The following is a 62,770-nucleotide window of genomic DNA, read 5'->3' as shown; positions in this document are numbered from 1 at the left end:
AAAAAATGTTCTGGCCAGGTGAGGTGGCTCATATCTGTATTTCCAGCACTTTGGGAGGCCAAAGCAGGAGAGTGGCTGGAGCACAGGAGTTGAATCCAGGAGATTAGCCTAGGCAACACAGTAAGACTCCCTCTACAAAAATATAAAAAACTAGCCAGGTATGGTGGTGCACACATGTGGTCCCAGCTACTTGGGAGACTGAGATGAGATGATCACTTGAGCCCAGGAATTTGAGGTTTGCAGTGAGCCATGTTTGTGCCACTGCACTCCACTATACTCCAGTCAGAGTGAAAAAAAAAGAAGATTTCTTTTTGCTTTTTGAGACAGAGTCTCTCTCTGTCGCCCAGGCTGGATTGCAGTGGTGCGATCTCGGCTCACTGCAGGCTCCGCATTCTGGTTCACGCCATTCTCCTGCCTCAGCCTCCCAAGTAGCTGGGAGTACAGGCACCCGCCACCATGCCTGGCTAATTTTTTGTATTTTTAGTAGAGACGGTGTTTCACCACTTTAGCCAGGATGGTTTCGATCTCCTGACCTCGTGATGCACCTGCCTTGGCCTCCCGAAGTGCTGGGATTACAGGCGTGAGCCACCACACCCAGCCAAAAAAGAGCAGATTTCTTTATCACACAATGTTGCTGAGCCTCCAAGAGCCAAAGTGCATTGTGAATCTGCACAGGACTATGAATGTATGCAGCAGATTCCAGATTAACAATGAAATAGCCCCTCCTCCATGCCCTTTTTCTCATAAGCAATACAAATTAGCATCTTTCTACAATTGTAGTCCCAGAGAGTCTAAATATTCTGCTTAGAAGGCAAAAAAACAAGGGTGCTCACACCTCACTTTCTCCAACATTTTCCCCAAAAGTCCAGCCCATAGTGGATCTCTTTTTCTTAGGTTTTCAAAAGAACTTTGGTATCACCAATTTAGCACTCAACTCCCGTCTGTCTTCTGTTAGTTTATATAGTTCCATGTCACTCATACTACGCCAACTTCAGGCAGATCATACAACAAGTGCTTACTAATGACAAATTACATGATTATTAAATATGCTTTTTAAAATATTTGTGTATTTATTTATTTTGAGACAGAGTCGAGCTCTGTCACCCAGGCTGGAGTGCAGTGGCACAATTTTGGCTCACTGCAACCTCCACCTCCCAGGTTCAAGTGATTCTCCTGCCTCAGCCTCTCGAGTAGCTGAGATTACAGGCATGCACCACCACGCTCAGCTAATTTTGTATTTTTAGTAGAGACAAGGTTTCACCATGTTGGTCAGGCTGGTCTTGAACTCCTGACCTCAGGTGATCTGCCCTCCTCAGCCTCCCAAAGTGCTGGGATTACAGGCATGAGCCACCACATGGGGCCTAAATGTGGTTCTTATCTGCTTCTTATCATGGGTAAGAGCAGAGCCTGCACTCTGGAGGCCAGAGTGCAGATACTGGCTCTGGCTTATTAACTGCAACTTTGGGAAGTTACTTAACCTCTCTGTTTGATCATTTGTACCTTAGAATGTTGCTGTGAGCACTAAACTACAGTGCCCAGCACACAGTAACAGTTTAATAGATGTTAGCTGTTTTTATTGCTACTCCTACCAATACATTTTTTTTTGCTACAACTGGTCACCAAGCAAAGAACAGAGCATGGCCAGTGTATGGAGAATCAGATTTCAAGGGCAGCCCATAACACGCTCACAAAACACAGGGATATTGTTTGTTTATCTCTTCTAAGATCTCAAGGCACTTAAAAGTCTCAACTTATCAATTTTCACAGGACTTTCCTGACATAGGTTGGAATCCATTATAATCACCCTAGGGAGGGGTTAATGACCTACTCAAGGTTACTTGCCAGGGTCAACCACTGGCTAGGAATAGAAATTGACTCTGCAGTCACCCCCTTTGTCTTAATAACTTCCTCCCTATGTGGTTTTGGCAAAGACAAAACACCCGAGAGTGATGCAGCAACTGGAGTGAAGGTCAAAGAACAGCATCTGGGTTTAGCACGGCCTTGATGAGGCCTTTTTTCCTTTCATCTTCCCACAAGCAGGCTTGTATATCCAGCAGCCTCCTGTCCCTCTCTAAGTACCTCAAAATAGTATTCCTTGACCTCCCTTCATCCAGGAGATGCCAAGGAGGGGAAAGCAGATGCATCTGAGATGCCAAAGAAAGGCTCTCACACACAAAGTGACTCCTTGCCCTTGGACGTGTTTGCATCCTCACATCCTTCTCATCCTTACGTTCCTACTGCTGCAGTCATAGCAGCTCCTAGGCTCTGCCTTGGACAGAACCCACAGTTCCCTTGAAGGAACAAGTTCTCTGCAGCCGACCCCCTGCCCCAACATCCAGGGACCATGTTGGTCACAGTCCTATTTACAGCTTCCAGAGCAGTCAAGTACAGAAAACCATGTAACAAAGCCACTGAGAAGACCCATCCTGGTGTGTGCACACATGTGTGTTTTCAATCACCCCTCTGCCTTCCCTCTCCAGTTACTCGGATCTCCTTGCTTTCATCATGAGAACAGTGAATTATTTATGGAGTAACATACTGCACTCAGGGTCTCCCATGATCATGCAGATTGTGACCGCCCTGGGGAATTTACTGCCTAAGTCATTCGGAGAGAATGGGCAAATGAGGCATAAGGTGACAAGTAAGGGACAGTGACAGAAATTGGGGTTCCCTGGCTCTGCGACTGGTTGGGAGAAGTGGTATGAGGAGGTGACAGACGACAATGGGAGAGTCTGGTCTTCCTAAATCCCTGGTGGTAGCGATATGGAAGCAGGTGGGAAGAATATAAGGAAAATATAAAAGAAACAATGAATTCCTGACCAAGCTGTCAGGTAACCTCTGTTGTCAAAACACAGGCCTGGACTGACTACTGGGGAACCAAAACGCTCAGATCTCTGCTCATGGTGAGAAGCACGCATAGGTAGGTCAAGGCTAGCAGTCTATCCAAGGCTGAGACCCCAAGCACAGGGGTTCTATCCTTCATTACTCACTTATTACCTCCAGCATCACTGGCCACTTCCTTCTTCTTCTTCCTTTTTTTTTTTTTGAGATGGAGTCTTGCTCTGTCACCCAGGCTGGAGTGCAGTGTGGCAATTTCGGCTCACTGCAACCTCTGCCTGTGGGGTTCAAGAGATTCTCCCACCTCAGCCTCCCAACTAGCTAGGATTACAGGCACCCGCCATCATGCCTGGCGAATTTTTGTATTTTTACTAGAGACGGGGTTTTGCCATGTTGGTCAGACTGGTCTCTAATTCCTGACCTCAGGTGATCCGCCCAACTTGGCCTCCCAAAGTGCTGGAATTACAGGCGTGAGCCACTGCACCTGGCCCAGTTCCTTTTTTCACACAAACTTTTTGCTCAGTATTTCACTTGCAGGGCTTTCTGACTGCTCTTCATTGCTCTTTTTGTAGAGAATATCAAGAGGTATCTTTCCCTGGGTCTCTGCCTTCTAACATCTTACAAAACACGGCAGAATACAGAAGAGATATACACAGTGCTGATTTTCTAAGGGAATGTGCTAGAATATTGTCCTGGAACTATGTTCTTATGCCACCCTAGAACAATGTTTCAAAATCTAATGTTCAACACTGATATTTAATATTCACATCAAATAATAAAAGCTGTTTATTTGCATTTATATACATTTTAAATACCTTCCTATATACCTTATTTTATCAAATTTAAGATAGCGCCAATATAAGTGGTGCTTTTTACTTTTGTATTGCATCAAGAAAAACAAACTTCCATTGGTTGTAAGATACACCCCGATTTCAGAAATATTAAAAGTGGGAAAAATGCACACCTAGAATTTATCAAAATTATGCTGAAAGGAATCTCATTTTCCTCAAGTTCTTGCCATAAATCAGAGAATAACACCCTGTGTCTCTCCAAGTCGTATGTAAGGCAGCCTCCTTTATAGTTGATATCACAGAAGAAAAATTAGGAGAAAGAAAAGCAAGGGGCCAGATGCGGTGGCTCATGCCTGTACTCCCAGCACTTTGGGAGGCCAAGGCAGGAGGATCATTGAGCCCAGGAGTTTGAAACCAGCCTGGGCAACAAAGGGAGACCCAGTCTCTACAAAAAATAAAAAAATTAGCCAGGTGTGGTGGCATGTGCCTGTAGTCCCAGCTACACAGGAGGCTGAGGCAGGAGGATCACTTGAGCCCAGGAAGTTAAGGCTGTAGTGAGCCATGTTTGTGCCACTGCACTCCAGCCTGGGTGACAAAGCAAGACTGTCTCAAAAAAAAGGAAAGGAGACAGGAGAGGAGAAGAGAGAGGAGGAGAGGGGAGGGGAGGGGAGGGCACTGGAGAGGAGATGAGGAAAAAGAAAAGAAAAGAGAAAAGCAAAGCAAGGGGGTGAGATGGGTTTAGTCTGTAGATGTATGAGATACTTTATGGATAACCGTGTCTATTCATCCCACCTCTGCTTCCTGGATCTGCTGAATCATTCAGCTCATTATTAATGGAGAGGAATTAGGGAGGGGTTACAGGGAGAGGTGCCGTAGTCCACACCTGCAGCAGCACATGGACGGTGCCATGGAAATGGTTCCAGCAGTGGTCTGGGCAAAGGTTTCACGCAGAAGAGATTTGACCTGAGTGTGAAGGGTGAGAAGGCAAAAGCATCTCGGGATGGAACAAATGAAGGAAGACAGGAAAACAAGCAGCCTGAGGGGGCGGTGGTGACTGCCTCTTTAGTGACAGACAGCGGGCAGTGGGCAACAAAGCTGGGCCAGACTTTGAGGTTGTACATAAATGGTTAAGGATTTTGGACCATCTTATACTGGCAGTGGGCCACCATAAGTTTTTCAAGTGTGGGAATAATTGATGCAAAACAGTATTTCAGGGGAAAAAAAACACAACAGCATTTCAGAAAAAAAAATGAAAACCATAATTTCCAGAAGATAAATTGGCAGTTCTGTACATAGTGAACTCAGTGAGAAGAGGTAAAAGTTGAAAGGACTAATAAAAATAAAAATCACCATTTATTGAGTGTGCTATTGACAGAAATATAATTTTTTTTTTTTCTTGAGACAGAGTCTGGGTCCACCACCCAGGCTGGAGTGCAGTGGCGTGATCTCAGCTCACTGCAGCCTCCACCTCCTGGGCTCAAGTGAGCCTCAGCTTCTCCAGTCTCGCCTCCCAAGTAGCTGGGGCTACAGGCATGTGCCACCACACCTGGCTAATTTATGTATTTTTAGTAGATATGGGGTTTCATCATGTTGGCCAGGCTGGTCTCAAACTCCTGGCCTCAAGTTGCCTGCCCTCCTTGGCCTCCCAAAGTGCTGGGAATACAGACATGTTGCCATGGGTCCTGGCCAAGAAACAGAAAATTAAAAGAAAGAGCTGTTTTGAGATAACAGTGCTAGAGATAATCAACTTATATGATAAATTTGACAAAATAGAAGAAATAGCCATTAAGTGGGTAGAGATACAGAAATGATGCTGGGAAAAAAAAGGATAGAAAATCAGATTTAGGAATCATTTTCATAGAGGTGAACTTGAGTCGAGGGGTTCTAAAGTCATGAAAAAGGATGAGATTTAGCCTGGCATGGTGGTGCACACCTGCTGTTCCCAGCTACTGGGGTGGCTGAAGTGAGAAGATCGTGTGAGCCCAGAAGTTTGAGGTTGTACTGCATAATGATCATGCTCATGAATAGTCACTGCACTCCAGTCCCAGCGACATAGCAAAACCCCACCTCTAAAACAAAAAAAGAACAAGCCAGGTGCAGTGGCTCATGCCTGTAATCCTTGCACTTTGGGAGGCTGAGGCAGGCAGATACCTGAGGTCAGGAGTTCAAAACCAGCCTGACTAATGTGGTAAAACCCCATGTCTACTAAAAATTCAAAAATTAGCCTTGTGTGGTGGCGTAAGCCTATAATCCCAGCTACTCAGGAGGCTGAGGCAGAAGAATTACTTGAACCTAGAAGGCAGAGGTTGCAGTGAGCCAAGATTTCTCCAGCCTGGGCCACAGAGCAAGACTCTTGTCGCAAAAAGAAAAAAAAAAAAGATGAGATTTAGCAAGAAGAAACTTTAGGACCTCACAATTTTTAAGTACAAAATATTTCACATACGCAGAATATACAGAGAACAATAATATGTAACACTCCATACCTACCATCCAGATATTCAAATGTCATTCTTTTGATATATTTGCTTCTGATTCTTTTTTACATTTTTTTTTCCTAAAGGAACAACAAACATTACAGATACAATTGAGGCTATCTCCATTCCCTTCTCTCCTTCACTACAGATATGTACTATCCTCCTATTGTTCTGTGACCCTTCTAATTAGTTTTGTACTCTTATGACATAGACAGAGCCAAAACTATTATGCTAGGTGTAAATTAGGTATGGGCTTGGTGCAGTGGCTCACACTTAGCACTTTGGGAGACCAAGGCAGGAAGACTGTTTGAGCCCAGGAGTTCGAGACAAGACTGGGCAACATGGCGGGACCCTGTCTCTATTAAAAATTTAAAAATTAGCCGGATGTGGTGGTATCCACCTGTGGTCCCAACTTCTCTGGAGCCTGCGGTGGGAGGATGGCTTGAGCCCAGGAGGTCAAGGCTGCAGTGAGCTGTGTTCACACCACTACACTCCAGCCTGGGCAACAGAGTGAGACACTGTCTCAAAAAAAAAAAAAAAAAAAGTATGTACATGATATACGTACATATTCTTTTAAAATTTGCTTTTCTTTTATTCAATATTCATATATTTTAGAAATTCATCCACAATTATATATGTGTATATATACAGGAATATGTGAAGTACATTCATTTTAACTTCTATATCGTATGCCATTACATGAATATGTCATGAAATATTTCTCCATTTTTTTCTACTTTTAGCTTTTATAAACAATGTTGTAATGGATAGCCAAGTGTATATTCCAAGCATATGTGCACACTTGCCCAAGAGTTTCTGAGGGGTATAGAGTCCACATTTCTTCTCTTTTTTTTGAGCTGGGGTCTCACCCTGTCACCCAGGCTGGAGTGCAGTGGTGCCATCATGGCTCACTACAGCCTCAGCCCCCCAGCTCAAGCTCAAGCCTCAGACTCCCTAGCAACTGGGACTACAGGCATGTGCCACCGCATTTCGCCTTGTTGCCCAGGCTGGTCTCGAACTCCTGAGCTCAAGTGATCTGCCTGCCTTGGCCTCCCAAAGTGCTAGGATTACAGGTGTGAGCTATCCCACCTGGCCTGGATATATACATTTCTAACAGATAATACCAAATTGCTTTCTAAGTGCATGAATTCTACCCTACATTTCCACGAATACTTATCTTGCCAGATTTCTAATTTTTCCTTATCCAACAGGCATAAATTATTGTCTTGTCCTCTAATTTGCATTTATCTGATCACCACTGAGTTTGGACATTTTTATTCAGGTCCCTCCTTCTGGGAATGAAATTGCTTACTGTAATCTTTGTCCTTAGTTTCTATGAGGTTGAGGGTCTTTTTTGTTTTCTTTCTTTTTTTTTCTTTTACTGAGTTACAGGGGTTCTTTATGTATTTTGGATCGGAATTCTTTGTCAGTTGCATGTATTCTAAACGTCTTTTCCCAGTCTATGCTTTGTCTTCTAACACTATTTACTGTGCCTTTAAGTTTTTTTTGTTTGTTTTTGCTTTTTTGATACAGTCTCGCTCTGTTGCCCAGGCTGGAGTGCAGTGGCACGATCTCAGCTCACTGCAGTGCCTCATGGGTTCAAGCGATTCTCCTGCCTCAGCCTCCTGAGTAGCTGGGACTACAGGCACCTGTCACCACGCCCAGCTAATTTTTGTATTTTTATTAGAGACGGTGTTTCACCCTGTTGGCCAGGCTGGTCTCGAACTCCTGACCTTGTGATCTGCCCGTCTCAGCCTCCCAAAGTGCTAGGATTACAGGCGTGAGCCACCACACCGGGCCACCACACCATTAATTATGAAAATGTTCAATTGCTCACAAAAGTTGAGAAAACAATATATTGAAACTACATTGTCTGTTACCCAGACCCAACAAGTAACAAGATTTTGCTATATTTGCCTTATCTCTCTCTTTTTCTTTCTTACATTTCTGCCAACATATTTTAAAGTAATCCCAGATTGCATGTCATTTCACTCCTACATACTTCATTAAGCATCTATACAACTAAGGACATTTTCTTATGTAGTCACCATGTGCCAATCATGATGATTTCTATCAAAATTAACAACTATTCTTTCATATCACCTAATAGATGGTGATTTGGGATACTTGGAAGTTTTTAATGAGGCTGCAATTTTTCTGCTGCAAAACACAGATATCGCATTGCCTGGCCTGGGATTACAATTGCTGTCCTTCCTATGTGATGATGACCCATGCGTGATTCCACTACTGACTGATCAGCAGGTCCTTCTTCAGGAAGCAGGAAGGCTTTTCCGCACCTGGGAGAGACAGGTGACGACTGCTTCAGTCTGTACCCGTGGCAGCTGCTTACAAAGCATATGACCACTTAAGTCATTATCTCTGACACCTCTGTTGGAAAATAGCCATCTACCTCAGAGGAGGTGGTCTGTCTGCTGCCGATAGATCCCAGCAACCACACCGATGCTTCCCTCTGAGGTCTGGAAATTCACACATAAAAGTCTTCATAACCTTTAGGGAAGAGGCAGCCAGAGAAACTCGATTCCAGTCAGGATGGTTTGGGGGATGGGCTAAGGTTAATCCCTCTACTGTGTTCTCAGAATGAAGAAAACAGACATTTACTGGGAAAAAGAACAGCTCTGAATACAAATACTAGAATAGGGCTTTTCAAATGTGTGCCTTCTGTGGCTCCCTTTATCCAGAGAAAAAGAGTCCATGGATTTCTCCCTATACTGCTTAACGTGGCAAAAGACCCCGAATTGCTGGAATTAATGGGAAGACTAGAGCAGCTCTGGATAAGACACCAGTGAGGTAATGTCTGGTTTTTGTTAAATATCCCAAATAGATTACTCACTCTTGCTAGATAAAAGGTAAAGACACTGTGGTGCTATTAACACAAATCCTGCTGCAAACAGGGCCCCCATGGGTCCCCGGACTGGGGAGCTGCCATGCTGTTCAGAAGACCAGTGGTGGGGGCAGGAGAGGGGGGCAGTCACGATAGACATTGTCCAGAGAAGAAAACCAGTCAGCTCTGTGATCTTTGCAGATTCCTTTTTGTTAAGGAACCCAGAACACCAATGAGACCCTGGGAGGCTCGTATTAGACAGAGCCAGAAAGAAGGTCTGTGGGAAAGATCCCTTCTCTCTGTCTTCAGTAGAAGAGCTAGCTTGGCAGAACTGGATAGCCAGGCCCGAAGGCTCCACTGGCTCCTCTTACCCTCGGGGCTTCTGATTCTATACCTGGAGCAATTCCTTCCATTTAAAGCACTTTTTTTTTTCTTTTTTTTTAGAGACAAAGTCTCACAAAGCCCAGGCTGGAGTGCACTGGCGTAATCTCAGCTCACTGCAATCTCCGACTACCAAGTTCAAGTGATTCCCCTGCCTCAGCCTCCTGAGTAGCTGGGATTACAGGCCTGCCCCACTACGCCCCGCTAATTTTTATATTTTTAGTAGAGATGGGGTTTCACCATGTTGCCCAGGCTGGTCTCGAACTCCTGACCTCAGGTGATCCGCCCACCTCGGCCTCCCAAAGTGCTGGGATTACAGGCATGAGGCCACCATGCCTGGCTTTTTTTTTTTTTTTTTTTTAATTATTTTTTGAGACATGGTCTCCCTCTGTGGCCCAGGCTGGAGTGCGGTGGCACAATCTTGGCTCACTGCAATCTCCACCTCCCAGGTTCAAGCGATTCTCCCGCCTCAGCCCCCTGAGTAGCTGGGATTACAGGCACGTGCCACCACAGGCCAGCTAATTTTTGTAATTTTAGTAGAGATGGGGTTTCACCACGTTGGCCAGGCTGGTTTCAAACTGCTGACCTCAGGTGATCTGCCTGCCTTGGCCTCCCAAAGTGCTGGGATTACAGGTGTGAACCACGACCCCCGGCCCCATTTAAATCACTTTACAGTTTACAAAGAATTTCCACATGCATTGTTTCAACTGCTCCTCATAAGAGCCTTGTAAGATGAGCTGAGAATATTGAGGCTCAGATTGGTTAAGTCATCAGGCAGAGTCATAGCTGTTTTCCTCCATTTATTGAGAGAGTTGGATAAAAGTCTCCGAGGTAGTTCCCTTCTCGACCTTAGAGTCTAGGGTTGTCAGAGGCCTGGGAGAGGCTGAGAAGAGAGCCAGGGAATTGGCAGAGCTTCTGTCCTGCAAAGAGGCAAATGGAACACCAGGAAACTGGACCTTTTTCCCCAAGGATTCTTGCTTTCAATCAAGTCATCCCACACACTCTCTGACTCTGTGGTAGGGTCCTTGAAATTTCATTTCACAATTTCCTGGCAGATATCAGGGCAGCGGATGGTAATCCCGTTAGTGTTGGCCAGTCTCCCAAACAGGCCCAAATGCTGCCTGCTCGCCCTGTTGCAAACTTCCTCCTCCCCTCTACTGTTGCCTGGCCAGCCGGCCCTTAATCTTAGTGGTGAGCTGTGCAACCTTGCCAAGAAGTCTCCCAAACAAGTGTAAACTCCTTGTGATTGTGAGCAAACAGCAAGGCTGGCATTCCCCATCGCACCTGCCATCCCCTCACTCACTTCCATTTATAAGCTTACACTATATGCAGGACCTGCCTTACAGAAGCCCTGAGACACAGTCAGGCTCACAGGAGCTGGGAACTCAGCTCCTTCAGACCTGGAAGGACCTGAGTCTGCGCTGGGAAATGTTTGTGCTCATCATGTCGAATGCATCATCCATGAACTTTTCCTCTGAAAAGCTTAGCACATCTCACTGTGATTCTTGCTGCTCCCAGTTCCTCTTTCTAAAGGAAATCACCAGCCTCCTCTGGGGCCTCAAAGCTTTAGTAATCAGGAACTAAATAACATGGAAAACATGGAGAATTGCATGGAGGCAAAACAGTACCACAGCTGTACCTACTATTTATAATGAAAGTCAACCCAGAGTGCCTGCCTTTTTCATCATCTCTCAGTTATCCACATGCTCGACCTGGGGGACAGGAGAGAGCAGGGAGAAAACCATGATTATCCTGTGGTTCACCTTACAGTTTACAATGCATTTTGAAAATTTACATACACTTGGCCAGGCACAGTGGCTTACGCCTGTAATCCCAACATTTTGGGAGGCGGGCGGATCACTAGGTCAGGAGATAGAGACCATCCTGGCTAACATGGTGAAACCCCATCTCTACTAAAAATACAAAGAAATTAGCTGGGCGTGGTGGCGGGTACCTGTAGTCCCAGCTACTCGGAAGGCTGAAGCAGGAGAAGGGCATGAACCCAGGAGGTAGAGCTCGCAGTGAGCCAAGATCACACCACTGCACTCCAGCCTGGGCAACAGAAAGAGACTCCATCTCAAAAAAAAAAAAAAAAAATTACATACACTTAAAATATGTTATTTCTCTCAATTCTCAGAATAAAGCCATATAGTACATAATAGATACAAATTTTGGTTTCTCTTCTTTTTTCCCAATGAGGTTGGAAAGGAAGATACTACTCTTTCTACCTTACTAAGAAGCAAATCAAGGTTGTAATTATTCAAAATCAAATAAATATATTGTAGTGGACTCTAAACTCAAATTCAGCTTTCCTGGCAATAAATGCCAGAATCCCAGATTCCTGGGTTTTCTATATGACCCCTTCCTCTTAAGTCCTTTGCTCCCTGTGGAGCTGTAGCTTTGTTTTATTTTATTTTATTTTATTTTAGAGACAGAGTCTCACTCTGTGAGACCAGTGCACAGCACGATCCTGGCTCACTGCAGCCTCTACCTGCCAGGCTCAAGTAATTCTCCCACCTCAGCCTCCTGAACAGCTGAGACTACAGGTGTGTGCCACCATGTCTGGCTAATTGTTTTATTTTATTTTATTTTTATTTTTATTTTTGAGATGAAGTCTCGCTCTGTTGCCCAGGCTGGAGTGCAGTGGCATGATTTCGGCTCACTGCAAGCTCCACCTCCCGGGTTCACGCCATTCTCCCATCTCAGCTTCCCTAGTAGCTGGGACTACAGATGCCCGCCACCACGCCCAGCTAATTTTTTGTATTTTTAGTAGAGATGGGGTTTTACCATGTTAGCCAGGATGGTCTTGATTTCCTGACCTTGTGATCCGCCCACCTCGGCCTCCCTAAATGCTGGGATTACAGGCGTGAGCCACCGTGCCTGGCCTATTATTTTATTTTTTGTAGAGACAGGGTCTCATGTTACCCAGGCTGGTCTCGAACTCCTGGGCTCAAGCAATCCTCCCCCATTAGCCTCTCAAAGTGTTAAGATTACAGGTGTGATCCACCACGCCAGGGCAATTTTACTTTATTAAGACAGTTCTCGCTATTGACCATGCTGGAGTCCAGTGGCACAATCACAAGTCATTGCAGCCTCTATCTCCTGGGCTCAAATGATCCTCCCACCTCGACCTCCCAAATAGGTAGGACTACAGGCAAATGCCACCATGTCTGGTTAATTTTTATTTTTTGTAAAGATGAGGTCTTGCTATGTTGCCCAGGCTGGTCTCAAACTCCTGGGCTCAAGCAATCCTCCTGCTTCAGCCTCCTAAAGTGCTGGGATTACAGACACGAGCCACTGTGCCTGGCCTATAGCTTTAAAAATTTCCCTAATGTATACCATCCTCACTATTCCCAGGAACAGTTCTAAGTAATTGAAGTCTATGAACTAGTTTAATCCTCATAAAACACTGAGGTAGGTATCAATATTATTCCCATTCTATAGACGAGGAAACTGATGCATGTAGTGGTTAGCAAATATGCCCAAAGGTATACCACTCATAAGTGGCAGAGCAGGAATACGAATCCAGCCAGTCTGGTTCCGGGGTCTGGATTCTTGATCGCTGTACTATACTGACTTTCACTTTGTTGTGAGCACCTGCCTATCTCAGAGATCAGTCAGTAAGTCCTTTGAAGACAAAAACTGTCCTTTGATCCTTATTCCTGAGCCGTAGGCATTACATTTGGCACAGAGTATATGCTCAATAACCATCTATTCATGCATCTGAACAAATGCATGAATAACTGGTCAGGAGGGACGCCAGCAGAAAGGCCACCCTGTTTAAACCTAAAATCGCAGAACTCAAACTGTTCCTCCATTCTTTCTTCTGCTTTTCTCCAAGATATTACATAGCCACACAAGCAGATTCTTGATTCCAATCTAGTCCATCCTTTGATAGACTTTGAGTGATCAGCTCTCCCAAAGGCAGTGCCAGCTCTCAAGTACCCAATGCAGAGCTGCTGGGGACCCCGCCTGAGGTCCATCTTTAGGCTCCCAGGGCTACACTTTCGTGTCGGGGTTTAGGTCAACAGGATTCCCACAGAAACTGGAAATCAGACCCACGGACAGCATCTATGGTGAGGTGGAATCAAATAGTAAGGGCTTCCCAGAACGTCCGAGTGAATCAGCTGCTCAGGCTGGGACAAATCCAGAACACATACCCACAAGGGGTGGCAAGTTGTAAATTGAGATCTAATATGAGCCATCTGGTCTGGCAAAATGGCCAACTGGAGGGATGGGAGCCTGGAAACTGCCCAGAAGCAAACTTATCTTGGGGAAATGATGAGTCAGCTCTGTCCAAAAACAAAAGCCTTTAATGAAGTCCTTCGCAGTAAGCCCGATAGTATCTTTCTGGAGCAGCCAGAGTTGAGTAACTCCATCTAAAGGTTACCTCTGGATTCAAAGTTTTTAGATGCCTGGTCCCAGGCTTGGGTATAACAGAGCATGAACCTGCATTGCTTTGTGGGGGTGGGATGGGATTCAAGAATCATTTCACAGCCAGATAGATGTGTCAGGTAAGATGTGATGGGACATGCAGGACTAGCTGGGGTCCAGCATTTCCCCCTAGCATGGGGACAGTTTAGCCTTGGTCCTGGAGGACAGCTTTCCAGTGTCTTCTCCCAGCCACAGTCGCTAAAAAGCAACCAATTACCAGGTCTAATTATCTTCCCTCAGCCTCTTTTCTGGCAGCAGCTGCCAAGGCTCTTGCCAAAACTCTGCTTCACCAACACCCTGATCCAAAAAGCCCCAAGTCAACGAGGAGAAGGCTCTGTGGGCCCAGAACAGCTGTGAGGCTTCCCAACACCAAGACGGGGCACAAGAGGTCAGCGCCGGGAGCTTCAAAGCAACTCGCCCCCTTGGCCTCAGCATCTGGATGGAGGAGAAGTGGTGGCGCCAGCCACCTGGAACCACACCAGAAAATGACACAACGGCAATCAACACACTGGCCCCAACCACCCCCACCCCAGGAAGTTAGGAAGCTTTTTAAAGGCCTGTTTGTGCTTGTGGTGGAAGCTCCAAGGTCAGGACTGGCCTACAGTTCAGCGTGTGCTTCACAGCTGAGCGTAGCTGGGAGGTAGGTCAGGGATACTCTAGGTCGGGGCTGGGGGCTCTCAGGGCACCACGCTGCTGCTGATCCCTACTTCCTTGCACTCCAAAGTAGCTTTCCTACTTCTGCCCACAGGTGAGCCTGAGACCTGATTCACCTCTTCCTGCATGGAGCAAGAGGTAGCTTCCTCCTGAAAGATGTCCTGAGCCACAGAGGCTCTCTCTGACTTGCACAAGAATGAGTCTTCAAAACCCCAGTCACCTAGGGGGCCTGGACTTTTGTGAGCAGAAGTGGGGAAAACCAGGTGGCCATCCACTCGGCCTCCAACCTTGCAGCCCCAGGGGAAGAAGGACCAGGTGCAGTTTGCTGGGCAGTTATGAAACTTGAGAAGCTGGAGTGACTTTGGTCTGGTGCTTTGAGAACAGGGAGGTATTGTGTGATGAGGCGCAGAGGGGGTATAGAATACCCAACAGTTCATGCACAAACATGATCCCAGCCTTGTGCGGAGAAAGGGGCTTCCAGGGGCCTGGGTGGTTTCAAACTGGAATGTGAGGAGAAAGGTAGTGCCTATGAGGCTGTTGTTGACCCATACCCAGAAGGCGGCGCAGAAGCCAAGCCAGCCCTCACCCCTACGCACAGACAGTTCCACAGATCTCAACACATATGCCCTGAGACAACATCTCTGGGGATACAGAAATTCTATCCGTCAGCAATTAAAGAATATTTTCTTAAATCTTTGGAGGGCATCTTCTCCATGTATTGTTATCTTGGTCATCAGCAAATATCCACTGAGCAGGACCATCTGCATGGTCCTGTCAGAGGTATTAGGTCACGAAGGCCAGTGCCTGCCCTCCCCGGCCCTGCACCCTGATGACAGGCACCAACCATAAGGGGCAGCAAAATAGCTGGAGATTGAGCAACCAGACACACCAGGCTTGCAACTGGTCAAACAAGAAACGCAGTGCACCTCATCTGTGCACTAAAAACAAAACCTTTACAAGTTTTACAATTTTTCTCTCTCACAGTGACTGGAAAGCTGGATAAGGTGAGAAGAGAATAAGAGCAAAGCAGAGAAATTGGGTAGAGAAAGTGATAATGGAGTGATAAGCCAGGGGAGCTGGGAACAATGGCTCTCAGGTCTGAGTCGGGAAGGATCCAGGACAGGCACCTAATTGGTTGTGGTTTCACTCTCCTCTCTGGGCTTATATTCTCCATCTGTCCTCCCTCAGTTTCCAGCTGAGGGCGCTAAGATCTGGTAGGTCTCAAACCCTTTTCTCCCTTTACTTACTGCAAGAAAGCTGTAGTTATCAGCATGCTGGCTCTTGCAGCCCCAGGTGCCACACTAAGCTCCTAGGCCAGTCCCTAACCCTGTGGCCTCTAAAAAAAAAAATTAAGTCGAGACAGGGAGGTGGGAGGACCTTCCACACCATGTTCCAGTCCTCACTGCCGACTCCAGTGCCTTCTTTCTCAAACAGTCATCTTAGACATCTCTGCCATATTCCCACCCCCAACTTCCCCCTGGAGAAGGGCTGCATCTGCTTCCTAAAAGCTTGTCTTCTTGGCCTTTTCTCATGCCCACATTGTATCTGAAAGCCTGACCATTCCATTAGTCATCATCTGACCTTTGTTTCCCAAATCCAGCTCCTCTCTGCAGCTTTCCCTAATTGCCACCCCCCAATTAACCAGTCCCAATGAATCTGAGCAGAGGCTCAGCAGAATTTTGGGACTTGATCGTAAACACCACTTATTATAGTGAATGGTATATGCAGACATTACCTTATTCATGCTGTGTCCTCCCCACAACCTCTACAAAACCTAAGTTAGTCCTTGCGCCATGTTGGACTGCAAGACTGATGACGTGACAGCTGTGATCAATCAAGATTCCACAATCACCATTCTGCAGGCCACCAGGAGCTTTTCTACACCAAAGCCCTCTGCTGAGTGGAGATGTCATCTGATTTATTAATTAATGCAAACACTGTTCATCCAAATGCTCCAGGGCATGGTTTAAAAAAAAAAAAAACCAGAACATTTAAAAAATGATAAAAATAACCTTTGCCAGCATAGAAATAGCTGAAGCTTTTTGTTTGTTTTTGTGTTTTTTTGTTTTGAGACAGAGTTTTGCTCTTGTTGCCCAGGTTGGAGTGCAATGGCACAATCTCGGCTCACTGCAACCTCCGCCTCCCAGGTTCAAGCAATTCTCCTGCCTCAGCCTCTCGAGTAGCTGGGATTACAGGCATGTGCCACCACGCCCGGCTAATTTTTTGTATTTTTAGTAGAGATGGGGTTGCTTCATGTTGGTCAGGCCGGTCTCAAACCCCTGACCTCAGGGGATCCACCTGCTTCGGCCTCCCAAAGTGCTGGGATTACAGGCGTGAGCCACCACGCCAGCCTAGCTGAAGTTTTATTCCTGGCCCTTTCATCCTAGCAGCAATTCTTCCTCCCCAGCCCCATTGCACCCCTCTTCCCCCTGCAGCACCCCCACCCAGGTCGCTGTCCCCCTTTCTCACCTTCCCTACCGTGCTTCTTTGTCGATTAACAGAATTCCTGCCAGTATTTGCTAATTGGGTTAATGGAGTGACTGCATAATTGTTCTCTCTCTCTTCACAGCCCAACTCCCCATACTGGCTGCTTTCTGACTACCTGCCTCTCAGCTGTTCCAGGATCACTAATTTGCAACAACAGCTTCCATTGTCATCCACATCTGGGACTTTGGGATTTTAAGTGAATCTCCCTAAGGCGGAGAACAGAAGATGCTGCTATTTTGGCTTGTCTGGTCTACAATGGGGCCATTCTGCGGAGTTTCTGTTCAGTGCAGGGCTGCCCCGGTGAAGGGGAAATTGGAGCTGTGATGGGATTCAGCCAGAGAGCTGCATGCTGAGGACTAGGGAGGGAGGGGAGGAGGGGGAGGGCAAAGAAGGAGGTGGGGGGTGGGAGCAAAATCTTGACCTTTTCTTCCCAGCCATATGGGTTTGCATTTCGTTTTAATCAGTTTCAGATGAAACTGACAAGCCAGGAACCTCAGGAATCTCAGTGCCCCCACCTTTGGCCTCTGGTCTCTAGAACAGCCAGCTGCTGAGGTTGGACAGTGTGTGACCTGGCCTGACCCAGCTTCCCCCAGAGGAGGCAGCATTGAGGGTGGCCTTTGCGATACCCAAGGTTCAATCTAGGCCTGTTCTCTCTCAACATCCTTGGGGAAAAAAAACAAGATTTTTTCCCTCTGTTGTTTTTTTGAAGTGTTTTTTCTGCTTGAAATCTGTTTCACCTAAAAGGGATCATTACCTACCCAAAGTATAGAAATGTTCGCATTCTTGGAGTGGGTTGCAACTGGGGCAGTGACAGAAGCCTCCAGGAACTCTGAGATGTCCCTGGGGGATGCCTTAGTAGGTAGGGGTGGCATGAAGGTGCTAGTACAGTCTTTGGTCTAGAGGTCTCTTGAGCCTCTAGTAGAAATACAGGGACTATATTTCTTAGGTTGACTTTTTTTGGTTTTTGGTTTTTTTTGAGATGGAGTCTTGCTGTATCACCCAGGCTGGAATACAGTGGTATGATCTCAGCTCACTGCAACCTCTGCCCCCCAGGTTCAAGCGATTGTCATGCCTGAGCCTCCCAAGAGTAGCTGGGATTACAGGTGCACGCCACAACACCTGGCTAAGTTTTGTATTTTTGGTAGAGACAGGGTTTCACCATGTTTGTCAGGCTGGTCTTGAACTCCTGGCCTCAAGTGATCCACCCACCTAGGCCTCCCAAAGTGCTGGGATTATAGGCGTAAGCCACAATGCCCAACCTTCTATCTCTGCCCTCTTTGCCCTTCCCTCCCCACCTTTCTCAGCCCCAGCCACCACCCGGGCTGCAATCCTTGCTCCAGGGCTTCTGATCAGAATCCCCTAGGGAGTGCTGAATGTGGGTCCCTAGGGGTCAGCTCTGGGCTGCTCCCACAGATACACAAGGAAGAACATTTTTCGGCATTTCATACAGTGACATTTTATATTGTTCTATCTTGTAATTGGTTTACTTCCTGATTTCCCCAAACAGCTATGAGGGTAGGAAATGGTTAGGCCTCTCTGAAACCCCAGTGTACTGTGCCCTGTTATGGTACGTGCTTCATCTGTGCTTATTTCTGCCTTCAGTTTTGATTATTTGTAAACTTGCCTAATCCCTACACCCTCCTCTGCTTACTTGTAAGCTTCTTGTGTACATCTTTGTAGTCACTGTAGCAACCCTGGTAGGGTGACAGGCCCGGATTAGGTGCTCAATAAGGAATTAATAAATTAAACTGGATTGGAGATTCCTGGCAATCAAATGAGAGCCCTTGTAAAAGGAAGTGTTGAGATTTAGCAAAAAGTAAACAAATCCACCAACATGTTTTCAGCTAAGCTGGGTGTGTGTACTGATGTACTGAATGGGGGACCATTTCCTTCCAAAAGGCTGGAGTCGGCCCTCCAGGTTGGCTGTCTCTGTGTGACTGTCTGCACACCACTGCCCTCCACTGGACACTGAGTCAAAGCTGCCCCAGACCCACGTTGGTGTCAGGACTCCCTCAGGTTTTCTTCTCTCCCTATCTGGGACACAACCTCCTGGGCAAACCGGTTTCTTGGTTGGCTTCTCTTACCAGGTTCGTTTTACCCTGACTGCCTTGCATTGAATCCATGAAACCTGGGAAGTACAAGAGGAACAATGTCTTCTTTTACTCTTGGCATATAGTGGGGTCAATACATATTTAATAAGTGAAAATAAACATGACACACTTTCCTGGCAAGCCAGCAGCACTTTGGACTAGTATTATGATTATTAATATAAGAATCCATTTAAGAACCTATATTTGTTCTTAGTCTAAAGCAGCTACAGTGTTAATTGTTTTTAGAAGACAACTGAGGAAAACAAAGAGGCACCAAAACTTAAGCAAAAGAAAGAGTTCAAAAACAGTCATTCCCCTTTAACAAGCACCAAACCTTCCTCCTCTTCCATGCCTACGTAGACCTTTGGGAAGATACAGAACAGGATGTAAAGGGAGGGGAAGTGAACACAGGGATTAGACTGCTCCCTCCCTGGCTGTGACACGCTCTCCACCTTCAGCTATTGGTATTTGTGAACTTGCCTTATTATCTCTGCCCTGACCTCACTAGCTTGTAAATTGTGTTGCCTAGCACAATGACTGGCCTATAAAACGTCTGCCATACACAGTTAACTGAATTCTGGTAGTCGAATATGCATGAGTTACTAATAATTTGCCAACGGTAATAGTAAAATAAGTTTTTTGTTTGTTTTTGTTTTGTTTTTTTAAGAGACATCGCACTTACAGCTTAGAAATTTTGATTTGGTGAGAAATTGTTTTCACTTTCCACAATTCAACTCTGGGGTTAGCTCTGGACCAGGCAGGCAGTGGGATATATGAATCTGAAGCTCAGGGAGGAAGCCTGGACGAAGAGGAATCCAGGAGCCTCATAGCATGCAGGTTGGGGTTAAAACTCAAAGGGTATTTATTGTCCAGGAAGAACTAGAGAGGGTGAAAACCAGAGGCTGGTGTCTTGGGATCCCAATCCTGAAGAACCAGGGATGGGGCTGAGGCGGCAGAGGAGGCCAGGACAGAGCCAAAGCAGAAGTCAGAGAGGAGCAAGAAAGAATGGGGCCCAAAAAGTCACGGGTCTGGGAAGTTTTCGGGATTAGAGTGTGGCCAGTGGCCTCAAATACAGCTGAATAATCTAGTCACAAAGGATTGAGAGATGTCTGCTGGAGTGGGTAATATAATAGTCAGTTGGTGAACTCATGAAAGCAACTTTGGGGTGAAAGGGTAGATACAGTGGAAATGGGATCAGGAATGGGAGGCAAAGACATGAACACAATCGTGGGAGGCAGTGAACATAAGGAAAAGTGCAAGGGTTTTGGTTTTGACCCTGAACCCAGGCTCTGCTCTACCCATCTAGCTTCTGCATTGCTACTAGTTACATTTTCTTTTTTTTTTCTTTTTTTTTTTTTTGTTTGAGACGGAGTCTCGCTTTGTCACCCAGGCTGGAGTGCAGTGGCATGATCTCGGCTCACTGCAAGCTCTGCCTCCCAGGTTCACGCCATTCTCCTGCCTCAGCCTCCCGAGTAGCTGGGACTACAGGCGCCTGCCAACACGCCCGGCTAATTTTTTTTGTATTTTTAGTAGAGACGGGGTTTCACCATGTTAGCCAGGATGGTCTCGATCTCCTGACCTCATGATCCGCCCACCTCGGCCTCCCAAAGTGCTGGGATTACAGGCGTGAGCCACTGCACCCGGCCTACTAGTTACATTTTCTAAAAATCAAAATTAATCCTGTCACTTCCGGTTATGATTAACATCCACTGGCTTCTGCCATTTGCTGGACAATCCGGAGCAAAGTCTGGGGCCAATTTGTTTAGTGTCACTTATTTTTCAGGTTTGGTTTCTTCATCACCTGTAAAAGAGAGTGGTACAGGACTATAATCCCTTGTCTGAAATCCTTGAGGCCACCCGTATTTCAGAATTCGCAGCCTTTTGGGTTCTAGAAAGGTGAAACAGTGCACATAAGGTATATTACATAATACCACCAGCAGAGTCTGGGCCCCACCCTGGAACCAAACACACCAAGTGAAACAAATAAAGACTAAGCAACCTTACTTGAGGTCAGGTCGTTTTCTACTAATGGAGTTACCATGATACTTTTGTTTTCCAGAGCTTTTCAGATTTTTGCAATTGTAATGAGGCTCACGGACCACCCTGGCAGAGTTGTTTGAAAGCTCAAAGAAGATATGTGTGTGAAAATGAAGCAGAAAGAATAACCACAAAGGGTACAGAGGGCCTGATCTTCTTGACTGGGAATGAAAGGAATTTTTCCTTTTCTGACATTGTGCATGTGTGAGCAATTTATAAAGGACACTCTCTGATAGCCTTTCAGAAGCCACAGCAGGAAAGGAATAACCTAGTTTAAAGGATGCATCCGGCAGCCATTTAAAAAAAAAAAAGAATGAAATCATGTCCTTTGTAGCAACATAGATAGAGCTGGAGGCCATTATCCTAAGTGAACTACTGTAGAAACAGAAAACCAGATACAGCATGTTCTCACTGATAAGTGGGAGCTAAACAATGGGCACTCATATGGTTTGGCTTTGTGTCCTCACCCAAATCTCATGTTGAACTCTAATTCCCAGTGTTGGGGGAGGGACCTGGTGGGAGGTGATTGGATCATGGGGGTGGATTTCCCCCTTGCTGTTCTTGTGATAGTGAGTTCTCACAAGATCTAGTTGTTTAAAATTGTGTAGCACTTCCCCCTTCTCTCTCTCTCTCTCTCTCCTGCTGCCATGTGAAGAAGTGCTTGCTTCTAAGCACTTGATTTGGCCCTTCTGCCATGATTGTTAAGTTTCCTGAGGCCTCTGCAGTCATGCCTTCTGTACAGCCTGCAGAACTGTGAGTTCAGTTAAACCTCTTTTCTTCATAAATTACCCAGTCTCAGGTAGTTCTTTATAACAGTATGAGAATGGATGAATACGGATACACATCAACATAAAGAGAGAAATAATGGACACTGGGGACTCCAAAAGGGGAGGGTGGGAAGATGGAAAGGGTTAAAAAAGTACTGATTGGGTACAATGTTTACTATTTGGGTGATGGGTACACTAGAAGCCTAATCCCCACCAGTATGCAATATACCCATGTAACAAACATGTACATGTACCCCCTGAACCTAAAATTAAATTTTTCAAAAAAGAATGCATTGTAGTGTGACTGGGGACATTCACATAATCAAGGGCAATTCCCATAACTTCTTCCTCATCTTGATTTCTCTGCCTCTGTAGGGGCTAAGGCTGGGCTACGCTTGGAGATGCTGGAACTCACAGTGATGGGGACCCTCACAATGGAAATCTGTTCTTTACTGTCATTCTCTCCATACTATGAGGCAGGGACTGGGCCTGTCTTGTTCACTGCTGGGTCTCTAATGCCTAGCCCAGCTCCTGGTGTTTGTCCAGGGTGGACATTTGTTTTATTTTTTGCTGAATTGAATTGAAACTGATCTCTTATGTTCCTTGTGACAATTGAATTGAAACTGATCTCTTATGTTCCTTGTGACAGAAGGCAAAGTTGGCATTGTCTTAACTTCCATTGTTTTCATCTTTAGGGAAAAACCCCTACACCTGGGGTCATTCTGCTCAACTGTGCTCTCTCTGCCTCTGCTCATTGCTCTTTATAGCTTCCCTCAAAACACACACACACACACACACACACACACACACACACACACACACACACACACACTTCTCATTAACTGAGGATTTGGGTCCCTGGCTCATAGCTTTCTCCTTCATCTTATTCCCTTTCTTACTCATACAAGACTTTAATTTTGTGTGGACAACCCAGCCTCACCAGTGACTATTGCTACTGTAAAATGTTAAACCCCAATATCCAATCTGACTAAAATTTCTTATTTCCTGTTATATTGAATTCAGATTTCCTTTAATTCTGTTTTCTTAGTTTCTCTCTTTTGACCCAATTAATTACCATCTATCTAGCATGGATCCCATAATTTATCAGTTCAATCACTCTCTTACCAGTACCTTTAACATTCTTAGTCCTTTGTTCTTCTTCCTCATGTACCCTATAAATCCCTAATATCCGTCTTTTCCAGTCCAAAACCCAAGCTTCTGGGTGTTGCTGGAGACAGACCCCAGTTGGGGCTATTCCCAGATATGATCTCCAGTTTCAGCTTTCTACTCTACTTCACATACTGCTTTTGAGTTTCTTTCTTTTTTTTTTTAGATGGAGTCTCGCTCTGTTGCCCAGGCTGGAGTGCAGTGGCCCAATCTCGGCTCACTGCAAGCTCCGCCTCCCGGGTTCACGCCATTCTCCTTCCTCAGCCTCCTGAGTAGCTGGGACCACAGGAGCCCGCCACCACGCCCGGCTAACTTTTTGTATTTTTAGTAGAGACAGGGTTTCACCGTGTTAGCCAGGATGGTCTCGATATCCTGACCTTGTGATCCACCCGCCTCGGTCTCCCAAAGTGCTGGGATTACAGGCATGAGCCACCGCGCCCAGCCTGATTTTTCTATCTGTGTCCTTCTCTAAAAGTTATAAACATGCACAAAATCTTTCCATCTCAAAATATAATACTCTTTACCTGGTGTCCCCTTCAGGCCATCTTCTTTATTTTTTTTTCACTTTTGCGACAGTGTCTTGCTCTGATGCCCAAGCTGGGTGCGTAGCGCGATCATGGCTCACTGCAGCCTCGAACTCCTGGGCTCAAGAGATCCTCCTGCTTGGAGGATCAGATTTCTTATCCTTCCATAAGTGATTATATGGCTTCTTCCTCATCTCCTAAACACCAGTCATCTGACATACACTGCAGATCTAAAATGGGTCTACGCGTTCTGCTCTTCCTTGCCCACCTGTTGAGCTTGCGCCGCTTCTGTGAGCCTCCGCCCACCCACAAGTGATCGTTCTTCCTTTGCGCTTCACTAACCCGACATAAATGTTTATCATATAAAGTTTTCCGTTGCACTCTTGTGTTTATGTCTCCTGGCTTCTTCACCAAGCTGTGTGACAGCTAGGCCCTGTCGCCTCCTTCCTCGTATCTGCAGCGCCTATCGCAGAGTCGCTTAATCTTTGTTGAAGGAAGCTGCGGTTCACCCGAGGGCCGCGGGACGGACGCCGCTCATTCGGCCCTACAGGGGGTGCTGTGGCAGCCGGCATTGGTTGCCCTGCCCTCCACTTCTCTCGCTCAGCTCCTGAGCCACACGCCCTGGGCTCCGCCCACTCCCTGACAACATCCCTCCTGCCCATTGGGCGAGCGTGGACGGGGCTGTCCAATGGAGCGAGGCGTTGGTGCGAGGAGCCGCCGCCATCTTGGGGCTGCTGGGACTTGCGTCGGTTGGCGACTCCCGGACGTAGGTAGTTTGTTGGGCCGGGTTCTGAGGCGTTGGTTCTCTTTACTTTTCCACTCCAGGCCACGATGCCGCAGTACCAGACCTGGGAGGAGTTCAGCCGCGCTGCCGAAAAACTTTACCTCGCTGATCCTATGAAGGTAAATCGCTGGCGGGGCCGCTGCTTTGGGCCCCAGCCCAGGATATCTTCCCGCCATCCACTCGGCCGCTGGAGCTTCCCCAGCGCTCCCAGGAGGTGCTGGGAATGAACACAAATGGACTCTGCCAAGTTAATGTTCCGCTGTCTCGTCCCCTTCGTCCCTGATCAAAGCGGCCCAGTGAGGCCCTGAAACGGGCAACAGCCAGGTTCATCTCAGCCCTAAACATCTCTACAGTCGATCTTCCCCCGCCCCAGTCCCTCAACTTCCCTTAAGGCTTCGGTTGTTTTATGAGTCCCTGAAGCCAGGGCTCCTCCCCCTGCAGTTTCCTGTCCTTTGTCTTGGTTCACTTTTCCTGTACCGCCTAGGCGGTAAGGGTACCTTATGTATATGAAACTGATGATGTTTTTCTACTGCCGCTCAGACAGTCTTGAAAGCATCATTCTTGATTCCAATTTGAAAGCATCTGTACCCCTTCAGAATATTGGTTCTTAGTATTTTGGGAGTCACAGGCTTTGAGAACATAAGAATAATATTAGCACCTTTCCTCAGAAAAATGTACGTATGCGTAAATGTTTGCAAAAAATTTTAGGGGATTCATGGACCTCTGAAATATATTCTTAGCCCCCGCAAAAATTATAATGGAGGTGGATGTCGGAAGTTAGCTCGTTATTAAAAAGCAAAGGAGTCCAAGTGATGGGAGTTTAGCATTCGCATCTTTCCTTTCGTCTCTTGAGGTTTTGCTTATTTTATTGTCATGTCTGAAGAATTATATGAAGTATATTCGTGTTAATTAAAAGTTCTCCCTTTTAGAACTCAGCATATTGAAGGGATTTTATACTGGAAATCTCAGACCTGTTTATGTATGATGCTTTTGTTTTCTGTCTGTTGTAACTCAGTCATCTCTTTTGTGCTTCATTCATTCCCCACTCTCGTGTTACTGAACCCCAAGTTAAATTAGGTTCTGTGGGAGACACAAAGGTGAATGAGATGCCGTTGAACCCTTAAGGAGCTGGTGTTATTGGAGGGTATTAAAGATACAGTGTATTGTGACTATATCCTTCAGAGAAGAAAGAAAATGAAAAGGGGATGGATAATCTCAGAAAACTGGGGCTCAGGAATTTTTTTTTTTTTTTTTTTTTTTTCTTTTGAGACGGCATCTCGCACTGTCGCCCGGGCTGGAGTGTAATGGCTCAATCTCAGCTCACTGCAACCTCGGCTTCCTGAGTTCAAACAATTCTCCTGCCTCAGCTTCCCGAGTAGCTGGGTTTACAGGCGCCCGCCACCACACCTGGCTAATTTTTTGTATTTTTAATAGAGGCAAGGTTTCACCATGTTGGCCAGGCTGGTCTGGAACTCCTGACCTGTGATCCGCCCGCCTTGGCCTCCCAAAGTGTTGGAATTACAGGTGTGAGCCACTGTGCCCAGCCCGGGGCTCAGGATTTACTGTGTGAAACTATTGATGATCATTAAGTAATATGAATTATGTTTTAAGTTTATGCAGTGAGCTGGTGACCTGTAAGTCCAATGCCACATGTTGTTTATAGTGCATATAAGTTTAAAGTGTGCATCAAGAAATGTTGATAATTATGATTAAAAATAGTATTAGACCCACAGAAGGGCCTAGGTAAGTAACAAGCTGTAAAACATTCTTAGTTCTATTTTTTTACAATAAAATGATACAATAAATAATGGAAATACTGTATTTTTTAAATTGAGTAATTTGTTTATAACACTGGTGACTTCTGGTTGCTTCATTTGGTTGGCTTCCCTTGTTTGCAGGATCATTTGTTTCTTCATTCAGACAATGGTACTCTGAGATCATACAGGACTTTTATCCAGAAGTACCCACAGTATAAACTAAAAATACTTGAGAAACAGTAAAGAATATGTAAATTCACATCAAGAGTGACTGTACTGTAATAATGTGATGGCAGTGGTAGAGAAAATGAAAATACTTAGAGCATCACTGTGAGCAAAGCATGTCTAGAATAGACAAGAGAGAGAATATTTCATCTCTTACCCAGTCAGAAAATTGCAGTTGGCACAGGCTGGAGTGCAGTGGCACAAATCACAGTTCACTCCAGCATTGAACTGGGCTCGAGTGATCCTCCCACCTCAGCCTCCTGAGTAGCTGAGACTACAGACATGCCACCATGCCTGCCTAATTTTTTTTTTTTTTTTTGAAGACAGGGGTCTTGCTTTGTTGCCCAGGTTGGTCTTAAATCCTTGCCTCGGATGATTCTCCTGCCTCAGCTTCCCAAGTACCTGGGATTACAGACGCAAGCCATGGCGCCTGGCTTGACTGATATGTTGAGAGGGGAGAGGATGAATGTAGATGAAGAGCTTAACAGTTTTTTTATTTGTTTGTTTTCTGAGATGGAGTTTTGTTCTTATTGCCCAGGCTGGAGTGCAGTGGCACAATCTTGGCTCACTGCAACCTCCACCTCCTGGGTTCAAGCGATTCTCCTGCCTCAGCCTCCCAAGTATATGGGATTACAGGCTCCTGGCACCATGCCCAGCTAATTTTTTGTATTTTTAGTAGAGACGGAGTTTCATCATGTTGGCCAGGCTGGTCTCAAACTCCTTACCACCTCAGGTGATCCACCCACCTCGACCTCCCAAAGTGCTGGGATTACAGGAGTAAGCCACCGCGCCCAGCCGACTTAACAGGTTTTTTTTTTGAGTGCCTTATAGGTGACAGACATTTTACATGTTTATATGTTACAGGCATTTCATATATATTTATGTGTATTTACATATATTTATACATAATATATGAACAATTACAGCAACGCATCAAAGTACATAAATGAATGATTTTAGATATGTTAAATGATTTGCCTAGTTTCTTAAGAGATTAAGATGAAATTTGGACCCAGATCTTTGAACCCCAAGTCCATTCTGTTTCTGCTAGGGCTAAAGAACAAATTTTGTCAGGTCTCTGGAATCTGTTTTCCAAAATTCTCTGTCTTCTCTCCCCAACACATTTAACCTGTTGATTATACCCAGTATCTTTTTACCACTCTTTCTTGCATTGCTATAATTGAAGATGGCATTACCACTGGATTATGTAATAACCTCTCTGTTGGTCTGTCAGCCTTTTTAGTTCCTTAACACTTCTGCCACAATTGTCTAAAAAACAAAAGTTGAATTCATCATCTCCTGCTTAAAAACTGGTTATTCTTTGATAACTGGATATAGTCCCAACTCTTAGTCTGACCCATCTCCAGTCTTTCTGGCTTTGTCTCACCATTTTCATGATCTTCAGCTGTAGTCTCATGAAGCTACAGAATTCATTGTATCCTTGTTCAGAATGGTTTTTCAGCCTTCTGCCTTCTTCTATAAGGTTAAAAAAAAAAAAAGCATTTTCAAAGCCACCTCATTTTTTAGACTTTCCTTTTTCCCAGTCTAAATTACTTGTTTTTTCTCTTTAGCATTTTATGTGTATATCCTTTTATAGGGCTTAATTCATTTGTCCTTGTGTTTTGGTTATTTTTGGTAAAGAACCTTGATTTCTTTTTCTTTCTTTATGGCATCTGACGTGGTGACTCAGCACCCTCTAAATTACCAAATGGACCCCTTTATAAGTAAGTTTGGCCTTTTTTCTTTTCTTTTTTTTCTTTTTTTTTTTTTTTTTTTGAGACAGAGTTTTGCTTTTGTTGTCCAAGCTGGAGTGCAGTGGTGTGATCTTAGCTCACTGCAACCTCCACCTCCCAGGTTCAAGTGATTCTCCTGCCTCAGCCTCCCGAGTGGCTAGGATTACAGGCACCTGCCACCATGCTCAGCTAATTTTTGTATTTTTAGTAGAGAAGGGGTTTTACCGTGTTGGCCAGACTGGTCTCAAACTCCTGACCTCGTGAGTGAACTCTTGCCCTCTCAACGTGCTGGGATTACAGGCGTGAGCCACTGCGCCCAGCCATGATTGGCCTTTTAACTCATTTCTCCTAAATGAAACCAGTGAGTTCCTTTAACTGAGAGTTAAAACTTCACATAGTTGTCAGGCTTAGTATATTTTTAAGTGTTTTGTTTCTAGAGAACTGAATTTTTAAAATATGTAAAACTGAACTTACTAGATCAATAAATAGAATCAGGTATTCTAAAGATAATTAACCTAGTTACTACTTTTTTTTTTTTTTTTTTGAGACGAAGTCTTTGCTCTGTCACCCAAGCTGGAGTGCAGTGGCACCATCTCGGCTCACTGTAAGCTCTGCCTCCTGGGCTCACGCCATTCTCCTGCCTCAGCCTCCCGAGTAGCTGGGACTACAGGCGCCCGCTACCACGCCTGGCTGATTTTTTGTATTTTTAGTAGAGACGGGGTTTCACCATGTTAGCCAGGATGGTCTGGATCTCCTGACCTTGTGATCCGCCCGTCTCGGCCTCCCAAAGTGCTGGGATTACAGGCCTGAGCCACTGCGCCCCGCCGTTACTACTATTTATATCTGCTTAAATGCTTGATGAGTTCCCTTTCCTCCTTCACTCAGACAAATCACATATAGTGATACAACTTTTTTTTTTCAATCTCAGGAATGCAAAGACCATAATGGGGAAAGGTGTAGGTTGCAGTTCCATTAGCCCTTTTTATTTAGTTTCCATAATTGTCTTGAGGCCTCTGGTGCTAGATCGTAACCATTTTAAAATTATGTTTCTGAGGCTGGGCGCGGTGGCTTATGCCTGTAATCCCAGCACTTTGGGAGGCTGAGACGGGCGGATCACGAGGTCAGGAGATCGAGACCATCCTGGCTAACACGGTGAAACCCCGTCTCTACTAAAAATGCAAAAAATTTGCTGGGTGTGGCGGCGGGTGCCTGTAGTCCCAGCTACTTGGGAGGCTGAGGCAGGAGAATGGCGTGAACCCGGGAGGCGGAGCTTGCAGTGACCCGAGATCGCGCCACTGCACTCCAGCCTGGGCGACTGAGCGAGACTCGTCTTAAAAAAAAAAAAAAAAATTGGCCGGGTGCAGTGGCTCAAGCCTGTAATCCCAGCACTTTGGGAGGCCGAGACGGGCGGATCACGCGGTCAGGAGATAGAGACCATCCTGGCTAACACGGTGAAACCCCGTCTCTACTAAAATACAAAAAAAACTAGCCAGGCGAGGTGGCGGGCGCCTGTACTCCCAGCTACTCGGGAGGCTAAGGCAGGAGAATGGCGTGAACCTGGGAGGCGGGGCTTGCAGTGAGCTGTGATCCGGCCACTGCAGTCCAGCCTGGGCAACAGAGCCAGAGTCCGTCTCAAAAAAAAAAAAAAAAAATTACGTTTTTGTTTTGGCTTGTAGATACTTAGCAGTTTTTATTTTGTTTTGTTTTGTTTATTTTGAGACGGAGTCTCGCTCTGTCCCCAGGCTGGAATGGAGTCCAGCGGCACGATCTCGGCTCACTGCAAGTTCCGCCTCCCGGGTTCACGCCATTCTCCTGCCTCAGCCTCCCAATTAGTTGGAACTGCAGGCGCTCGCCACCACGCCCAGCTAATTTTTTGTATTTTTTAGTAGAGACGGAGTTTCACCATGTTAGCCAGGATGGTCTCGACTCCTGACTTCATGATCCACCCGCCTCAGCCTCTCAAAGTGCTGAGATTACAGCGTGAGCCACCGCGCCTGGCCGATACTTGGCAGTTTTTTATTTTTTTATTTTTTTTTTTTTTATTTTTGAGACAGAGTCTCGCTTAGTCGCCCAGGCTGGAGTGCAGTGGCGCGATCTCGGCTCACTGCAAGCTCCGCCTCCCGGGTTCATGCCATTCTCCTGCCTCAGCCTCCCGAGTAGCTGGGACTACAGGCGCCCGCCGCCTCGCCCGGCTAATTTTTTGCATTTTTAGTAGAGATGGGGTTTCACCGTGTTAGCCAGGATGGTCTCGATCTCCTGACCTCGTGATCCGCCCGCCTCGGCCTCCCAAAGTGCTGGGATTACAGGCGTGAGCCACCGCGCCCGGCCCCACTTGGCAGTTTTTAAAACAGCTAGCTAAACAAGAGTTACTGATACTGGTTAGGGAAAAACTGCGATACCCTGTGCTTGAATCCATCACTGAAAGAAAAAAAAATGTTCGTGGAAGTGTTCTTGAGAGATGTCTTATAGGAATATGCTAATAACTAAATGCCTTGGCAATCTGTAGAATATTGAACATAAAGTATTGTGTAACATGGCACTTCAGTATAGGAGTTATTCTGGTTTTTGGAAAAGTTGTTGGTGGAGACTTCTTTTCAAGGCAGAATTCTGCTTTTATGTAATAATGCATTATGTTCTGCCTTCATGATAAAGACCTGATTTTGCTGAATATTTTAGTCTGAATCCACTTGCTAAGATCCATGGAATAATGGAAAGTGTGAATTGCACTGACCTGCAGCACTGTTTGCTAAGGAATGGATTTGGTCTTTTTAACCAGCCATTTCTGCTAAATGTTTTTCCTCCTTTTCCTGTCATTCCTCTGTGGCTAGGTGTGTTGGTGTATATTCTTATTGGCAAGAAATGCCACCTTGTAAGTCTCACAGACATTCCCTGAATGTGGATGTGTTTTGAGAATGTTCAGTACATCTCTTTTCAAACTGTCTGCAAATAAAATATCCAACATTTTTAAAGTCTTAAATAAATAAATTGTAGCAAAGGAATGAACTAAAATAGCTGATTTTTTTTTTAACCTCATTTCAGTTTATAGTAAAAATGCCTTTAGATGTTTGGGGGTATTTATTCTAAAAGGATCCTTTTCAGCCTACCTGAAGACTAAATAATTATTTATGAGAAATGTCATCTGTCTTCACTGTTTCTAAATATGTATTTTTGTTTCAGGCACGTGTGGTTCTCAAATATAGGCATTCTGATGGGAACTTGTGTGTTAAAGTAACAGATGATTTAGTTGTAAGTATACATGTTTATTTGTTACATACTTTCAGATTTGTTTGTCATTTGTTTGAAATTATTTACTTAGAGTTTATGGAGATTACCCATTAGGATGCTTATTTTGCATTTCATTCAAAAATGAAGAACCTCATTCTAGCAGCTACTTTTATAGACCCTCAGGAAATAATTTAACTTACTTTCTTAATGCATTATGTCAAGTGTCATTTACTAAGTGCTGTCTTCAGACCTTAAGCAACAGGAATGTAGAGACCAAACTGGATGTAAGGGAGTAAAAGTTTCCTTTAAATGACAGTGTTTGAACACAAGTTACAGGCTTTATTCTTGTATTTCCTGCCCTTGATATGCTCACTCTTGTTACTTCCTCATATCCCATTCATTCCTTAACCCTCTGCCATCTGTTTTCTGCATATGGTATTCCACTGAAACTGCTCTTTATGAGAGCACATCAGCAGCTCCTTTATTTTCAAAGCCAGTGGTCTTATTATTCATATCTTACTTGGCCTCCTTGCCGCTTTTGATAGAGAACCCCACTCTTTCATAGAAATAATTATTTTGGCACTTGTGGCTCTGTTTTATCTTGGTCTTACTATTTATTGTGTGTTTCTATTGTTTCTTCTTTGCTTTTTTTTTTTTTTTAAATGTGCTTCATATATATATGTGCTTCTCTAGGATTCTGTCCTTGATTGTCTTTTCATACAGCTTCTGGAGCAGTTCATTTAGTTAAGTCTAATACTGCACCTATCTATGTCTACTTGCAAATGTGTGTTTAGCTCATATTCTTCTGACTAGCATCTGTACCTCACATACCCTCAAAATTCATTTGTCTACAGTGGAGTTTATCATCTGTTCTTAAACTAGCTCCTCATGCCTGTAATCCCAGCACTTTGGAAGGCCAAGGCGGGTGGATCACAAAGTCAGGAGATCAAGACCATCCTGGCTAACACGGTGAAACCCCATCTCTACTAAAAATACAAAAAAATTAGCCGGGCGTGGTAGCAGGCGCCTGTAGTCCCAGCTACTCGGGAGGCTGAGGCAGGAGAATGGCGTGAACCTGGGAGGTGGAGCTTGCAGTGAGCAGAGGTGGTGCCATTGCACTCCAGCCTGGGTGACAAAGTGAGACTCCGTCTCAAAAAAGCAAACAAACAAAAAAAACTACCTCCTTCTTCTACCTTCCTACTTTTAGTTGCATTATTTTCCACCTGGTCAGAAATCTGGGGATTTTTTTAATTTAAAAAGTTTTTAGAGACAGGATATCACTATGTTGCCCAGGCTGGTCTTGAACTTGTGGCTTCAAGCAGTCCTCCCCCTCAGCCTCCCAAGTTGCTGGGATTACACACATGGGCCACAGTGCCCAGCCCAGAGTGATTTCTATTTTTCTTTTTTTTTGAGATGGAGTCTCGCTCTGTTGCCAGGCTGGAGTGCAGTGGCTCGATCTCTGCTCACTGCAGCCGCCGCCTCCCAGGTTCGAGTGATTCTCCTGCCTCAGCCTCCCAAGTAGCTGAAACTACAGCCGTGCACCACCACGCCCAACTAATTTTTTTTATTTTTTATTTTTAGTAGAGACAGGGTTTCACCATGTTGACCAGGATGGTCTCCATCTCTTGACCTCGTGATCCACCCATCTTGGCCTCCCAAAGTGCTGGGATTACAGGCATGAGCCACCGCACCTGGCCTTTTCTTTTAATTTGTTTGTTTGTTTGATGGAGTCTCACTCTGTTGCCCAGGCTGGAGTGCAGTGGCACAGTCTTAGCTCACTGCAAGCTCTGCCTCCTGGGTTCACGCCATTCTCCTGCCTCAGCCTCCTGAGTAGCTGGGACTACAGGCGCCCACCACCATGCCCGGCTAATTTTTTGTATTTTTAGTAGAGACGAGGTTTCACTGTGTTAGCCAGGATGGTCTTGGTCTCCTGACCTCATGATCCACCCACCTCGGCCTCCCAAAGTGTTGGGATTACAGGCGTGAGCCACTGCGCCCAGCCTTTTTTTTTTTTTTTTTTTAATAAAGAGGGAGTCTGGCTCTATTACCCAGGCTGGAGTTCAATGGTTCATTCTTTGCTCACTGCAACCTCTGCCTTCCGGGTTCAAGCGATTCTCCTGCCTCAGCCTCCCAAGTAGGTAGGATTACAGGTGGGCACCACCACACCCAGCTAATTTTTGTATTTTTAGTAGAGATGAGATTTCACCATGTTGCCCAGGCTGATGTTGAACTCCTGACCTCAAGCGATCCACCTACCTCGGCCTCCCAAAGTGCTGGGATTACAGATGTGATCCACCATGCCCAGCCCCAAAGTGATTTCTAAAAGGCAAATTTGATTGTTCTCCCTTGCTTAGAAGCCTTTAAACTCCACCCTTGCATCCCCTCTAATCTCTGTAATTTCTGTATTACATAAGAACTCCTTTAATGTGCTGCGATGTGTTAGGCCTCGGTGCTTTTGAACATTCTGTTTCCCCCTTTGCAATATTGAATCCCACCTCTGCCCCTAATGTGGCCAGACTGCTGCTTATCTTTCAAAACCCAACTCGAGGATTGCTTCATCTCTTGCTTTTCATTTTGGCCTTTTGTGCTGTATCACGATTCTTTTATCACATTTGTCTTTTTAATAGACTGCGCTTCAAGACAATAGAGATAGATTAGTAATATTCTTACGTGTTTTATTTCCATTGCCTACTACGATATCTTGACCCAGAGAGCACTCAGTAAACATTTTTAAAATACATTAGTTCTTTTAAAAATTGTATAGAGTGATTTTTAAAATCACTTTTGTCTTTGGTCATATATTGTATTTGTGTTCAGGGTTCCATTATGAGATTGCATGAAGTTAGACCTTTTAGTGATTACCGTGTCTTCTAAGAGCCAGTTGAATTTAGTGAGTAGCTGAACATGTGAAAAAGGAAGAGTGAATTGAGATGTAATATGCTAGACATAGATTTAAGAGATGTGAATCCTAGCTTAGTCATTTACTAGCATTTTGGCCATGGAAAAGTTTAAGCCAAAAGTTTAGCCTTCTGGTCTCAATTTCCTCATCTGTAAAGTATCATAGTGATAGTAAAAAAATATATGAAAGTATCTAACATTAGTGGTTACCCTTGGTAGATTGAGTAAATGTTTTCTTTTGTTTGTTGGTTGTTTTGTTTATTGCTTTTTTTTTTTTTTTTTTTTTTTAGAGACAGTGTCTTGCTCTGTTGCTCAGGCTGGAGTGCAGTGGCTCACTGCATCCTCAACCTCCTGGGCTCAAGCGGTCCTCTCGCTTCAGCCTCCCGAATAGCAGGGACTACAGGTGTGCACCACTACACTCAGCTAATTTTTAAATTTTTTTGTCTAGACAGGGTCTCATTATATTTAGCCCAGGCTGATCTGGAACTCCTGGATTCAAGCCATCTTTCTGCCTTAGCCTCCCAAACCACTGGGATTATGGGCGTGAACCACTAAGTACTTCTTAAATCTTGACATTCCACACTGAGAAAAATTTTAATTGTGATTGTCACAGAGTGGTTAGGTATACCTGCTGAAGAAAAACCCCTATGTCCTGTCTTAAAAATAGGGGAATAGGCTGGGAGCAGTGGCTCACGCTTGTAATCCCAGCACTTTGGGAGGTGGGTGGATCATGAGGTCAGGTGTTCAAGACCAAGCCTGGCCAAGACAGTGAAACCCCGTCTCTACTGAAAATACAAAAATTAGCTGGGCGTGGTGGTGGGCGCCTGTAATCTCAGCTACTCGGGAGGCTGAGGCAGGAGAATCGCTTGAACCTGGGCAGCAGAGGTTGCAGTGAGCCAAAGTTGTGCCACTGCACTCCAGCCTGGGCAACAGAGCTAGATTCCATCTCAAAAAAAAAAAAAAAAAATAGGGGAATAACTGCAGAACAAATTTTAATACAAAAGGCCTTATCTTCAATTGATGGCTCTTTTTGCCTTGTTAATAATTAAATATAATTAAGGATCCATGTTAACTTTGACTTTTTTATAATCCCATGTATGCATAATTTTTCTAATCCCATAATTTATTTATAATACTGTCTTCTACGGACCTAAAATCTTTTTCTGTCAGAAACTTCAGTGAGAAGGTATGTATATTCTCTTGTAGCACATATACTGAAAATTTAATGATGAAGATTAATACGGCCTTTTTACAAGATTGCTGCACAAATTTGTACAATGCGTGGATAAAATTTTTTTTTAAGTGAGTTGTTTAAAAGGCTGGATGAATTCAGATCAGTTGGGCATGATGAGGTTGAACTTCAAGTTAATAATTGACTTTTATTACAGGATCATTAGTTCCTGTTGTTTAAAACTCATATGAACCTTTAAGATGGGCTGAAGAAAAGTGGACCTATATTACAAAATGAGGGAAGGGCTACCAGCTTAAAATTGCTATTTCTGAAGATTCTACAACAGATGGCTTTATGACCAACCATAAGCAGATCTTAAATATCTAGTGAAGAATTTAACGCTAACAAGGAAGAATTTGGTTTGCTTTAAAAGTAGTATCTTCAAGCCTGGGCAACATGGAGAAACCCCATCTCTACTAAAATAGAAAAATTAGCTGGGTATGGTTGTGTGTGCCGGTAGTCCCAGCTACTCAGGAAGCTGAGGATCACTTGAGCCCAGGACACAGGTTGCAGTGAGCTGAGATTGTGCCACTATACCCCCAGCCTGGGTCACAGAGTGAGACACTGTCTCAAAAATACGTATCTTCAGAAAATCAAGATTTTTTTTTTTTTTTTTTTTGAGACAGAGTCTCACCCTGTCGCCCAGGCCGGAGTGCAGTGGCATGATCTCAGCTCACTGCAGCCCCGACTCCTGGGTTCAAGCAATTCTTCTGCCTCAGCCTCCTCAGTAGCTGGGAGTACAAGTGTACGCCACCACGCCCAGCTAATTTTTGTATTTTTAGTAGAGACGAGGTTTCACCATATTGGCCAGGCTGGTCTTGAAGTCCTGACCTGGTGATCTGCCCGCCTCGGCCTCCCAAAGTGCTGGGATTACAGGTGTAAGCTACCACTCCTGGCCAAGAAAATCAGGATTTATCTGGTTTATGTGTTGACCAGCTATACAGAGAATTCTAGATTTTTTTCTAAAAATTATCAAACCCCCAATTTCACCAGTAGAAAAAGGTATCTTAAGATTTCTGGGTTTTTTTCCAGCATAACTCAGTTACTTATGGCTGGGAGAAAATACCTAGGGAGATAATCTAATACCTAATTCTAAGCCTTGAGTTCTTCTCATCAGACTATAGTAGGATTTAACATTTAACATTTTTCAGAAGCTTCTAATAGACTTCATTTAGTTTTTTGTCCACAGCAGTGGCATTTAAATTACTATACTTTAAGACATGGAATTGCTGGAGGCTTGGAAACTTGAGTGCAATTTTCCTAGTACGACCCTCCAAGGAGAATAGAGCAAAACAGTGGTAGGAAAAACTCAAAATTTTATCCAATTGTATGTTTTCTACATTGTCAATATCTAGTTTTATATAGTTAATGTGTACTTCTAAAATTTCTGACAGTGTTTGGTGTATAAAACAGAGCAAGCTCAAGATGTAAAGAAGATTGAGAAATTCCACAGTCAACTAATGCGACTTATGGTAGCCAAGGAATCCCGCAATGTTACCATGGAAACTGAGTGACTGGTTTGAAATGAAGACTTTGTCGTGTACTTAGGAAGTAAATATCTTGAAATAGAGAAAGTGTTGGGACAGAAAGTACTTTATGTAACTAAGTGGTCTATTCAGAAGCTTAGAGGTCATTTTTTGTAATTTTCTTTTTAATGTTTACATTAGAGAGCTAGGGATGCAAATGTTTTCAGTTAGAAAGCCTTTATTTACTTTTGGAAATTGAACAAGAAATGCATCTGTCTTGGAAACTTTGCAGATTATTTGATGTTAGATAAAACATGTAATTGTTTCTCTGCCAAATTTATATCAGTAATTTGAAAATGAGATATTAGAAAAAACCAATTCTTCTTAAATTTAGTTCATCTTTAAAAGAACATTAAATATAACCATTTTGTTGGATCGATGTGTTTCTTTTGGAGCATAAAATGTATGCTGTTGTGACCAATAAATATAAAATATGGAAATTGGAATTAACTCCACACCATAGTATGCATTGTTATGCATACGGTGCACCTAATTATGTATACCAGTGTAGTCTCAATTATATCTAAAAGTAGTTGTGACTAACAAGTATGCTTTGCCTTATTTCCACATTTAAACTACCTTTTAATGTAAGGGATTTGTAGTATCAGCTTGTTGAGCAATGACTTTGAATCGAGTTTTCAGTGATCAGAAGCAGCAGTTACTTGAGTGCATGAATGGAATGATAACTATAATGTAGTGAAACCACCATATTACAGAAATATTTACTACATATTTTCCATCTGTAGTTTCTCAGAAAGGCTATGGATTAGTTGAACTGTCAAATCTTGCATACTTCTGTGACACCCTTGCCCATTTTCTCTAACCAAGGTGTTAGGTGTGACTGTCACAACTGTTAATGTTTTCCGGTAAACTAGAAGTATAATATTATTTGGTAATTATATTTGTACCCTAAATTTCACCACCTAAATGTAATGTTGATTCCCAAGAATGAAATGAAGGCACTACATTGAAATATGTTTTGTATAAATTTGTCATGTTGAACAACATTTTAGCATGGTAAGTTCCCGTAGCTATATGAATTTTGGCATGTTTCAGAGAGATCAGTAAATAAAATATTACATAAAATACATTGTTTGTGTTGAAGTTTTTAACTTTTCAGAAATTGTTGATTTCTGAGCTGGGATATACTATATTCATTTAGTCCAAAATGAGCCTAGTAATGCTGAAAGCAAATTTTTTGTTTCTCAGTACTTTATATTACATGACTTTCTCTGCACTGTATGTTAATGGCAAGTTTGTTTTCTTGAATTAGAAAAGTAACATCAAATAATATAGGATTATTTTGGCTTTTTGTTTTTTTCCCCCAGAATTAATGGGATCACCGTGAGGGAAGGGGAGAGGTTTGACCTTTTTCCCTACAGAGATGACCTGAAAAGGAGAGACCGGCATTTGGGTTATTTGAGTCCTGGTAGCTTGTAACAGAATGGTTAAGAACAGACATTCCAAGTCAAGACTGCCTGGCTTTCAATCCTGGTTCCACTATTTCCTAACTCTGTGGTCTTAGACTAGATACTTTTCTAAGCCTTCATTTTCATCTCTGGAAATGGGGCCAACGATAGTACTTCCCTTGTAAGACTGTTAAGATTAAACATCATGATCCAAGGCTGGGCACAGTGGCTCACGCCTGTAATCCCAGCACTTTGGAAGGCTGAGGTGGGCGGATCATTTGAGGCCAGGAGTTTGAAACCAGCCTGGCCAACAAGGTGAAACCCCATCTCTACTACAAATACAAAAATGAGCTGGACACAGTGGCGCACTGTTGGGGTGATCAGGCCCAACACCAGGCCATGGGCACTACAAAGTCCAGTAGGGTCAAAGAAACAAGAAAAGACAAGAGTACATAGAGTGAGCCGGGGCATGGTGGCTCACTCCTGTAATGCCAGCACTTTGGGAGGCCAAGGCAGGCAGATAATGAGGTCAGGAGATCGAGACCATCCTGGCTAACATAGTGAAACCCCATCTTTACTAAAAATACAAAAAAAATTAGCCAGGCGTGGTGGCAGGCACCTGTAGCCCCAGCTACTCGGGAGGCTGAGGCAGGAAAATGGCGTGAACCTGGGAGGTAGAGCTTACAGTGAGCGGAGATCGCACCACTGCACTCTAGCCTGGGTGACAGACTGAGACTCGGTCTCAAAAACAAAAAAAGTGCATAAAGTGGATCGAGGGATCCAGTGCTAGATTGGAGGCTGTGAAGACCCCAAGCTCTGGAAGCCCACACTATTTATTGGTGATCAAACAAAGAAGCAGATGGTGGGGACGTAAGGGTAAACAGGTGAGGGCGTGAGGATGTGGGGGTAGAAAGGTAGTGGTGCATTAAGCATAGCTGTGACTGTTTAGCATTTCCTTTGATGCATACAGAATATGCTCTGCTGCTTGAGATAATGGAGGACATGTTTACAAGTAAGACGCAAGGAACCAACAAGTCTGTGCACATTCCAGAGGCTACGAGGGGTTTTATGCCCTGTGCCGTGGGTTCTGTCCAAGCCACGAGGTGTTTTATTCCCTGGGCTGAGATTGTGGTGTGGCAGGGCAGCCTTCCACCCTTTGGCACAGAGCTTGGTGTTAAAGGCCACGAGGGGTTTTAGACCCTGGACATCTTTCAAGACTCTTACATCATGACAGACAAGCCAGTCCTGCCTCAGCTCTTCTACCAACATGTTTCCTTTTTTTGCAAAACCACCACAGCTATCATTGCTTGTTCTCAGTGGGGGCTTTCTCTCCAGATGTGGCTTCCACGTCTGCAGACTATATAAAGACAACACAGATTAAAAGCACAATCATTATTGAAATCACAGAGCCTCCAAGTGTCTTGATCCATTTTAGCAGGTTAATAGCTGCTAATCCATCTGCAGCTCTTTCAAGCACTTCAGTTCCTGGCATTAGTGTCAGATGTGCCTGAGAGGCTTGAAGTACTTGTTCCTTCAGTTTTGCAATATCCAAAGATAAATTTCCAGTATGACCTTTTAAATGTCTCTTAACTATTTCCCACTCATGCTCTGTTTCATTATACAGATGAGGAGTAATGTAAAAATCAGAGGTATTTCCATCACATTGCATTTGAATTTTACTTTTTTTTTTTTTTTTTTTTTTGAGATAGAGTCTCGCTCTGTCACCCAGGCTGGAGTGCAGTGGCTGGATCTCAGCTCACTGCAAGCTCCTCCTCCCGGGTTTACGCCATTCTCCTGCCTCAGCCTCCCGAGTAGCTGGGACTACAGGCGCCTACCACCTCGCCTGGCTAGTTGTTTTTTGTTTTTTTTTTTTTTGTATTTTTTAGTAGAGACGGGGTTTCACCTTGTTAGCCAGGATGGTCTCGATCTCCTGACCTCGTGATCCGCCTGTCTCGGCCTCCCAAAGTGCTGGGATTACAGGCTTGAGCCACCGCACCCGGCTGAATTTTACTTTTTAAACTTACAATACGATCTCCCATTCAAATCACTGTCTGAAGGAGATCATTAATTTGGTTAACTATTTATTTATTTGAGTTTGAGAGTTCCATAATTTTGTGGAATTATTTTGCCACTTATTGACAAATTTAACAGTTTGTACAGATGAATGTAGAGCCACACCAGCTATTGCAGTAGTAGTAGTAATAGTGATGAGGCAAATTATAGCAACTATGAGAGTAACTGTAAATCTTTTTGAATGGGATAAAAGTTTTTTAAGGATTTCAGTTACTATATGAATGGATGGAGATGCCTCCCACAGTCTATTTAAAGACATAGGCATCCAGACTCCTTCCCTGGCTTTAATTATTAGGATAGTCTGATTTTTATTAAAAGTTGAACTAATACAGGTAGACAAATGACATTTGGGGCATGAAATAAAGTGTGTAATTATATCAAGAGTAACATTTCCTATTGCTAGCACAAAAGGTGGCCGGACACAACTTTGAATCCAAAAAGTCCTGTTGGAAAGAAAAGAAAGCATATTTAGTTTTACCTCCCTCCCCTTTGTACTTGTTATATTTACCCTCCCAAATTTTGATTGGACATTGAGCCATAGCTAATTTCCATAATTCAGAATGTTCCTGTCCTATGGCAGGAGATACCATTTTTGGACTAGGGGCGACAATGCCAGTAGGACTCCGTATGATTGGGACCTCAGCTTTTGTCTGAATATATTGTGTATGATTTAATTGCCAGTGGTTCCATTGGTTTATTACATTTGTTTTACAAGAAGGCCTGGTGCAATTTTCTTTAAAGATCCCCTTAGGGGACTAATTAATGACAATTCCGCAGGAATTATTTTTTAGCACCTCAGCCTTACTTGCTATACAATTTTCCCAAGTTCAAGCATCCACACCTTTAAACAAAACTCTATTTTGTTTATATTTGAACTTATTCAGATGGAACAGCAGGTTTTTAGGATGGGAATGATTATATTTTAAGCCATGCCCCAAAATCATATGCAAAGCAGCCCATGATTTATTTTTTCGGGGAATACTGCCAACCAGGCCTGTGTGTCAATCTGTAAACCTCCAACAGCAGGTCCCAGGCATACTGGGGGCTATTTATATTCTATGGATATATTTATTTTTACCCCTTCCTTATTAGGATGCATTGGCCCTCAGTTATCTATGGGCTCAGGCATCCAGGTACTGTCATTGGTGCACACCTCAATAACAGGGTCCGTCCAACTCACAGACCTAATTAAAGGAGGAAATGGGACATATGCCCAATAAGTGAAATTCTGAGTTGCTCCTGTAGTAGGGAGGCTTACCGCTATGGTGAGTACCACCAGCATGGCCACCATCAGGTTACTAGTTGTTTTTAGTTTGTTCTGTGTTTTCAAGTTGTCCTTTGCCATCTGTGCCAACTTCTTGGTTTGTCCCTACGTTGAAGAATTTGCCTGATGACTATTCTCAGTTTTCTTCTTCATCTCTGAGATATTTATTTGTGCCATCACTCGTATCAGGAGTTTTGGCTCTCCCCAGAGCCCTGTCTTCCTGCTGTAGCTCATGATAGATCTTCAGATGTTTGGTGGGCACCCATACAGGCACCCGATTGTCACCTGGAGAGACACAGCAAATCCTCTTCCCCATATAATTATCTGCCTTTTGATTAAGTTTAGTTAAAGGGCCAGGGAGGTTAGTATGTGCTTTTACATGAGTAATATAAAAAGGGGAATGCCTTTGTTGTACTACTTGCTGTAAAGAATGAAATAAAAGATTAAGTTGGTCATTAGTCACATTTTGAATTAAGGCACATTCAATATTTTGTGTGGCTTGCACTACATAGGCTGAATCAGAAACAATATTTGCTGGCTGTTTAAAAGTTTTTAGTACTATAATTACAGCCATAAGTTCAGCCCTTTGAGCAGAAGCAAAGTCAGTTTGAAAAACTTGCTGTTGGGCCGGGCGCGGTGGCTCAAGCCTGTAATCCCAGCACTTTGGGAGGCCGAGACGGGCGGATCACGAGGTCAGGAGATCGAGACCATCCTGGCTAACATGGTGAAACCCCATCTCTACTAAAAATACAAAAAAAATTAGCCGGGTGAGGTGGCGGGCGCCTGTACTCCCAGCTACTCGGGAGGCTGAGGCAGGAGAATGGCGTGAACCTGGAAGGCGGGGCTTGCAGTGAGCTGAGATCCGGCCACTGCACTCCAGCCTGGGCAACAGAGCCAGACTCCGTCTCAAAAAAAAAAAAAAAAGAAAAAAAGAAAAACTTGCTGTTGAGGTCCTGCAAATGAGATTTTTCCATTATTAGATCCATCAGTGAAAACAGTGATGGCCCCTTCAATAGGAGCTTTTTGAGTATTGGAAGGCAATATCCTTGATGTTAATTTAAGAAGTTGGAATATTTTGGATTTAGGATAATGATAATCAAGAATGCCAATAAAACCTGCCAAATTAACTTGCCATTCCTGGGAATTAATATAAGCTTGTTGAATTTGTTGTTTGTTTAATGGAACTATAATTTAATTTGGATCATATCCCATTAACTTCATTGTGCCATTGTGCACAGCCTTGCTTGTCCTACTAGTATAGCAATTTGATCTAAGTATAGAGTGAGCATTTAGTTGTATTGTGAGGTAGAAAAAGCCACGCAACCAGATAATTCTGTTGAACAATAACTCCTGTAGGTGAATGTTTAGTAGGAAAAACAAAAAACTGTAATGGCTGCATAGGGTCAATTCAAGTCACTTGTGGCTGTTGAATTTTTTCTCCAATTAATTGAAGTTCCTCTAATGCCTCTTAGGAGGGGAAACATTTACTATTTAAGTTAGAATTACCTCGTAAGGTAGAAAAGAGGTGAGACATAGCATAAGTAGGAACGCCTAAAGTGGGATGAATCTAATTAATGTCTCCTAACAATTTTCGAAAATCATTTAGAGTTTTTAAATCATCTCTTCTAATTTGAACCTTTTGAGGCTTAATAGTACTTCATTCTACTTTCATTCCTAAATACTGAAAGTTCATTCCTAACTACTGAAAGTTCATTCCTAAATAGTGAAAGGGAGTAGAAGTTTGGATTTTGTCAGGGGCTATGATTAATCCTGCTGCAGTCACAGCCTTTTCCATTTGTTTGTAGCATAGCATTAATCCCTCTCTAGTTTCAGCTGCACATAAATTGTTCTTTAACTGGCTTAACTTTTCTGACATAAGTTTGACAAATAGTCGGGCTATTTAACATGCCTTGTGGCAGTACTTTCCAATGGTATCTGTCTGCTGGTTCTTTGTTATTTATAGCAGGAACAGCAAAAGGAAATTTTTCATAATCTTGGGTAGCTAAAAGAATAGTAAAGAAGCAATCGTTTAAATCTATCACTATAAGAGGCCAGTACTTTGAGATCATTGTTGGAGAAGGCAGCCCTAGTTACAGTGCACCAATGGGTTAAATTACAGCATTAACAGCCCTCAAATCTGTTAATATTCTCCATTTCCTTGATTTTTTCTTAATAACAAACACAGGAGAATTCCAAGGAGAGAAAGTAGGCTCTATGTGTCCCTTTTGCAATTCTTTCTGTACCAATTCTTTTAAAGCCTCCAGTTTTCCTTTTTCAGCGGCCATTGCTCCACCCAAACCAATTTGGCAGTTAACCAAACAAGAGGAATGGGAGCCACAGGCTCAGCAATGGCTGCTCCTAAAAATGATACCCTAATCCAGTTCGATCTGTTTGTCCTTTTAGTTCTAAAGGTTCTGGTTGGCCATTTTCATTTTTTCCCAGTCCCTTCCCCAAGAGATATCCCATTTTTCTCATCATTTGTTTACTGTTATCACTATACTGACCCATAGAAATAGATATTTCAGCACCCCATTGTTGTAATAAGTCTCTACCCCATAGATTGACAGGAATAGGTATAATAATAGGTTGAGTTGTCCCTTCTTGGCCATCCAGCCCTTGGCCTGGCAAAATTAAGGAACTTGAAAAGCTTCTGAGGCAGCTCCTACTCCAATAATACCAATGGATGCCTTTTGTTTTGACCAATGCTGGGGCTATTGATTTAAACCAATAATAGAAACATCAGCTCCAGTATCTACTAACCCTTCAAAGTCCTTTTCTTGAATACTTACTGTACAAATAGGTCTTTTGTCAGACACTTGATTAACCCAATATACAGCTTTTCCTGCTGGATTCATACTACCAAAGCCTCTTATTCTTTTTACTATACTGCTTCCCAGGTTTGCATAAGGTAACAGTAACAACTGAGCAATTTCTCCTGGGGAAGCAGACCATGGAATTGAGGAACTAATAACTTATTGAATCTCTCCGGTATAATCAGCATCAATTATTCCTGTATGTACAGTGACACCTCTTAAATTTAAGCTAGACCTTCCAAGCAATAGACCAACTCTTCCTGAGGTTAAAGGGCCCCTAACTCCTGTGGGGATCTTCTTTGGTGGCTCCCCAGGAGGGAAGGAAACAGGAACTGTGCTGCAAAGATCTACTGCAGCACTGCCTGCTGTGGCGGGGGACAATTGTACGTTTGTAAGGGTGCTGACTGTGCCAGATATGCCTTGGTTTGTTGAGGGGCCCGAGGCAGGCCCCTCTTTCCGTTTCCCCAAAGAGGTTGCCCATCTTTGCTAAATTTAGAATGATACTGATTTGCCCAGTGATTGCCTTTCTTACACTGGGGGCATACACTGGGACTTTTCTGTTCATTGATGGTAATAGTTTTTGCCTTTTGATTTCCATTTCTACATTCCTTTTTTGTGTGTCCAAATTGCCTACAATTAAAACAAGATCCTGAGAAACGGGGCATATTTTTTCCCACCTTTAATTCAGCCATAGCTTGAGCTAAAAGGGTAGCCTTATGTAAATTACCCCCAATGCCATCACAAGCCTTAATATATTTAGCCAAATGAGCCTTCCCTCTCATAGGTCTAATGAAAGAAGGATATTTTTTCCTGTAACATTTATTTTTTTCCATGCCCTTAAGCACACAGTGTGTAACTGAACAATGGCAACATTTTTCATTACTGCTTGATTATCTAATTGGCCTCAATTAGGGCCCAAACCCATTAACTGTTCAAAGGAAACAGGTACAGGCGGCTGTGTTTGTGTTTTCTCTTGCCTGAGTTTGAGCCTCATCAGCCCACCAAGTTTTAAACTGTAAGTACTAGGACGGAGTGAGAACAGATTTTATTAAAGTATCCCAGTCATATGGTATTAATCTATTATCAGGAGCCACATTTTTTAGTAAAGTTTATACAAAAGGAGAAATTGGCCCATATTGACTAATGGCTTGTTTAAATTCCTTTAATGACTTAAAAGTGGCCCAATTAGCTATATGTTGTCCTCCTTGTTGGGTTATAGTAATGGGAAATTGCCATGCTTCTAGGTCTCCTTCAGCTCTAGCCTTCTGAATAAAATTTTGTATGGCACCACCAATTGCGGCAGGTTTTAATGTTGTAACTACCAGAGTGGTAAGTTTTACAACTAATTCATCTCACCCATTATGGGGAGAGGGAGGAGGTGGCCATTCACTTAATTCAGCAAGTGGAACCGACGGGCTAGTAAAATACACTTTTTCAGCTTCCCTTTCTTTAATTTCCTCTGGTTCCTGTTCCTCACATTCAGAATCTGAAGTTAATTTTTTACACTCATCTGCCTTTTCCTCATCTGAATCTGCCTCACCATCTGTGTGAAATGGCTCAAGAGCTGCGTTTATCAACGCCCACACTGACCAAACAGAAATGGAATTTTGGCTCCTTTATGTGCCTTTTTAAAATCTCTGCCAATTCTTTCCCATTCATCCAACTCCATTGTCCCTTGTTCTGGGAACCGTGGGCAAAACTGATCTACTGTACTAAAGAGTATTAATAAATGTTGAGTACTAACATTCACTCCCCCTCTCCGTAATAAATGCCTTAGAAAGTTCAGATAAGCAGAATGTTTACTTTCATTTTGTCCCATTGTTACCCTGGTTCTTCCGAGCCCTAGCTTAACCACCGAGCTCCTTTCAGTTTTCCTTAGGTTTCCTTTGATGATGCGTCCTCCACTTCCACATGCTCTAGCGTTCCTTCACTGGGGTCTTCATAGCCCCATGCTGGGCACCAGAAATGTTGGGGTTATCAGGCCCAACACCAGGCCGTGGGGGCTACAAAGTCCGTCAGGGTCAAAGGAATGAGAAAAGACAAGTTAAGAGTGCACAAAGTGGGTGTGGGGGCCAGCGCTAGATTGGAGGCTGCGGAAGGCCCTGAGCCCACGCTATTTATTGGTGATCAAACAAAGAAGCAGGTGGTAAGGACATGAGGGTAAACAGGTGAGGGCGTGAGGATGTGGGGGTAGAAAGGTAGTGGTGCATTAAGCATAGCTGTGATGGTTTAGCATTTCCTTTGACGCATATAGAATATGCTCTGCTGCTTGAGATAACGGAGGACATGTTTACAAGTAAGACGCAGGGAACCAACAAGTCTGTGCACATTCCAGAGGCTACAAGGGGTTTTATGCCCCGAGCCCGGGGTTCCGTCCAAGCCACAAGGGGTTTTATGCCATGGGCTTAGATTGTGGTGTGGCAGGGCAGGCTTCCACTCTTTGGCACAGAGCTTGGTGTTCCAAAGGCCACGAGGGGTTTTAGACCCTGGACCCCGGACATCTTCCTAGACTCTTTTACATTATGACAGATAAGGTAGTCCCACCTCAGCTCTTCTACCAACAGCGCACGCCTGTTGATCCCAACTACTTGGGAGGCTGAGGCACAAGAATCACTTGAACCAGGGAGGCGGAGATTGTAATGAGCCAAGATCACGCCACTGCACTCCAGCCTAGGTGACAGAGCGAGACACTGTCTCAAAAAAAAAAAAAAAAAAAAATCATTATCCATTTTAAGCTTTTAGCACAGTGCCTAGAATATAGTAAAGATCAATAAATTATACTTTTTTTTTTTTTGAGATGGAGTCTCACTCTGTCACTCAGGCTGCAGTACACTCGTGTGATCTTGGCTCACTGCAACCTCTACCTCCTGGGTTCAAGGAATTCTCGTACCTCAGCCTCCCAAATAGCTGGGACTACAGGCACACTACCACACCCAGCTAATCTTTGTATTTTAGTAGAGACAGGATTTTGCCATGTTGACCAGGCTGGTCTCGAACTCCTGGCCTCAAGTGATACACCTGCCTTGGCCTCCCAAAGTGCTGGGATTACAGGCATAAGCCACGGTGCCTGGCCTAGCAGGCTTTTATTTATTTATTTTTTTTTTGTAGAAATTGACATGCCGATTCTAAATTCATATGGGAAAGTAAAGGACCACGAATAGCTAAAACAACTTTGCAAAGGAACACTTTTGCAAAAAGTTGAAGGACTAACACTACCTTCCTTCAGGTCTTATTACATAGCTATGGTTATTCAAGATAGCATCAAGGAAATAAAGTAGATCAATGGAAAAGAACAGAACCCAAAAACAGACCCACATATATATGGATAACTGATTTATTAAATATATCAAAAAGGCCAGGCATGGGGGCTCACACCTGTAATCCCAGCACTTTGGGAGGCTGAGGTGGGTGGCTCACTTGAGGTCAGGAGTTCAAGACCAGCCTGACCAATATGGTGAAACCCTGTCTCTACTAAAAATACAAAAATTAGCCAGGCGTGGTGGCACATGCCTATAATCCCAGCTACTCAAGAGGCTGAGGCAGGAGAATTGCATGAACCCAGGAGATGGAGGTTGCAGTGAGCCAAGATCATGCCACTGCACTCCAACCTGGGTGACAAAGCAAGGCTCCATCTCAAAAATAAAAATAAAAAATAAATTAAAAATAAATAAATATATCAAAGGTGGCCGGGCATGGTGGCTCACGTTTATAATCCTAGCACTTTGGGAGGCAGAGGCAGGTGGATCACCTGAGGTCAAGAGTTTGGGACCAATCTGGCCAACATGGTGAAACCCCGTCTCTACGAAAAATACAAAAAAATTAGCCGGTTGTGGTGGCACGCGCCTGTAATCCCAGCTACTCGGGAGGCTGAGGCAGGAGAATCGTTTGAACCTGGGGGGCGGAGGTTGCAGTGAGCTGAAATCAGCCTGGGTGAAAGAGCAAAATCTGTCTCAAAAAAAAGTGTGAAGGCAGGTTAATGGAAATAAGACAGTCCATTCAACAAATAGTGCTGGAACAACTAGATATCCAGATGTTTTTAAAAAGTGAACTTTGAGCTCTACCTTGTACTATATACAAAAATTAAAAAGATAGATCATAGTTCTAAATGTAAAACCATAAAACTTATAAGAAGAAAACATAGGAAGAAACCTTTGTGACCTTGGTTAGGCAAAGATTTAGAAATAATACCGCCGGGCGCGGTGGCTCAAGCCTGTAATCCCAGCACTTTGGGAGGCCGAGTCGGGCGGATCACGAGGTCAGGAGATCGAGACCATCCTGGCTAACCCGGTGAAACCCCGTCTCTACTAAAAAATACAAAAAAACTAGCCGGGCGAGGTGGCGGGCGCCTGTAGTCCCAGCTACTCGGGAGGCTGAGGCAGGAGAATGGCGTAAACCCGGGAGGCAGAGCTTGCAGTGAGCTGAGATCCGGCCACTGCACTCCAGCCTGGGCGACAGAGCGAGACTCCGTCTCAAAAAAAAAAAAAAAAAAAAAAAAAAAAAAAAGAAATAATACCAAAAAAATCTGTAAAAGAAAAAAATGATAAACTGGACTTCTTTAAAATTAAAATATTCTGCTATTCTAAAGACACTATTAAGAGAATGAAAAGACAAGACACATGTTAGAAAAAAATTATTTGCAGCTGGGCACAGTGACACACACCTGTAGTCCCAGCTCCTTGGCAGGCTGAGGTTGGAGGCCAGTTTAGTCAATATAGCCAGGCCTTGTCTCTAAAAAAAAAAAGAGACCCAGCGTGGTGGCTCACAGCTGTAATCCCAGCGCTTTGGGAGGCCGAGGCAGGTGGATCACTTGAGGTCAGGAGTTTGAGACCACCCTGGCCTACATGGTGAGACCCAGTCTCTACTAAAAATACAAAAGTTAGCTGGGCATGGTGGTGCATGCCTGTAATCCCAGCTACTAGGGAGGCTGACGCAGGAGAATCACTTGAACATGGGAGATGGAGGTTGCAGTGAGCCAAGATCGAGACATTGCATTCTCGCCTGGCCAAGAAGAGCGAAACCTAATCTCAAAAAAAAAAAAAAAAAGGAAGAAATTGTATTATTCATTTTATTTAAAAATATCTTTGATAATTTTCAATGGATTTTTATGTTGCCATTGACTCATATACACTTGATTGTAATCATCTACTTCTACTTTATCCTTCTTCGTGATTAAATTTTTGAAAAATCCTAGCTTTAGCGGTTACTAGGGGAGATGAGCTTCCCTCCTGCTTTGGTGAATTCTTTCCTTATGGACAAGTTAGCTCTCTGGAGCAGATGGGCGCTGCATAGCACAGTGGTTAAGAAGAGGCCTTGGAACCAGTTGGCCTGGTCTCCATCTAACTCTGCCTTCCACTGGCTGCACGTCCTCTGGCACGTCACCGAACACCTCTGAGTGTCAGTGGCCTCAGGTGGAATGGGGATAATGTTGGAACCTACCTGAGGATGAAATGCAGACATCACCTGAGATAATACATGTGAAGTACCTAGTTCAGTGTCCAGCCTGCTAGGAGACCTTTAATTAATAGTGGCTGATTTAATCCTTTATGTTTCAGATATGTTTATTCATTCATCTTCTCACAAATATCCAGCTTTTAAAACAGTGAGAGCTGGATCATAAATCTCCCTCCCAGGTGTCCACTAGGCTGTGCCCCAGGCCTTCTGACCTCAGCCTTCCCAGCTGACCTCTGACCCTGCTCTCCTTGCCCACACAGAGTTCAGGGCGACTGTGACCCTGAAGCACCAGTGACCGAGGGCACCTGCTGCTGCCGCCAGGAGATGTACATTGACCTGCAGGGGATGAAGTGGGCTGAAAACTGGGTACTGGAGCCCCCGGGGTTCCTGGCTTATGAGTGTGTGGCACCTGCCAGCAGCCCCCGGAGGCCCTGGCCTTCAAGTGGCCGTTTCTGGGGCCTGGACAGTGCATCGCCTGGGAGACTGCCTTGCTGCCCATGAGGTGAGTGTGTCTGCTGGCCAGAAACAGCCAGTCTTAATTAAAATAGAGAATTCTTGGGCCAGGATGAGCAGAAAGGTTGGAGAACAAAAGAAGGTGGCTGGTGGTGAACCTTATCCTGAAGTGTGCAGGGTGACAGTCAGAAGCTTAAAACTCCAGCCACAGGCCCTGCACGTGGCCTCCTAGCTGTAGTCTGTCAGCCCAGATCGTGAGGATGCTGGTGGTTGAAAGAACTGCACCTAGGCCGGGCGCGGTGGCTCAAGCCTGTAATCCCAGCACTTTGGGAGGCCGAGACGGGCGGATCACGAGGTCAGGAGATCGAGACCATCCTGGCGAACACGGTGAAACCCCGTCTCTACTAAAAAATACAAAAAACTAGCCGGGCGAGGTGGCGGGCGCCTGTGGTCCCAGCTACTCGGGAGGCTGAGGCAGGAGAATGGCGTAAGCCCGGGAGGCGGAGCTTGCAGTGAGCCGAGGTCGCGCCACTGCACTCCAGCCTGGGCGACAGAGCGAGACTCCGTCTCAAAAAAAAAAAAAAAAAAGAAAGAACTGCACCTCTGAGCAGGTGAAAGGAGGAGCTAAGGAGGGGTGATGGCAGAGGCTATGGGGCAGGCTTTCTAATGATGAGGGACTGGGGATCAACGCTCTCACAGAAGTCAAAAGAGCCCCAGCAACCACCTGCCTGGGCCCTGAGCTTCCTCCAAAGCAGGAGGGGATTCACTAAGAGGTTGCTCCCCTGGCATTGAACTCAGCGTCGTATACTGGTCCTCACCATGAAGACCCCCAAGAGTGCTTCAGACCATTGCTTCTCACATTCTCTGTTCAAAGACATTAATTTGTTTTTAAATTTCCCAGTATGTCACGGACCAATATGTTTGTTAAATATACTAAAAATGAACTGCTAGATGAAATTAAAAAGACATACACAGACAGGTGCAGTGGCTCACGCCCATAATCTCAACACTTTGGGAGGCGGAGGCAGGTGCATGGCTTGAGCCCAGAAGTTCAAGATCAGCCTGGGCAACAAAGTGAGACATCTGTATCTACAAAAATTGAAAAATTAGCCAGGTGTGGTGGTGCAGCCTGTAGTCCCAGTATTCTGGAGGCTGAAGTGGGAGGATCGCTTGAGGCTGCAGTGAGCGGAGATCGCACCACTGCACTCCAGCCTGAGTGATAGAGTGAGACGCTGTCTCCAAAAAAATTTTTAAAATAAAAAAATAAAAAAAATAAAAAGACGTACATCATGCAAGTTTGGATTTTTGTTTTTAGATTCACTGACAAAGTTACGGGATCAAACTGCTGTACAAGCTGCTAAACGCTTCTCTCCATTTCTGTCATCGGGGCCGCGGACCGCCCTTTGAGTAGCCTGTTTTATCCCCGGCGGAGGTGGAGCCCTGGGGAGGTGTAGAGACTTTCCCGGATCGCTCAGGTAACGGGAGGGGAAGTGCGGAACCCGGGTCCTCCGGGCCGGGGAACGCCCCGCTCGGAGGCCGGGCTTGGGCGGAGACTGCGCCGGGGCGGCTGGAGACTAGCCGAGGGGAGCCGGGGAGTCGGAGAGACCGCGCGCCTGCAGCCGCCGGAGCCTGCGAGCCGAGACCGTAAGCGCCAGGGGCCGACTGGGCCCGCACTTCCCGAACGCAAACGCGGTTCGGGCTCCGCGCGGGCTGGGCTGCCGGGGTGGGCTGCGGGCCGGGGCGCCGAGGGCTCGGGGCTGCGTCGGTCCGCAGGGGTGCAGAGGGACTTGTAGGCGGTCCGCCCCCAGCTCCTGCCTCGGCCAAGAGACCGCGCGTGCCGCCTCCCGGGGGAAGGAGCCTGCAGGCGACCGCGGACCTCTCGCAGGGAATTCCACGTCCCAGATGGCAGGCAGACGCCGCAGGGCTGGAGGCTCGCGACTCCGGGAGCGCACCGCGTCCCCTGGCCTGGGCAAGCTCTGCTTCCAAGGTCGTGGCTCGCTCCGCGGTGAAATGCACTTATTTGTCACCCAAGTCCAAACACTGATTACACCTTTTAGTTGAAACGCGCTTTCATCTCCGTCTGCCGCTGCAGCCGCCGCCCCGCACCCCCTCGCTCTGGTCTCGAGATTGAAGGCCAGCCCTCTCCGCTTGCAGAACAGGAAACTTGCCCGGGAGTTCACCCTGTAGTCGAAGCCAGGGAATGTGGTCAACCTGAGCAAAAGCGCCGCGGAGACCGAGTCGCCGCCTGCCTCCCTCCCTGGCAGGTGTCGTTTTTCTCTGAGCTTCTGGCTCCTTCCTTGCCCTGGCGGTTCCCGAGACCTTGGAGGAGGGGTGCCTAGCAATGTTGTAATCCTAATTTCGACCTTTCTCTCCTAAAGTTGAATGCCCCCTCCATTCCCCACCTCCTATTGTTTAAACTTCAAGTTCCACAAAGCCTGGATCCGCCCCCACAGGCAACACTCGCTGTCCTGGAAGCTCTGTGAGGGCTCAGCTTGTGGCTGGAGGTGGGAGGTGAGGGGGACCCATACACCTGGCAGGCCAGCTTCCAGGACAGCCCTTTGCTGAGATTGATGAGCTGTTGGTGGAAAATTGTTGAGGACCTTGGGGTTGGTGCCTGTTTCAGTACCATTGTGCAGCCTCCTCTGCATCCAGCATAATTTAAAATAAACATTTTCAGGAAGCCACAATTCTCCAGAAAGTAACATTGTTTTGTGGTGTAATGGTTGCCTCCTTCAGGGAGCTGGGTTTGGGGGATATTAGGGGGCCTTTCACTGGCCCCACTTGGTCTGACTTAGCAGCAAAAACTCTGGGAGTGTTCTGCAAGCAGTTTTTCTTTCCCAAATTTCCACACCTAGGAGGCCCGTGTATTCCCTGAGGAAGCGTGGGCTGTACTTAGGAACTGCTCACTGTGGAACTGGGGCACAGCGGGGAGCATGCCCTCTTGGGATTTGCAGTTCTAGGGGCAGAGGGATAATAAAATACATTTGTAAACTAACAAGTATGTTAGAAGATGAAGTGTGCTATGGAGAGAAATAAAACTTTAAAGAGGGGAGAGGAGTGCCAGGTGGAAAGGAAAGGCCTCACTGAAGGGTGGCATTGGCATAGACCTGAAGAGTTAGGGAGCAGCCAGGCTGCTTCCTGGGGTGCGGGTACAAAGGCTGGGGGCAGGAGTGTGGCCAGCTTGGATGGCCTTATGTTTGTGTTTGCAGAGTGTGGGTCAAGCTGGTGAGTGACCTACTGGATGAACTGAACTAGCTCAGTCGGTAGGCAAGGGGACTCCTGAGCTTTATGTGGCCTTCTTCCCAATTCCAGGAAAGGAAGAACCTTCCATAGAAAACAACTGCTCAGCAAGGCAGCCAGGGTGAACCTCAGCACCATCTGTGACAAGCCACACGCTCTCTGTGTGATGCCTCCTGCCTCTCAGCTGTGCCTGAAGCACACTAGCTGGCACGGACTTACGCAGCTGGAAACATCTTCAGGAAGCCCTGAATGAGGGCTCTGTGGGCAGAGGGACCTTTGCAGAAAGGGCATCTTGACCACTGCAGGAGGTGGAGTGACTCTGTTCAGGCTCCTCCTGGGGTGCCCTGGTTCCTGCCTGATGTCTTAACTGGCATTTTCAGGGAGCCCAGGGTCACCAATGCACGGTGCCCCTCCTGGCGACCTGAGAGCCAGCATACCCAGGCTTGGTGATTGCTCACCTGGCACCTTGATTCCCCTTCTGGTATCTTGGACCAGGCCCAGACATGTGAAGGCAGGGGCTACTGAGATCCATTTCTCAGTTCTTAGGCCAAGAGATTCAACCACATGGATCACAGCTGGGTATACCAAATAAGGGAGGGCCAAGCATGAGCTGGTCACCCTTGCTGAAGAAGTAGCTTGAAGCCCACCCACTCAGGGCCAGAGTGGGCACAGATGGAGTAGACAGATAGTGATTTGAGGGGCCTCTAGGATCTCATACTCAAAACACACCTCTGCTAGGGCCATAAATCCCATCAATAGCAATTCATTCCTTTGAGAGGCAATACAGTGATGTGGGAAAAGGATTGGGCTGGAAAAGAGACTTTTCTCATGTCCCAGCTCTGCCATTAATGTGTCCCCTCTCTGGACCTCATCTGTAAAATGAGGTTAGGCTCAGCGATCTGCAAGGCTTCTTGCAGCTCTGCTATGTGATGATTCTGTGGCTAAGTCCAAAGGGATTTCAGGAAAGGAATGTGTAGGAGGGAAACAGTAAGTTTTGATGGGACTCAGTGGGCCCTGTAGCCTCTGCTGGGTCCAGTGAAGACACTTCAAGTAGAGTGAAGGCCACAGGGTAGGGGAGGCAAAATCTTAAGAGTTCAAGGGCCCTGAGTCAAGGCAGGAGGGTCACTGCCCAGCCCGCCTGGCCCCCTGAGCTGCCTGTGACTGGTTCTTGACCCAGACCTAGTGGCTTAGGAGCAGAGTCTCCAAGGGGCTGTGGGATAAGATGGGGGTTGCAGGAGGGAGAAGGCACCTCAGCAGTTCCTCTGTTAGGGGACCAAAGTGTTGCCAAGGATCCAGCCACACCCCTTTCCTGAGGAGGGAGGAGCTGGTGGGCACTCCAGGAAGAGCTTCCTCTCCTTTCCAAGGAAAAAACTGCGCAATCCAATCCTCTATTATATAACTGGGATTGTGCAAACCAAGCTCGCACTGAGCAGCCTCCCCTACTGTCAAGGTTTATTTACTTTCCCAGGGGAGGTCATAGTTCATCCTTTCTCAGCAGAAAGCAGCCATTTGACTGTCACAGCCTGACCTACGGCATTCCAGGAGATGGGTTCAGAGACCTGGCGTGGAGTCCTCATGCCCACTGGCCCTGCTGTGTCTCTGTCTGTTGCCTGGTGGGTGGGTGGGTGTGGTTTAGTGCATGGTCCAGCCCCCGCACAGCCACACCCATTAGGCTCTCCAAGGCCTAACTGAGCAAGCTTGCGTAAGAGGGGAAAGTGTTCTTTTCTCTGAGGAGTTAAAGAGACTTCTGGAAAATTCTCCAGCTACTCCACAAACTAGGATCACAGGTCTTGTTCCTAGGTCAGAAGCAGGAGTTTTTGCTTCCTTTAGCATTTGGGAAGTTTGATGAATAGACTGACTGAATTTGAATGTCTTGTTGGTACTTCAGAGCTGGATTAACTACACATATCTGAGCTTCATTTTAAATTATCTTTAAAATAGAAAAACTGGCTGGGCAAGATGGCACACAGCTGTAATCCTAGCATTTTGGGAAGCTGAGGGGGTGGGTCAATTGAGCCCAGGAGTTTTGAGACCAGCCTGGGCAACAAAGTGAGACCTCGTCTCTATAAAGAATAAATTAGCTGGGAGTGGTGGAGCACACCTGTAATCCCAGCACTTTGGGAAGCTGAGGCAGGAGGATATCTTGAGCCTAGGAGTTCAAGACCACCCTGGGCAACATAGTGAGACCCTGTCTCAATTTTTAAAAAGAAAAACTACCTCTTCTTAGGATGGTTGTAGTATGGGAGATGGTCTGTTTAAAGAGTCTTTCCACCCCAGTGTCACAGCTCAGGGCTTCTCTAGCCTTCCTCAGAGCGGCTGTGGGTGCCCAGACACATCCTGAAGTCTAGGTCATGTTCTGAGCTTCTGAGCTTCTATGCCATGGGCCTGCCTGGCTGGCGTTAGTCCAAGAGCAGCCTGGACTGTGACTCTTGAAGGCTGTGGGAGGCTGGTGACCGCAAGCAAGAGGTCCCAGTGCCTCCATGAAGGGTCAGAGAGCCGTGCTGTGAGAGGCCAGGAGCAGGCAGCCATTGGCCCTCCAGCCCTCACCAAAGGCCACCACCTCAGCTTGTCCTCTGGCAACTCAGCCTGGGAATTTGCTTTCCCCGTGGAATGAGAGACACTGGCTGCATTGAGGGGTGACTTTCCGGTCCTACAAATTTGTATCCCTCTTTCTGCTAGAACTGGAGAGACTTGGCTAATTTTGGAGAAACTTTGGGAAAGTAAGAGAAATACGTTGGTCCCAGTGCCAAGCCCCAAGGCCATCTTTCCAGGTATGAGTATATCCTGCAGTGATAAGATATGAGGAGCCTCTCTTACCAGCTCTTTGAGGCAAATGAATATACTGTCTCACGTTCCAGTTTTTCTGGCTGTGGCAAGACCTTCTTGCTGCTAAGTTGTCCCTGTGGGGAAATAGCAGTGGGCCCAGCAAACATAGCCACCAGGTTGGCCGGACGTGGTGGCTCACGGCTGTAATCCCAGCACTTTGGGAGGCCGAGACGGGCGGATCACAAGGTCGGGAGATCGAGACCATCCTGGCTAACGGTGAAACCCCGTCTCTACTAAAATACAAAAAAAATTAGCCGAGCGTGGTGGCGGGCGCCTGTAGTCCCAGCTACTCAGGAGGCTGAGGCAGGAGAATGGTGTGAACCCGGGAGGTGGAGCTTGCAGTGAGCTGAGATCGTGCCAATGCACTCCAGCCTGGGCGACAGAGCGAGACTCCGTCTCAACAAAAACAAAAACAAAAACATAGCCACCAGGTCAGGGCACAGCCACCAGGTGGAAGAAAGCAGCCCTGCCCTCTTCCGGTTCCATGTGTGCCTCACTGAGGCAGGACTTCCAGACCCTACCAGGAAGGCTGCTATCAGGGTCACAGTGATACCCTGTCAGGACGTCCTTTTTTTTTTTTTTTTTTTTTTTTTTTTTTGAGACAGTGTCTGGCTCTGTCATCCAGGCTGAAGTGCAGTGGCGCCATCTCAGCTGTCTGCAAACTCTGTCCCACCAGACTCAAGCCATCCTCAGCCTCCCAAGTAGCTGGGATTACAGGCGTGCAACCACCATGCCCGGCTAATTTTCATTTTTTTTTTTTTTTGTAGAGACAAGGTTTCACTATGTTGCCCAGGCTGGTCTTGAACTCCTGGACTCAAGCGATCCACCTGCCTCAGCCTCCCAAAGTATTGGGATTACAGGCGTGAGCCACGGCACCCGGTTAAGATGGAACATCTTAATTTCAGAGTTGCCTTCAGCACTTATGATTGAACACCATAAATATTTTTAGCCTTTTGGGACTTTCAAACTCCTTTTTGCAACCTAAGCATTGCCACAAGCAAACTAACCCCCACCATGACCAAACAACCCAGAACTCGGACCCTGGTCCTTGGGCTGCCCTACAGGAAGCACCCCTAGTTCTCTTGCTGCTCTGCTAGATGAGACGGCAGGCTCAGGTTCCTCCATGAGGCCCGGCTTTCAGTGCTCTCCTGTTACACACTGCGAGGAAGCTTCCAGATCGTGGAGCACATTGTTGAGGAAAAGCCACGCTGGGGAGAAGGGGGAGGTGCAGAGTGTGGTTAATGGTGGGAGAGAAATCCGGTAAGTGTGTTATATGGGCTACTCCTATTATCCCCTGGAATAGGAGCCTCTCTCCACTCAAATAGAGAATGCCAAGGACTGGCCAGGCATGGTGGCTCACGCCTGTAATCGGGCACCTTGGGAGGCCAAGGCAGGTGGATCGCTTGAGAACAGGAGTTCAAGACCAGCCTGGCCAACATGGTGAAACCCCTTCTCTACTAAAAATACAAAAATCAGCCAGGCATGGTGGTGGCGGGTGCCTGTAATCCCAGCTACTCAGGAGGCTGAGGCATGAGAATTACTTGAACCTGGGAGGTGGAGGCTGCAGTGAGCTGAGATTGAGCCATTGTACTCCAGCCTGGGCAATAAAGCAAGGCTCTGTCTTTAAAATTTAAAAAAAAAAAAAAAAAAGTTATTCCAATTTTTTTTTTTAATTTTAAAAGATAAAAAAAGAGAATGTCAAGGACTGAAATTCCATGGAGGGCAATGCTTTTTTCCTTTTAGGTGGTGAACTGGATTCTGCTTGGACTTTTTCTCTGCTAATTTAGAACCAGTGGAAAAACTCAACAGCTCTAATTTTAATTGGCAGAATGTGAGATGGAATGGGACCTCAAATGAAGCTCCAGGCCAAGAGCTCACAAGCCCTGCAGCATGTGCGGCGTCTCTCAGTCTTCTTGAGTTCTGTAACTTAAAGTTTGTGTGGCCTTTAAAGAGTGTGGAAGTAGCCATCCCTTCTCTGAAGGTGCACAGGATCTGGCCAGCCCACCTGCGTGGCCTTCCCCTTCCCCTCTCCAGACCCTCCACGTCAGATGGGGCCACGGAGGCCTGGAGAAGTGGAGTCACTGACCTGAGGCTACATGGCTGGCAGGCAGTAGGGCCAGGCAGCAAAGCAGGCAGTGAGGGCCTAACTGCCCGCAGGCTGGCTTGGGGCTCCCTCAATCACATTGGCATCCCAGTGCCAATCCCAAATTGTTTTCTTTCTGTCTCTCCAGATGTGTAGATAGCATGGAGGTGGAGGGAATTCCCTTCCACACAGAGGGTGATGTGCCCGTCCCTCAGGCCCCAAAACGGCACTCCTGCCCCCAAGAAGGCTGTCTCCCGACACTTTTTACTGCTCTTTTACTCTCTCCCTACTTTTTTTTTCCCCCTGCCTGTAAACTACATTTTTCCTTTCCCTTGGTTTCTGGCTCTAAGCTGTTTTCCCAGGGCTTGGCTCCAGCTCTTGCACAGAGATAAACACGGCCATTGGCCTGGTGCACAAGCCGAACTCGCCTGCATCTGGCCTCTTCCATCCTGAGTCTCTGGGGGTCCCTGGGGTTCAGGGACAATGGCTGAGGGTGGAGAAGCTGGGAGTTGCCCCCAGGGTTTGCCTCCATCACTCTTGGGCCAGCCAAGGGAGTGAGGCTGGGAGCTTCAGGATGACTTTTGGGAAGCCCCTGGGAGCCCCGAGGCTTGGGCAGCTGCTGACAGGGAGTTCACAGCAGGAACGCTCCCAGGCTCCCATCCTGTGTTCGCTTGGCAGGCAGGCCAGAAATAGGAGGGAAGCCATCTGTTTTTCCCTGTCCACTGGATGTTCCCTTCGTCTTGCCCCAGGGAGGAATGGTGAGGCTAGGGTGCTGGGGAGGGCAGGATGGGGGCTGGTTTGGGACCAGGCCTGCAGAAGCAGCAGACCCTCCAAGCCCACCTACCTCTCTGGCCTGGTATCTGAGGGGCAGGTCATGCCATAGTTTTTCCTTTATCCTCTCTGCCCCCACACTTTCCTCCCCAAAGTGGCAGACTTCCCCCAGGAGAAGCACTGGGTTTTCACGCTGCTGTGAGTCTCAGTCGCTATTAGGGAAACGCGCAGTCAGAGCCAGGCTTGCCCAACTGTCGCATGCCTGGGTCCACCTCATGGCCTTTGTTCTGGAAAAACACTTGGGCATTCTGACCTGCAGTGCACTTAGCCAAGGCTGGGAACATGGCGAGTGCTGAGTCATGGCCAGCTAGCACTTTACTGCGATTCTAGGAGCAGTTTCTGACAGTGAGGTTATGACTGCTTGCCTGGGTTGGGGGAGGGGAGACTTTGGACAGGCAGTAGACCTGCCCCTTTACTTTGTGCGGCCGGATCTGAGTCTGACCCCATCTTTTTAGACCCAAAACCCTGATATTTGTAGTGCGCCTAGGATACTGGTTCTCCAGTCTTCTTTGGGGTCAGGGGGCTTTCTCCATAGTGCCTCATGCCACCTATTCAGCCCTCTTCCTGCATTTTATGGTCTGTCTCTACCAACTAGGCTAAGCAGGTTATATTTATTATTCCTCAAGGTGAATCCAGCTCTTCTTGTTCAAAAGTTCTGATTAATTTTCTATGTTCTCATTCAAAGAATTTTTAAATTCATTCATTCATTCAACAAATAATTAAGCATCTACTAGAATGCCAGGCACTGGGAGTCCAGATGGGAGCCAAAGTAGACATGGTCCGTGGCCTACAGGAACTTCTGTCCAGCTGTCAGTCACATAATCACCCTGACAAATGTGAGCATGACGAAGGCTAGGACTGAGAGATGTGCCTTGCTGGGATAGGTCAGGAGAAGCTACCCAGAAGAGGGACAGTCAGTCTGAAATCTGAAAGGTGGGTAGAAGTTAGGGAGGTGGGAAGGGGAGGGAATAACTTTTAGACAGAGGGATTTGCCTTCATAAAGCCCCACAGTAGGACAGAGCATGGTGAGCATAAAACTGAAAGAGCAGGGGGGCAGTGTGAGAGCCCAGCCCTAAAACTCTCACTTAGCTTTCAAGTAAACTACTTCTCCATACTATTGATACCAGTAGTACTCTGAGGGGCTAGGGGAGAGATCAGTGGTCAGATCACCCAGGCCTTGAAGGCCACATTAACCCAGGGACAAGGGGAAGCTCTTTTAGGGTCTTGGCAGGGGATGGGATATACATGATCAGATTTGCATTTCCAAAAGATCACTCTGACCTGGCTCATGCCTGTAATCCAGCTATTTGGGAGGCTAAAGCAGGAGAAGTTCGAGACCAACCCGGGCAATATAGTAAGAACCTGTCTTCGTTTAAAAAAAAAAAACAGGGTTTGTGTGGTGGCTCATGCCTATAATCCCAGCACTTTGGGAGGCCGAGGCAGGTGGATCACAAGGTCAGGAGATTGAGACCATCTTGGCCAACATGGTGAAACCCCATCTCTACTAAAAATACAAAAATTATCTGGGCATGGTGGCACACACCTGTAGTCCCAGCTACTCAGGAGGCTGAGGCAGGAGAATCGCTTGAACCAGGGCGGAGATTGCAGTGAGCCGAGATCGCGCCACTGCACTCTAGCCTGGCCACAGGGAGAGACTCCGTCTCAAAAAAAAAAAAAAAAATGTTTTAAAAAGATTGCTGTGGCTGCAGAGTGGCCATTGTGTTGGAAGGGGTAGAGCAGATGTGAGTGGACTGGGCAGGGGCAGCAGTCCAGGGGAGAGCCATAGGAACCTGGGCTGGGTTGGAGATGGATTTGAGATGTACTTTGGAAGTTCAGCTGCCAGAACTTGCTGATATCTGTGGCGGAGTGAAGGAGAGGGGTTTCAAGAACATCACCTAGGTTTTTGGCTTGGCAGTAGCAAGGAGGGTAGTGTCAGTTACTGCAAGAGGGAACACCAAGAGAAGACAAAGTTTAGGGGAACAGGATCACAGTGCAATTTCAGATGCACTGGAGAAAATTTTGACACAAGGTACTATCTGGGCCACAGGTGGTTCTGCTCAAATACATTTATAGCTCTTTGTCTGCACTTAATCACTCTGTCATACTTAGCTGCAAGGGGGCCAAGAAATGTAAAGTGTTTGGCTGGTCTTCTCCAACTAAAATTAAAATTCCTTTGCTAAGGAAGAAGAAGAGAACATTGCTGGCAGTCTGCCACAACATCCCAATCTGATGGCATGTTTGCCATAGCCACCAGCTCATCAAGGACAGCTGCGGTGAACCGTTGAGTTCTGAGTAATCTCCTGTCCGGGCCACCTTTCTTCACTCAACCACATAATCCTCACATTCCCAAGTATATTATTTCTTTTTTTGAGATGGAGTCTTGCTCTGTTCCTCAGGCTGGAGTGCAGTGGCATGATCTTGGCTCACCGCAACCTCCGCCTCCTGGGTTCAAGCAATTCTCCCTGCCTCAGCCTCCTGAGTAGCTGGGATTACAGGTATGTACCACCACGCCCGGCTAATTTTTGTATATTCAGTAGAGACGGAGTTTCACCATGTTGGCCAGGCTGGTCTTGAACTCCTGACCTCAGGTGATTTGCCCACCTTGGCCTCCAAAGTGCTGGAATTACAGGCGTGAGCCCCCGTGCCCATCCCCAAGTATGTTTTCTTAGCTCACTCTTTTCAGCATGTAATTTACAGAAGGGTAATCTGAATTGTAAACACAGTTTCTAAGTTAAAACTCCTGGTCAGCTCATGATGAAGTAGCAATTTATAAAAGAGATAGTATAGTAATAAATGAGACAACTACACTCTGAAGTATAGAATCATCAACTCTTACCAGAAAACACCCTATGAGACTCGTGTTATTTTTTTTTTTTTTTTTTGAGACGGAGTCTCGCTCTGTCGCCCAGGCTGGAGTGCAGTGGCCGGATCTCAGCTCGCTGCAAGCTCCGCCTCCCGGGTTTACGCCATTCTCCTGCATAAGCCTCCCGAGTAGCTGGGATTACAGGCGCCCGCCACCTCGCCCGGCTAGTTTTTTGTATTTTTTAGTAGAGACGAGATTTCACCGTGTTAGCCAGGATGGTCTCGATCTCCTGACCTTGTGATCCACCCGTCTCGGCCTCCCAAAGTGCTGGGATTACAGGCTTGAGCCACTGCGCCCGGCCACGAGACTCGTGTTATTTCATTCACCCCATGCGCTTCCTCACTTCCATCCCATTCCATCCCACATGCTCTTCTTTCTACCTGGATTATCCCCATTCCACCATTATTTTTCACCTGGTAAACTCCTATTCATACTTAAAAACCCTGCTTAATGACCCCTTCTCTGTGAAACCTTTGTGGCAAAACTTAACCACTTCTGCTTGTGCACACTTCTCTTCCATCTGTGTGCATATAGTATGTGTCTATAACTGGAAGGGTGTTTATCTGTTATCCGTTTCTCTGCCCTGCTAAAGTGTGAGC

At 45.7% G+C, this 62,770-nt stretch overlaps 2 protein-coding genes across 3 annotated transcripts in view; both read left to right on the top strand.

Moving 5' to 3' along the window:
* Positions 1-24,173: 24,173 nt before the first annotated feature.
* SRP9 (signal recognition particle 9) lies at positions 24,174-37,953 on the top strand. 2 transcript variants are annotated; one of them, XM_025383532.1, is made up of 3 exons: positions 24,174-24,389; positions 31,163-31,231; positions 36,734-37,953. In XM_025383532.1, the coding sequence occupies exons 1-3, from the start codon at positions 24,318-24,320 to the stop codon at positions 36,851-36,853; spliced, it is 261 nt and encodes an 86-aa protein (XP_025239317.1). In that variant the 5' UTR covers positions 24,174-24,317; the 3' UTR covers positions 36,854-37,953. The 2 variants fall into 2 exon arrangements, with proteins under 2 accessions (XP_025239317.1, XP_025239326.1); XM_025383541.1 differs by having other exon boundaries at positions 24,209-24,389; positions 31,163-31,228.
* A 13,929-nt stretch (positions 37,954-51,882) lies between these two features.
* EPHX1 (epoxide hydrolase 1) overlaps positions 51,883-62,770 on the top strand; it is a 38,575-nt gene continuing 27,687 nt past the window's right edge. Inside the window, exon 1 of the mRNA XM_025383508.1 lies at positions 51,883-51,972. The gene's annotated coding sequence lies outside the window, so the exon portion shown is untranslated. The remainder of the gene's footprint in view (positions 51,973-62,770) is intronic.

The sequence above is a fragment of the Theropithecus gelada genome, chromosome 1 (assembly GCF_003255815.1).
Source record: "Theropithecus gelada isolate Dixy chromosome 1, Tgel_1.0, whole genome shotgun sequence".
NCBI classification, from domain to species: Eukaryota; Metazoa; Chordata; class Mammalia; order Primates; family Cercopithecidae; genus Theropithecus; species Theropithecus gelada.
Note: the sequence above shows the minus strand (reverse complement) of the source record. Positions and strands in the feature narration are given on the sequence as shown.

Bases quoted from the DNA above. Each gene is read 5' to 3' on its own strand.
- SRP9 (XM_025383532.1), top strand. From the start codon at position 24,318: ATGCCGCAGTACCAGACCTGGGAGGAGTTCAGCCGCGCTGCCGAAAAA. The intron at 24,390-31,162 runs GTAAATCGCTGG...TTTTTGTTTCAG, and splicing joins ACCTCGCTGATCCTATGAAG to GCACGTGTGGTTCTCAAATA. The intron at 31,232-36,733 runs GTAAGTATACAT...AATTTCTGACAG, and splicing joins AAGTAACAGATGATTTAGTT to TGTTTGGTGTATAAAACAGA.